This window comes from Triticum aestivum, chromosome 4B (genome assembly GCF_018294505.1).
Source record: "Triticum aestivum cultivar Chinese Spring chromosome 4B, IWGSC CS RefSeq v2.1, whole genome shotgun sequence".
Classification (NCBI taxonomy): domain Eukaryota; kingdom Viridiplantae; phylum Streptophyta; class Magnoliopsida; order Poales; family Poaceae; genus Triticum; species Triticum aestivum.
In genome coordinates this window covers 671151618-671223706 of record NC_057804.1, presented here as the reverse complement: position 1 = coordinate 671223706, position 72089 = coordinate 671151618, and positions in this window count along the sequence as shown.

Sequence of the window (72089 nt, the reverse complement as noted above, 5' to 3'; positions counted from 1 at the left end):
CTTTGTTTTCCAATTTGTCTTGCAGGTCGTGCGCGTAGCCCCGGGCCTTCGTGTTTTTGCTTGTTTGGCGACGGGGTGCGGGCTGGACTTTCGGCTGCTACGCCGATTTGTCTCGGCCACGAGGTGGCCGGTAAGCCGCATCATGCGCTGGTAGTGTAGGCTTTAATGCCTCCTCCTCGAGTTGAGGTAGGAACCTGCGCTTTGGGTAACTTTTGGTTGGGCGCTCGTGTCCGTATTCCTCGACTGCCAGGACCTCAGTCCATCTATCAGTTAGCAGATCTTGATCAGCTTGAAGCTGCTGCTGCTTTTTCTTCGGGCTATTTGCAATGGCTATAAGCCGGCGCTTGAAGCGCTCCTGCTCGACGGGATCCTTAGGCACGATGAAATTCGTCGCCGAGGCTCACCTCGTCTTCGGAGAGGGGCATGTAATTGTCATCCTCTGATTCTTCATCCATTGCCTGTTCCTTGGGGCTAGCTTGCCCATCCTCTCGTTCGGCCTGCTCGAAGCCTGGCTGGGCGTGTTGGGGAACGTTGCACAAAATAACTTTTTTCCTACGTTCACCAAGATCAATCTATGAGTTCATCTAGCAACGAGAGAGGGGAGTGCATCTACATACCCTTGTAGATCGCGAGCGGAAGCGTTCAAGAGAACGAGGTTGAGGGAGTCGTACTCGTCGTGATCCAAATCACCAGAGATCCTAGCACCGAACGGACGGCACCTCCGCGTTGAACACACGTACGGTCAGCGTGACGTATCCTCCTTCTTGATCCAGCAAGGGGGAAGGAGAGGTTGATGAAGATCCAGCAGCATGACGGCGTGGTGGTGGATGCAGCAGGGATCCCGGCAGTGCTTCGCCGAGCTTCTGCGAGAGGGAGAGGTGTAGCAGGAGAGAGGGAGGCGCCAAGACATGGGGTGCGGCTGCCCTCCCTCCCCCCCTTTATATAGGCCCCCTGGGGGGCGCCGGCCCCAGGAGATGGCATCTCCAAGGGGGGGCGGTGGCCAAGGGGGAGGCTTGCCCCCCAAGGCAAGTGGAGGTGCCCCCTACCCTAGGGTTTCCAACCCTAGGCGCAGGGGGGCCCAAGGGGGGCGCACCAGCCCACCAGGGGCTGGTCCCCTCCCCACTTCAGCCCACGGGGCCCTCCGGGATAGGTGGCCCCACCCGGTGGACCCCCGGGACCCTTCCGGTGGTCCTGGTACAATACCGGTGACCCCCAAAACTCTCCCAATGGCCGAAACTGCACTTCCTATATATAATTCTTCACCTCCGGACCATTCCGGAACTCGTCGTGATGTCCGGGATCTTATCCAGGACTCCGAACAACTTTTGGTTTGCTGCATACTAATATCTTCTACAACCCTAGCGTCACTGAACCTTAAGTGTGTAGACCCTACGGGTTCAGGAGACACGTAGACATGACCGAGACGGCTCTCCGGTCAATAACCAACAGCGGGATCTGGATACCCATGTTGGCTCCCACATGCTCCTCGATGATCTCATTGGATGAACCACGATGTCGAGGATTCAAGCAACCCCGTATACAATTCCCTTTGTCAATCAGTATGTTACTTGCCCTAGATTCGATCGTCGGTATCCCAATACTTTGTTCAATCTCGTTACCGGCAAGTCACTTTACTCGTACCACAATGCATGATCCCGTGACCAGACACTTGGTCATGAGCTCATTATGATGATGCATTATCGAGTGGGCCCAGAGATACCTCTCCGTCATACGGAGTGACAAATCCCAGTCTCGATCCGTGTCAACCCAACAGACACTTTCGGAGATACCCGCAGTATACCTTTATAGTCACCCAGTTACGTTGTGACGTTTGGTACACCCAAAGCACTCCTACGGTATCCGGGAGTTACACGATCTCATGGTCTAAGGAAAAGATACTTGACATTGAAAAAGCTCTAGCAAACGAACTACATGATCTTGTGCTATGCTTAGGATTGGGTCTTGTCCATCACATCATTCCCCTAATGATGTGATCTCGTTACTAATGACATCCAATATCCATAGTCAGGAAACCATGACTATCTGTTGATTAACGAGCTAGTCAACTAGAGGCTTACTAGGGACATGTTGTGGTCTATGTATTCACACGTGTATTATGATTTCCGGATAATACAATTATAGCATGAATAAAAGACAATTATCATGAACAAGGAAATATAATAATAATCCTTTTATTATTGCCTCTAGGGCATATTTCCAACAGTCTCCCACTTGCACTAGAGTCAATAATCTAGTTACATTGTGATGATCGAACACCCATAGAGTTCTGGTGTTGATCATGTTTTGCTCGCAGAAGAGGTTTAGTCAACGGATCTGCGACATTCAGATCCGTATGTACTTTGCAAATATCTATGTCTCCATCTTGAACATTTTCACGGATGGAGTTGAAATGACGCTTGATGTGCCTGGTCTTCTTATGAAACCTGGGCTCCTTGGCAAGGGCAATAGCTCCAGTGTTGTCACAGAAGAGAGTGATCGGCCCCGACACATTGGGTATGACTCCTAGGTCGGTGATGAACTCCTTCATCCATATTGCTTCATGCGCTGCCTCCGAGGCTGCCATGTACTCCACTTCACATGTAGATCCCGCCACGACACTCTGCTTGCAACTGCACCAGCTTACTCCTCCACGATTCAACATATACACGTATCCGGTTTGTGACTTAGAGTCATTCAGATCTGTGTCGAAGCTAGCATCGACGTAACCCTTTACGATGAGCTCTTCGTCACCTCCATAAATGAGAAACATGTCCTTTGTCCTTTTCAGGTACTTCAGGATATTCTTGACCGTTGTCCAGTGTTCCTTGCCGGGATTACTTTGGTACCTTCCTACAAAACTTACGGCAAGGTTTACATCAGGTCTGGTACACAGCATGGCATACATAATAGATCCTATGGCTGAGGCATAGGGGATGACACTCATCTCTTCTTTATCTTCTGTCGTGGTCGGGCATTGAGCCGACCTCAATCTCACACCTTGCAATACAGGCAAGAACCCTTTCTTGGACTGATCCATATTGAACTTCTTCAATATCTTATCAAGGTATGTGCTTTGTGAAAGACCTATGAGGCATCTCGATCTATCCCTATAGATCTTGATGCCTAATATGTAAGCAGCTTCTCCAAGGTCCTTCATTGAAAAACACTTATTCAAGTAGGCCTTAATGCTTTCCAATAGTTCTATATCATTTCCCATCAAAAGTATGTCATCTACATATAATATGAGAAATGCTACAGAGCTCCCACTCACTTTCTTGTAAACGCAGGCTTCTCCATAAGTCTGCATAAACCCAAACGCTTTGATCATCTCATCAAAGCGAATGTTCCAACTCCGAGATGCTTGCACCAGCCCATAAATGGATCGCTGGAGTTGCACACCTTGTTCGCATTCTTAGGGTCGACAAAACCTTCTGGCTGCATCATATACAGTTCTTCCTTAAGATGTCCGTGCCGTTTTGACGTCCATCTGCCATATGTCATAATCATAGTATGCGGCAATTGCTAACATGATTCAGACGGACTTTAGCTTCGCTACGGGAGTGAATGCCTCATCGTAGTCAACCCCTTGAACTTGTAGATAACCCTTAGCGACAAGTCAAGCTTTATAGATGGTAACATTACCATCCGCGTTCATCTTCTTCTTAAAGATCCATTTGTTTTCTATCGCTCGCCGATCATCGGGCAAGTCTGTCAAAGTCCATACTTCGTTTTCATACATGGATCCTATCTCGGATTGCATGGATTCAAGCCATTTGTTGGAATCTGGGCCCGCCATTGCTTCTTCATAGTTCGAAGGTTCACTATTGTCTAACAACATGATTTCCAGGACAGGGTTGCCATACCACTCTGGTGTGGAACGTGTCCTTGTTGACCTACGAAGTTCAGTAGCAACTTGATCCGAAGTACCTTGATCATCATCATTAATTTCCTCTCCAGTCGGTGTAGGCACCACAGGAACATTTTCCTGAGCTGCACTACTTTCCGGTTCAAGAGGTAGTACTTCATCGAGTTCTACTTTCCTCCCACTCACTCCTTTCGAGAGAAACTCTTTTTCCAGAAAGGATCCGTTCTTGGCAACAAAGATCTTGCCTTCGGATCTAAGTTAGAAGGTATACCCATGGTCTCCTTAGGGTATCCTATGAAGACGCATTTTTCCGACTTGGGTTCGAGCTTTTCAGGCTGAAGTTTCTTGACATAAGCATCTCATCCCCAAACTTTTAGAAACGACAGCTTAGGTTTCTTCCCAAACCATAATTCATACGGTGTCGTCTCAACGGATTTAGATGGAGCCCTATTTAAAGTGAATGTAGCTGTCACGAGAGCGTATCCCAAAAATGATAGCGGTAAATTGGTAAGAGACATCATAGATCGTACCATATCCAATAGAGTGCGTTACGACATTCGGACACACCATTACGCTAAGGTGTTCCAGGCGGCGTGAGTTGTGAAACGATTCCACATTTACTTAAGTGCGTACCAAATTCGTGACTTAAATATTGTCCTCCACGATTGATCGTAAGAACTTTATCTTTCGGTCACGTTGATTCTCTACCTCATTCTGAAATTCCTTGAACTTTTCAAAGGTCTCAGACTTGTGTTTCATCAAGTAGACATACCCATATCTACTCAAGTCATCAGTGAGAGTGAGAACATAACAATATCCTCTGCGATCCTCAACGCTCATTGGACCGCACACATCGGTATGTATGATTTCCAATAAGTTGGTTGCTCGCTCCATTGTTCCGGAGAACAGAGTCTTGGTCATTTTGCCCATGAGGCATGGTTCGCATGTGTCAAATGATTCATAATCGAGAGAATCTAAAAGTCCATCAGCATGGAGCTTCTTCATGCGCTTGACACCAATGTGACCAAGGCGGCAGTGCCACAAGTATGTGGGACTATTGTTATCAACTTTACATCTTTTGGTATTGACACTATGAATATGTGTAACATTATGTTCGAGATTCATTAAGAATAAACCATTGACCATGGGGGCATGACCATAAAACATATCTCTCATATAAATAGAGCAACCATTATTCTCGGATTTAAATGAGTAGCCATCTTGTATTAAACGAGATCCAAATACAATGTTCATGCTTAAAATTGGCACTAAATAACAATTATTGAGGTTTAAAACTAATCACGTAGGTAAATGCAGAGGTAGCGTGCCGATGGCGATCACATCGACCTTGGAACCATTCCCAACGCGCATCGTCACCTCATCCTTCGCCAATCTCCGCTTATTCCGCAGCTCCTGCTTTGAGTTACAAATATGAGCAACGGCACTGGTATCAAATACCCAGGAGCTACTACAAGCACTGGTAAGGTACACACCAGTTACATGTATATCACATATACCTTCAGTGTTGCCGGCCTTCTTGTCTGCTAAGTATTTGGGGCAGTTCCGCTTCCAGTGACCCTTCCCTTTGCAATAAAAGCACCCAGTTTCAGGCTTGGGTCCACTCTTTGACTTCTTCCCGGCAACTGGCTTACCGGGTGCAGCAACATCCTTGCCGTCCTTCTTGAAGTTCTTCTTACCCTTGCCTTTCTTGAACTTGGTGGTTTTATTGACCATCAACACTTGATGTTCCTTTCTGATTTCTACCTCTGCTGACTTCAGCATTGAAAATATTTTAGGAATAGTTTTCACCATCCCCTGCATATTGTAGTTCATCACAAAGCTCTTGTAGCTCGGTGGGAGCGACTGAAGGATTCTGTCAATGACCGCCTCGTCCGGGAGGTTAATGTCCAGCTGGGACAGGCGGTTGTGCAACCCAGACATTTTGAGTATGTGCTCACTGACAGAACTATTTTCCTCCATCTTACAATTATAGAACTTGCCGGAGACTTCATATCTCTCGACCCGGGCGTGAGCTTGGAAAACCATTTTCAGCTCCTCGAACATCTCATATGCTCCGTGTTGCTCAAAACACTTTTGGAGCCCCGGCTCTAAGCTGTAAAGCATGCTGCACTGAACGAGGGAGTAATCATCAGCACGTGTCTGCCAAACGTTCAAATCGTCTTGCAGTGCTGGGAGAGTAGGTGGGTCACCTAGCGGTGCTTCTAGGACATATGCTTTCTTGGCAGCTATGAGGATGATCCTCAGGTTCCGGACCCAGTCCATATAGTTGCTGCCATCATGTTTCAGCTTGGTTTTCTCTAGGAACGCGTTGAAGTTCATGTTGATATGAGCGTTGGCCATTTGATCTACAAGCCATTTTTGCAAAGATTTTAGACTAAGTTCATGATAATTAAGTTCATCTAATCAAATTATTTAATGAACTCCCACTCAGATTAGACATCCCTCTAGTCATCTAAGTGTTACATAATCCGAGTCGACTAAGCCGTGTCCGATCATCACGTGAGACGGACTAGTCATCATCGGTGAACATCTCCATGTTGATCGTATCTTTCATACGACTCATGTTCGACCTTTCGGTCTCTTGTGTTCCGAGGCCATGTCTGTACATGCTAGGCTCGTCAAGTTAACCTAAGTGTTTTGCAAGTGTAAATCTGTCTTACACCCGTTGTATGTGAACATTAGAATCTATCAACCCGATCATCACGTGGTGCTTCGAAACAACAAACTGTCGCAACGGCGCACAGTTAGGGGGAACACTTTCTTGAAATTATTATGAGGGATCATCTTATTTACTACCGTCGTTCTAAGTAAACAAGATGCAAAAACATGATAAACATCACATGCAATCAAATAGTAGTGACATGATATGGCCAATATCATATAGCTCCTTTGATCTCCATCTTCGGGGCTCCATGATCATCTTCGTCACCGGCATGACACTGATCTCCATCATCATGATCTCCATCATCGTGTCTCCATGAAGTTGCTCGCCAACTATTACTTCTACTACTATAGCTAACGGTTTAGCAATAAAGTAAAGTAATTACATGGTGTTAAATCATTGACACGCAGGTCATACAATAATTAAGACAACTCCTATGGCTCCTACCGGTTGTCATACTCATCGACATGCAAGTCGTGATTCCTATTACAAGAACATGATCTCATACATCATAATATATCATTCATCATTCATCACAACTTTTGGCCATATCACATCACAAAGCAATTGCTACAAAAACAAGTTAGACGTCCTCTAATTGTTGTTGCATCTTTTACGTGGCTGCAATAGGGTTCTTGCAAGAACGTTTTCTTACCTACGAAAAAGCCACAACGTGATTTGTCAACTTCTATTTACCCTTCATAAGGACCCTTTTCATCGAATCCGCTCCAACTAAAGTTGGAGAGACAGACACCCGCTAGCCACCTTATGCAACTAGTGCATGTCAGTCGGTGGAACCTGTGTCACGTAAGCGTACGTGTAAGGTCGGTCCGGGCTGCTTCATCCCACAATACCGCTGAAGCAAAATAAGACTAGTAGTGGCAAGAAAGTTGACAACATCTACGCCCACAACAGATTTGTGTTCTACTCATGCAAAGAGAACTACGCATAGACCTAGCTCATGACGCCATTGTTGGGGAACGTTGCACAAAATAAAAAATTTCCTAAATTCACCAAGATCAATCTATGAGTTCATCTAGAAACGAGAGAGGGGAATGCATCTACATAACCTTGTAGATCGCGAGCGGAAGCGTTCAAGAGAACGAGGTTGAGGGAGTCGTACTCGTCGTGATCCAAATCACCGGAGATCCTAGCGCCGAACGGACCGCACCTCCGCGTTGAACACACGTACGGTCAACGTGACGTCTCCTCCTTCTTGATCCAGCAAGGGGGAAGGAGAGGTTGATGAAGATCCAGCAGCACGACGGCGTGGTGGTGGATGCAGCAGGGATCCCGGCAAGGCTTCGCCGAGCTTCTGCGAGAGGGAGAGGTGTAGCAGGGAGAGGGAGGCACCAAGACTTGGGGTGCGGCTGCCCTCCCTCCCCCCTTTATATAGGCCCCCTGGGGGGGCGCCGGCCCTAGGAGATGGCATCTCCAAGGGGGGGCGGCGGCCAAGGGGGAGGCTTGCCTCCCAAGGAGAGTGGAGGCGCCCCCACCCTAGGGTTTCCAACCCTAGGCGTAGGGGGGGCCCAAGGGGGGGGGGGTGCACCAGCCCACCAGGGGCTGGTCCCCTCCCCACTTTAGCCCACTGGGCCCTCCGGGATAGGTGGCCCCACCCGGTGGACCCCCGGGACCCTTCCGATGGTCCCGGTACAATACCAGTGACCCTCGAAACTCTCCCAATGGCCGAAACTGCACTTCCTATATATAATTCTTCACCTCCGGACCATTCCGAAACTCTTCGTGACGTCCGGGATCTTATTCGGGAATCCGAACAACTTTCAGTTTGCTGCATACTAATATCTTCTACAACCCTAGCGTCACCGAACCTTAAGTGTGTAGACCCTACGGGTTCGGGAGACACGTAGACATGACCGAGACGGCTCTCCGGTCAATAACCAACAGCGGGATCTGGATACCCATGTTGGCTCCCACATGCTCCTTGATGATCTCATCGGATGAACCACGATGTCGAGGATTCAAGCAACCCCGTATACAATTCCCTTTGTCAATCGGTATGTTACTTGCCCGAGATTCGATCGTCGGTATCCTAATACCTCGTTCAATCTCGTTACCGGCAAGTCACTTTACTCGTACCGCAAGGCTTGATCCCATGACTAGACACTTGGTCACTTTGAGCTCATTATGATGATGCATTACCGAGTGGGCCCAGAGATACCTCTCCGTCATACGGAGTAACAAATCCTAGTCTCGATCCGTGTCAACCCAACAGACACTTTTTTTTGACCTGACCCAACAGACACTTTCGGAGATACCCACAGTATACCTTTATAGTCACCCAGTTACGTTGTGACATTTGGTACACCCAAAGCACTCCTACGGTATCCGGGAGTTACACGATCTCATGGTCTAAGGAAAAGATACTTGACATTTAAAAAGCTCTAGCAAATGAACTACACGATCTTGTGCTATGCTTAGGATTGGGTCTTGTCCATCACATCATTCCCCTAATGATGTGATCTCGTTATCAATGACATCCAATGTCCATAGTCAGGAAACCATGACTATCTGTTGATTAACGAGCTAGTCAACTAGAGGCTTACTAGCGACATGTTGTGGTCTATGTATTCACACGTGTATTACGATTTCCGGATAATACAATTATAGCATGAATAAAAGACAATTATCATGAACAAGGAAATATAATAATAATCCTTTTATTATTGCCTCTAGGGCATATTTCCAACAGGGCGGGATTGTTTTTGTCCTCGGCATTATCCGGAGCGTTATTGTCTCTTGTGCCGGTATCGCTATTTTTCCTATGGCAAGGCTTAGAGCGGCGATGACGTCGGTGCTTAGATTGCTTCTCAAGGGGATTATCCTCCGTTGCCTTATCGCCACTGCTTTCTTTGGGGGTGTCCACCATATATATATATATATATATATATATCATATGATGAGGTGGCTGTCCAGCACCCTATGGGCGGTGGTTCCTGTTCTTCTCCTGCATCGTCGTCCATACCGTCGATGACTTCAGAGTCGAAATCAAGCATGTCGGTTAAGTCGTCGACAATGGCTATTAAGTGGGTGGTGGGCGGGGAACGAATTTCTTCACCGCTTCCCACTCAAGCCGGACATAGTTCGGCCAGGTGTCTCCTGACAGGGAGAGAGACTTTATTGAATTTAGCACGTTGCCCAAGGGAGAGTGCTGAAAGATATCCGTGGAGGTAAACTCCATGATCGGTGACCAGTCAGATTTGATAGGCAGGGATGCATGTGATTCAGGAGCCTATGGCCGGAGACGAGTCCGAGGATCCGATGACACATGCCTCATCGGAGGCGAAGTCTGTGTTTGGCTCTATCGGCGATGAGTGTGCGGCCTCCATGGAGGGGTCCATCCACCTATCCTTGGATGGCACGACCTGCTCCGGATTAAGGGTCGGGGCAGTCGCAGGTGTGATCTCCCGAACACCGTCCGATGGCAGATCTATGTCATGCTCGTCGTGATTGTTTGGCGCACCTGACATGGGCTCGAATCCGTCAAAGATCAAGTCTTCACAGATGTCGGCAGTGTAGTTCAAGCTTCCAAACCTGACCTGATTGCCAGGGCGTAGCTATCAATCTACTCCAGATGGCCAAGCGAGTTGGCCCGCGGTACGAAGCCGCCGAATACGAAGATCTGTCCCGGGAGGAAAACCTCACCCTGGACCGCGTCGTTGTTGATGATTGAAGGAACCATCAAGCCTTATTGTGACGACATAGTGGAACTCTCAATGAAAGCACCAATGTCGATGTCAAAACCGGTGGATCTCGGGTAGGGGGTCCCGAACTATGCATCTAAGGCTAATGGTAACAGGAGGCGGGGGACACAATGTTTACCAAGGTTCGGGCCCTCTCGATGGAGGTAATACCCTACTTCCTGCTTGATTGATCTTGATGATATGAGTATTACAAGAGTTGATCTACCACGAGATCGTAGAGGCTAAACCCTAGAAGCTAGCCTATGATTATGACTGTTGTTGTCCTATGGACTAAACCCTCCGGTTTATATAGGCACCAGAGGGGGCTAGGGTTACACAGAGTCGGTTACAGAGAAGGAGATCTACATATCCAAATTTCCAAGCTTGCCTTCCATGAAAAGGAGAGTCCCACCCGGACATGGGACGAAGTCTTCAATCTTGTACCTTCATAGTCCATCAGTCCGGCATAAGTACATAGTCCGGTTGTCCGAGGACCCCCTAATCCGGGACTCCCTCAACTGGGTTGGCTTTGCAAATACTGTTATAATCTACAGTCGGAGGGTGTCGGTGTCAAAACCGGCGGATCTCGGGTATGGGGTCCCGAACTGTGCGTCTAGGCGGATGGTAACAGGGGACAAGGGACACGATGTTTTTACCCAGGTTCGGGCCCTCTCGATGCAGGTAAAACCCTACTCCTGCTTGATTAATATTGATGATATGGGTAGTACAAGAGTAGATCTACCATGAGATCAAAGAGGCTAAACCCTAGAAGCTAGCCTATGGTATGATTGTTGTTCGTCCTACGGACTAAATCTCTCCGGTTTATATAGACACCGGAGAGGGCTAGGGTTACATAGAGTCGGTTACAATAGGAGGAGATCTTCATATCGTATCGCCAAGCTTGCCTTCCACGCCAAGGAAAGTCCTATCCGCACAAGGGACGAAGTCTTCAATCTTGTATCTTCATAGTCCGGGAGTCCGGCCAAAGGTCATAGTTCGGCTATCCAGACACCCCCTAATCCAGGACTCCCTCAGTAGCCCCCGAACTAGGCTTCAATGACGACGAGTCCGACGCGTAGATTGTCTTCGGCATTGCGAGGCGGGTTCTTCTCCAAATTCTATATACTTGTCGAATAGTGTCCGGCTTCTGATAAACGTTGCACTCCTTGGCTTCCACGCCCAATAAAGGACATCTTCCACGTGTCGAACGAATGTGAAAAGCCTGGGTATTTTTACACTTTCGCCCCTAGCTGCGCAAATGAGCTGCCTATAAAAAGATACAAGGATCTAGATCCGAATCACACCATCTCCCCTTCGCAAGCTTTCACCAGAGCGCCTCTGACAAAAAATCCATTCTATCATCGACAGTCGACGCGGCTCCTCCTCTCGCGCTCCCAGCCCCAAGCCTGGGGATTGGGAGAGATGCTCAGTCCCGCATAGCAAGCTAGTGACGCTCCAAACCAAGGGATTTCTTCCCCCAGCCTTCATGGTTCCGGTTCGAGCCGGACTCGCCACCTATAAGGGCGGAAAGCAAGCGGAGAGCATCCCCGATCCATCCAAAGGAGAGAGGGTATGCTTTTTCTCTTATCTGATAAGAGGACTCGGATTTCCAATACATCCGTTTCTCCGGGGGCTCCTGGAGTTCTATGGCCTCCAGCTGCATCACCTTACGCCTGCCTCCATTCTGCACATCGCGGGCTTCGTAGCCCTTTGCGAACTGTTTTTGGGCGCCGAGGCTCATTTTGCGCCGTGGAAGAGATTATTCTGCCTCGTACCCCGTTCTCATGAGGGGTCAATATATCAAGTGGGCGGAGCCAAGCTATGGTGCATCGCCGGGACCGGGTATCTATCCGGAACCCCGAAGAAGGTGTCCAAAGACTGGCCTTCGGAATGGTTTTATATAGAAGACACCCCGCTACCGGATCCTGTTCGGACCTGCCTCCCGGAGTTCAGTAATGCTCCCTTGAAGAAACGCCTAAGTTGGCGTCCACGGATCACCCAGAGGAACAGTGACAGGGACGTCCTTTACCTGATGAGCCGAATAAGGTTGCTAGCTCATTCCGGACTGACCATGATCAGTGTCATGGCCACATGCATTATGCGGGGGGTGCAGCCACTTCAATATAGGGGCCACCCCATGTGGGATTTCAATGGGAGGACGATGCTACCCGTCACGGCCATCAGGGGCTGGGATCGATCACCAAACTGGTGAAGATCTTGTCCGCGTTGTACAAGGGGGAAGAGGAGGATTTTCTCCACGTCAGTCCATTGAACGGATTTTCTATGAACAATCCTCGAAGCTGGGTAAGCGAACATCTCCTTTCCCGCACATCCTATCCGTACTCCCCTGGTCATATATCTCATTTTGTGAGTTCGACACAGGAACTGCGTCAGGCCGTAAAAGATATAAACAGCCCGCCTCCGCAACCTAAGGATCCGGAATGGTTCCTCGATCCGGCCTCCCAAGAGGATCCGGACATATTGGTGGAGCTGATTGAAGGGGTATTTCACCAACTGAGCATCGATAATGCCTTGGTTGCCATTATGGTCGATTACCCCGGAATACTTCCAGCCTCACAGGTAACTGAGGCCGAAGCCCCGGTACTTTGATAATGACTCATCCGTGCTTATTTTTGATCACTGTATATCAATGGTGTTTCGCAGGGGGAGCCTGCGAGGCGGGAAGCCGAGCCCGCAGCGGCTAGCCAACAAGGGGCAGCGCGGCCACGCAGGCTAAAAAGTAGTGCGGTCCGGGTTGAAACGCAGCCGCAGCAGTAAGGCGTGTCACCATATTCCCGGGATTGATTTCAGGAAGGTATATTAACGCTGGTGCTCCTTTCAGAAAGAGCGCTCACCGGACTGTGTCCGGAGAGATGGCCAATCGAGCCTCCGCCAGCCAAGCTCCAATGCCGGGTCCGGAAGCGGAGGTGAACACGAGGCATGCGTCGGATGCTCCTCCGATAGAGGATGCCGACAGATTGTCCACCACCAACTCCGAGGTGGAGAGTGCCATGAATCTCAGGCGCCGCCGAACAGTTCTTCGTGACGCATGTTTCTCCCAAGAGGCATTGAACGCCTTCAATTTGGTAGACGTGCACCTCCGTGCCGCTCAATATGGTCTAGCCAGAGCCACGGATCAGTATGTAAAGGACATACGAGTGAGGAAATTTGACAGTTATATATGCCAGTAGCCCCTCAGACTTAAAATAGTTAGGAGAACTGGTTTAAGGATCATTTGTTATGCTGGATCTTACGGAAAAGAATACCCGACTGTCTCAGGAGCTTGAAGAGTGCAAGGCCCAGCTTAAGGCCGCACTAGCCGCCCCAGGGGGAGCCACAGAGACCCCCTCCGGTAATATATACTTCGAAAGATAAGTAGTTTGTGAAGTGCGGCGTGTGTATGAGTCGGACAATAATATTGCAGGTGGCGCCGGACTAGATCCGGACAAGCAACATCTCCTACGCCAGTTAAAGGCCGGCGAGAATGTGCTTACAAGGGTGAGGCAAGAGAAAAATAATCTCCAAGATGCCAACACCCAGCTAGGTGAGGAACTAAAGGATGTTCGAGCCCAGCTGTCTGACTCCGTTAAGGAGAATCGGCGGCTTCGTCGCGGCATTTATAGTAAGTGCTTGAGCGAGCTTTTTTGAAAAGAAGAGTTTGGCGAGGAAGTCGACTAACAGACATATGTCTGTAGGTATGCTCACAGGTCGTCCTGTAGAGGAAATGCCCGGTTCAACGGGTGACCTACTTCCCGAGCTGCTGCAACTGCACGAACGAGTTCGGTAGGCGATGAGAGACGTCGCCCAGGCCTTGTGGCCATCCATCTCCCTACCTGAAGGCCTTGGAGAGATTGCAGAGAGGCTTCAGGGAGCACGGCGGCGCTTCCGACTATGGAAGATATCGGCCTGCCGTCAAGGCGCCAGGGAGGCCTGGGCCATGGTGAAGACGCGGTACACGAAGGCTGACCCAAACCACATGGCCGAGGTCAGACCTGTGAGGCCCGATGGGAAGGAGATCCCTGTGAGCTTAGTGTACGACCAAGTAGAGTTGGCCGCAAAATATTCCCAGCGGGACTGTAAACTAGACAGCCTATTAGATGGTATTGAAGAGGAATAGAATCAGTCAATTTGACTATGTAATTAAAAATGACATGTAAAATGCCTTCTAGACGGATTGTAGATCATTTGTCGTAGCGGACCCTTTCGCTTCAACCTCGGGACCCTATAGTCTGGAATGTGTCCGAATACCCTCGCGGTTATGTAAGAATCGGGGCATGCGTGGAGACCAGGCGTAGGGGTCATTAGTGCTCTATCAGACAAGTGCCCAACTAGTTATGTTATATTACATGGTTAGTAAGAAACATCTTCCAGGGAGAATAGTTCCGTTAGGGGTTCCTTTCCCTGGGAGGCATATGCCCTAAAGTGCATGTCCGGACTGCGAAAAAAGCAGAAAAAACATCTGGGGGCAAATAAATGAATAAATAAGAAATCGTCTTTTAGTTCACCGACCGAATATTCCCTTAAGAACGCTAGCTTTCGGCTTCATCCAGTCTGAGGTACACGTCCGGCTGACCCGACGGTAACAATCGCAGAGGTGCTCCCTTTACCACCTAGCCGAACAATCGGGAACGTAGGGGTAAGCACAGGAGCCAGGCAACCCAGCTTGGCCAAAACTTAAGTCATATCGATGCATATAATGGTGAATAAAAGGTACATATGGAAGTGTGACACATGTGTTGGGCATAAAGCCCGTAGAAATAAGCTTTTGTTAAAGAAGCCCCCAGGTATACTGAGCGCGACAACGCGTCAAGTGCGTGCGAACAATGCGCAAACGAGCCTTCAACAGCTTCAGGAAAAGGAGGGAGAAGGAGAGAAATAAAAGACAGTTAAAGTATAAAATATAGACGGAGGAAGGAGACGAACCCCGAGTCCGGCGCTAGGCGTAAAATCTTCGGAGATGGGCTGCATTCCATGGGTTCGGCTCCAGTCGGTTATCCGATGCGTTCCGGAGACGGTATGCGCCGCCGGCCAGGACTTGGTCGATGATGAAGGGACCCTCCCATTTGGGCTTGAGTTTGTCCTTTTTCTTGTCCGGCAGGCGTAGAACTAATTCGCCGACATTGTAAGCTTTGGCCCGTACTTATCTACTTTGGTATCTTCGAGCCTGCTGTTGATAGAATGCGGAACGGGCTTTTGCCACGTCACATTCCTCCTCCAAGGCGTCCAAACTGTCCTTCCAATCGAGCTCGGCTTCTCTTTCTTCGTACATGCGCACGCGAGGTGAGTCATGAATTATGTCACAGGGCAAAACTGCCTCTGCGCCGTACACCATAAAAAATGGTGTGAATCCGGTAGTGCGATTCGGCGTGGTCCGCAGCCCCATAGTACGGAGTTGAGCTCCTCTACCTAGTGAGTATTAGATTTCTTGAGGGACCGCACTAGTCTGGGTTTAATGCCGCTCATGATTATACCATTTGCTCGCTCGACTTGACCGTTAGTTTGGGGGTGATAGACTGAAGCATAGTCGAGCTTGATGCCCATGTTTTTGCACCAGAGTTTGACCTCATCGGCCGTAAAGTTCGTGCCATTATCAGTGATGATGCTGTGGGGGATGCCGTAACGGTGTACTACCCCTTATATGAAGTCTATCACCAGTCCGGATTCGGCCGTCTTAACATGCTTTGCCTCTATCCATTTGGTGAATTTATCCACCATGACCAGTAGGTATTTTTGCTTGTGGGTTCCTCCTTTAAGGGGTCTGACCATATCAAGCCCCCAGACCGCGAACGGCCAGGTGATGGGTATAGTTTTGAGGGCGGTGGGTGGCATGTGGCTTTGATTAGCAAAGAGCTAGCATCCTACGCATCGTTCAACCAAGTCCCGAGCATCTGCCCGGGCTGTCGGCCAATAAAATCATGTACGGAAGGCCTTGCCTGCAAGGGCCCGGGCTGCAGCGTGGTGCCCGCCGAGTCCAGCATGAATTTCAGCCAGAAGATTTCGCCCTTCCTCTTCGGAGATACACCTTTGAAGGACTCCGGTTGTGCTTTTCTTATAAAGCTCTCCCTCGTGGACTTTATAGGCTTTAGATCGCCGCACTATGCAGCGGGCCTCGTTTTGGTCCTCAAGTTCCTGCCTAGTTAGGTAGGCTAGGAATGGTTCTGTCCACGGGGCAATGACTGCCATTATTGTGTGGGCTGATGGTGTTATTTCGTTGGCGGAGCCACCAACTGTGTCAGAATGTTCGGTGAGGGGTAGTGTGGTTGGGTCCGGGCTGTTATTTCCGAACTCTCCCTCCCATGATACGGATGGCTTGAAAAGCCTCTCTAGGAAGATGTTGGGAGGGACGGCATTGCGCTTTGCGCCAATGCGTGCCAGCACGTCTGCTGCCTGGTTGTTCTCCCGGGCTATATGGTGAAATTCGAGCCCCACAAACCGCGCTGACATCTTTAAGACGGTGTTGCGATAAGGTGCCATTTTCAGATCCTTGGCATCAAAGTCTCCATTTATTTGGGATATCGCAAGGTTTGAATCCCCGCGGACCTCTAGGCGCTGACTGCCCATGGAGACTGCCATCCGGAGACCATGTAGAAGGGCCTCATATTCGGCTGCGTTGTTGGAGTCCGTGTACATTATCTGAAGTACGTATTGGACTGTATCTCCGGTTGGGGACGTCAGAACGACGCCAGCCCCCAGGCCAGCCAACATTTTTGTCACGACCGGTTTTTCAATAAAAATATTTATTGAGAAAACCAATCTTTAAATCCCAGTATAGGAAAAGTTATCCTTTCTGGTAGACAAAAGCTTGATAAAAGGAGAACCAGTAGCATCAAATATATTACAAGGTTGGGCTGAGGTTGCTCAACAATTTATTACAGACTCGCCAATATTTTACATATGGGCGGTTATGACACAGGGGTGGGGTGGCATGCTACTAGCTCGAGGGAAAAGTGTTGGTGGATAACTTGACTTCTACTGGCAGTACATCGAGCGTCGAGGTGAGGCTCGATGAATTTATTAGGGGTTGCGGAAGCGGATAATACAATGACCAAGACAGGATCGCACGGGACTGACTGGGACTCCTCTAGGCATCGGACTCGCTATCAAACTCTTCATCCATGAGATCGCCTTCATCAACATCTGGCCAAATCAACAAGCTAGGTGAGTACTTGAAAGTACTCGCAAGACAGTTCGGGCAAAAGATATAATCAATGAATGCATGAATGCGTCATGAATAAAGGATGATGCTCATATAACAATGGTAAGATTTGCAGGACTTGATAAATAAAATAAATAGCTGAAAAACCGATCGGGTGTCTGGAGCGACGCCTCGAAAGGTAAATAAATAAAAGGCATACCGCAGTCGGGCGTCTAAGCGACACCATATAAAGGGTTTAAAAAGAAATAACACAGTCGGACGTCTGGGCGACATCAAAGATAGGGCTTTAAAAGAAATACCGCAGTCGGACGTCTGGGCGACATCACAGACAGGGCTCTAAAAGAAATACCGCAGTCGGACGTCTGGGCGACATCACAAACAGGGCTTTAAAAGAAATACCGCAGTCGGACGTTTGGGCGACATCACAGACAGGGCTTTAAAAGAAATACCGCAGTCGGACGTCTGGGCGAGATCACAGACAGGGCTTTAAAAGAAATACCGTAGTCGGACGTCTGGGCGACATCACAGACAGGGCTTTAAAAGAAATACCGCTGTCGGACGTCTGGGCGACTTCACAGACAGGGCTTTAAAAGAAATACTGCTGTCGGACGTCTGGGCAACATCACAGACAGGGCCTATAACAAAAGTAAATAACAGGTTTGCCACCGTCGGACGCCTGAGAGACATTGCAGACATGGCTTGTAATAAATGTAAACAACAAATTTAGTCCATCCGTAAGAATAATCTTTTAATCGGATTTATCACACATAAATCCCACCGGAGTTTTGTCACTGAGGCTGATACCTGACAAGATAAGATAATTATAGTACTTGAACAAAGTACAAGATAATTGAAAGATTGAGGCTCTGCAGAGTTTGGAAGAACTGAACACAGCCAACGGATTTCCGTAGTCACGAAGGACTAGTTTCGTTTACGGTATTTCAGTAGAAACACATTTAACTAGTACACACCCATTTCACCTCACGTTGCCAGGAATCACCCAGGCCAACGTCCAAGAAAAACTTTGAGACGGGGAGGCCACAACCTCGAATAGCATGGGATCAAATTTCTATACGCGCGCTCTAAGGGGTGCCCCCCTCTCGGTCCCAACCGGAAACACCCATGCCCCCTGACCGGATGACGGGCTTTAATCCAGGGCCATGGAACCCTCATCCCGGCCTCTCCACTTGGTGTGTACCAGGAAAATGATTTGTAACTTACTATGGCATATTCCTTTCGGAAAACATGTGACAGTATAGGATGGAATGAATGGGAATGTGAGTTGTGTCATGACGACACGGAAGTCAAATAATCTGGCATAAGACTGGCAGGTCACAACACTGCCATCTTACCCATCCTCATACCAACACATGGCTTTGCAAATATGTATCCAACAACATAATGCTTTCCGAAACTTACTTTCCGATTATGTGCATGAGATATATCATGCAAAGTGATGTTCATAAACATGCCATGACTATACTAAAATGCAAACATGCAACAACACTCATCATATCAAGAGTTCAAACATGCTTGCCTGGTTCGGAGTAGTCGGAGTCTAACTAGGCGAAGTTTGCAGCTCCGTCACCTCCTCCGGTATCTACGGTATAAGAAAAATACGTACGCAATGTAAATACCGTGAGTGTACAGAAAAGTGTTCCAATATTTTTCAAATAAAAATGATAAAAAACTAGACAAAAATCTAAAGAGAACAGAAAAAGAATTAATCAAAAATACTTTTCTGATCAAAAGTTATAAGGGTTTTGGTCCAAGGACCCATCTGTAATGAAACAGAAAACTTCCAGGGGGCTTTGCAGAAGAAACCAGAAAAACGGTTCAGAGAGGAAATGTATTTGCCAGAGTACGCCTTCTGCAAACGATTTAAAAAAAACACAAGAGAGGCTGACGGGCGGGTCCCACCTGTCAGGTTTGAAAGTTCAAACAGGGGAGTCGGGGCTCGTCGGCGCCCGAGAGCCGCGGTGGTCGCCGGTGGCGATCCACGGCAAGGCAGGGAGATCGGACTGTACCTCCGTGATCAGGGCGCCATTCCGCGTCTGCGGGAGGTGGTGGTGGTCACCGGCGAGTACCACGTCGGCGGCGATGCTTGCTCCGGCGGACGGTGATTCGGGTGGTCGTGGATCTCGCCGGAGAGAGCTGCGGAGGTGGAATTGGTGAGGGGGTTAGACTTGCGATAGCATGAGGAGGTATCTGACGAGGATAGGGCGCCGGAGATGGCCTTACCGGAGTGAATCACGGTGGGGGCCGAGGCGGAACGGAGTGGCCGGAGTCGGGGAAGGAGAGCTCCTCGTGGCTCGTTCAGTGGCTGTGCGGGGTCTTATGAGGTAGAGGAGGTGTGCCGGGGGCGAGAGCAGGCTCGGGGTGCTGTATATAGCCGCCCCGAGGCGGTTGCCGAGAACGGGGTTCTCCGGCGAGTTGATTACGGCGGCGCTGCGGTTGCACGGGAGGTTTCAGAGGCTGAACGTCGTCGTGGGTGTTCCATGGTTCCGTTTTGGTGCTAACCGCGTCGGGATTTGGGGGTTTAGGGGGGAGCTCGACGGAACGGGGCGGCGCGGGCCCGTCGGCGGCAAGGAGCGCGCTCTGCGCGTGCCGCGCCACGGCGACGGAGCTACATGCGCGCGCTGGCAAGGAGGTGGCCACGCGGAGCCACCAGGACGCTTGGGCGGCACCGAACGACGTTGTGCCGCCGTTCTGCTTCCTGTTGGCCGCTACGGTGCTGCGGCCGCTGCAAGACACGCCGGCGCAGGCGGGCCAGGGCGCCACCGATGCCAGGAAGGCACCAAGCGCGCGTGTGAGGCTCCGGACAAGCAAGCCTGGCCGTGAGCTACGTGCCAAGCGCACTGTGAGCTCGTGACTGAAGTTACTGACGAAGATAGACACTGAACTTCTGAATTTAACTGAATATGACTAGAACAGTGCATGCAAGGTGTTCGACAGAATGATCCAGGAATGTAGGGATTTTTCCTTGAGCTGGTTTTTGGTGGAGGGGCCTCTCATTGCATCTAGAGGCTTCCTGAATATTTATGGAATTTTTGGAGAGGTATAGATATGAATTTCACCAAATTTGGCAAATCTGGTCCAAACTTGCAGTGAGTGCAATTTGAAATATTTGAACAGGAGAAGAGTGGATCAAGTTGGTTCTGGGTTGTGGGTTCAAAGGACTATCCAGGGGTGTTGAGTTGAGGTCAAAAATCAAAAGCATTAGGGCACTTGCTTTGCAATTCACCTAGGCTCAAAAGGATAGACAGATTTATTTTGGGAGGAGAAACAGTTGGAATAAAATCCAAAAATGGATTTTATTTGTTTGGACAGAATGTTAGGGTTGAACTATAGTGGGAGGAAAGGTTTTGGGAAAATTTCACCATAGGAAGCATGGTGATATTTTGAAGGGATCAAAACCAAATAAAAGCCCAAAACTAGAAGGGTTTTTCATTTTAAATGAAACCAAATCCAAGAAAAGGATTTTTGAGAGGGCAAACTTAGAAGATGGTTTTTAGGAAGGGTTTAAATGACCTCCTTTCAAACCAAGCAAGGCTCTTTTGAAAAAAACAAACCACCAAAAATTTTGGAGTGTCACAGCACCTACCCCCTTAGGAAAAATCTCGTCCCCGAAATTTCAGCTGATCCTTAAACAGGTGTGGGTGCTCTGTCCGAAGAAAATCCTCGCACTCCCAAGTTGCTTCATTTTCGGTGTGATTGCTCCATTGAACTCTGAAAAACTTAATGGCTTTCTGTCGGGTCCTCCTCTCATATTCTTCCAATATTTTTATCGGGTGCTCCCGGTAAGTGAGGTCTGGTTGCACGTCAATATACTCATGTGAAACTTGCTTCTCTGGGTTGCTTATGTATTTTCTCAACTGCGAGATGTGAAACACGTTGTGGATACCGGATAAGTCTCCGGGCAGGTCCAGCTGGTAGGCTACCTTGCCTTGTCGGGCCACTATATGAAATGGTCCGATGAATCTTGGTGCTAGTTTCCCCTTAATCTTGAATCGTTGCAGACCCTTCATAGGAGAAACTCTCAGGTATACCAATTCTCCGGGTTCAAAACTGATTTCCCGATGCTTTCGGTCGTAATAACTCTTTTGCCGACTTTGAGCTGTTTTGAGTCGTTCTCTAATTGTCTTAACTTTCTCCTCGTCCTCCTTGAGCATATCTGGGCCAAAGATATGGCTATCTCCGGTCTCTAACCAATTTAGCGGGGTATGGCATCTTCTCCCATATAGAGCTTCAAATGGTGCCATTTGCAAGCTGGCTTGATAGCTGTTGTTGTATGCGAACTCTGCATATGGCAAACTTTCTTCTCAACTGTTCCCGTAGGTGAGGACACAGGCTCTTAGCATGTCTTCTAAGATTTGGTTTACGCGTTCCGTTTGTCCATCAGTCTGGGGATGGTATGCGGTACTGAAGGCTAGTTGGGTTCCCAGTGCCTGTTGTAGGTGATCCCAGAATGCAGAGACAAACTGTGTGCCTCTATCGGAGATAATAGTCTTAGGGACTCCATGTAGGCAGACGATACGGGCAAGATAAAGTCTGGCTAGTCTCTGAGTGGTGTAAGTTGTCTTTACCGGAATAAAATGTGCCACCTTGGTTAATCTGTCGGTTATGACCCATATGGCATTGTTTCCGTGTTGTGACCGAGGCAGTCCAACGATAAAGTCCATTCCAATCTCGTCCCATTTCCACTCGGGTATCTTATTTGGCTGTAACAGTCCGGCTGGTTTCTGGTGCTCGGCCTTGATACGTTGACAAGAGTCACAGCATGCAATGAACGTGGCTATATCTCGCTTCATACCGTGCCACCAAAAATTTTCCTGAAGGTCTTTGTACATTTTTGTCCCTCCAGGATGGATTGAATACGGAGCTGTGTGACTTTCAGTTAATATCTGCTGTTTGAGGTCCTTGACATTTGGTACGCATAGCCTTTCTCCGTACCACAATATTCCTTGCTCATCTATGTTGAATTCTGAGGCTCTTCCCAAACTCACTTTTCTTTTTATGCCCACAATGTTGGGGTGTCCGTGCTGGGCTTCCTTGATACTTTCCATTAGGGTAGGCTGTAGTTCTATATTCGACACACTGCCTTCGGTAACCATTATTAGATTGAGTCGGGCAAATTCTTGTTGAAATTCTGGCCTGAACTTTGGGATATTGTCATTGTCCGTGCTGGGATTTCGACTAAGTGCATCTGCCACAACATTTGCTTTTCCGGGATGATAGTGGATTCCAACATCATAATCCTTCACCAACTCTAACCAGCGTCGTTGCCGTAAATTTAACTCTGGCTGTGTGAAAATATACTTAAGACTCTTATGGTCTGTGTATATCTCGCAACGATTCCCAAGTAGGAAGTGTCTCCATTCCTTGAGTGCATGGATGACTGCTGCCAATTTCAAGTCATGAGTGGGATAATTTTCCTCATGCTTGCGTAGTTGTCTGGAGACATACGCAACTACCTTGCCTTCTTGCATCAATACGCATCCGAGACCTTTCCGGGATGCGTCACAATATACCTCAAAGTTCTTGTGTATATCTGGCACAATTAGTACTGGTGCCGTTGTTAATTTTCTTTTTAGCTCTTGGAAGCTTTTCTCACATGCTTCTATCCATTCAAATTTCTTGCCTTTCTTGAGCAATTGTGTCATGGGCTTTGCTATAGTGGAGAATCCTTCAATAAATCTCCGATAATAGCCTGCCATTCCCAAGAAACTCCGTATGTCCGTTACGTTTGCTGGCGGTTTCCAGCCAAGTATGGCCTTGACTTTTTCCGGATCTACTGCAATACCTTCTTGGGTTAGCACGTGGCCCAGAAAACCCACCTGCCTTAGCCAAAATTCACATTTGCTGAACTTGGTGTACAGTTGATGTTTCCTGAGTTCTCCGAGTATAATCCTGAGATGTTCGGCGTGCTCTTCTGGTGTTTTGGAATATATCAGAATATCATCGATGAACACCACAACAAACTTGTCCATATACTTCATAAACACTTTGTTCATGAGGTGAACAAAATATGCGGGGGCCTTGGTTAGCCCAAATGGCATTACGGTGAACTCATACAGCCCATATCTGGAGGTAAATGCGGTCTTGGGAATATGTTCTGTTTGTACTTTTAACTGGTGGTATCCTGATCTCAAATCAATTTTTGAGAAGACTTTGGCCTGTGCGAGCTGATCGAATAAATCATTTATTCGGGGCATTGGGTATTTGTTCTTGATCGTGACCATGTTGAGAGCTCGATAATCAATACACAACCTCATTGTTCCATCCTTCTTCTTGGCAAATAAAATTGGAGAACCCCAAGGTGAGGAGCTGGCTCGTATGTATCCTTTCTCCAATAATTCTTTTATTTGCTTCTTCAACTCTACCAATTCGGATGGTGCCATTCTGTAAGGTTTCTTGTAAATAGGAGTGGTCCCGGGTGCTAGCTCAATGCTGAATTCTATCTCTCGGTCTGGTGGCATGCCTGGTAGTTCTTCTGGAAATACATCTAGAAATTCACATACCACTGGAACCTTGTTCAGCTCAGAAATATCCACCTTGTTTAATCTAGGTTGCCGAGGTATTTGTCTCTCTTTGGCTGAAACTTTTATTTTCTTCCCTTGATGGTGGGTGAGAATCACGGTACGGTTGAAGCAGTCAATAAAACCTTTGTTGGTGGTCAACCAATCCATTCCTAGGATGACATCCAGTCCTTTGCTTTCTAGTACAATAAGGTTGGCATAAAATTTCAATCCTTCAAATTCAATAACCACACCTTGACAGTAACTCTGGGTCACCCGCTTAATCCCAGGGGACTTGACGATCATCGATTTTTCCAAGGGAAGCATCGAAAAATTATTTTGCAAAGCAAAACTTTTCGAAACGAATGAGTGAGAAGCTCCAGAATCAAACAAAACCATGGAAGGTATTGTGTTGATGGGGTATGAACCGAGTACGATATCTGGGGCGTTCTGTGCTTCCTCTCGGGTCACGTGGTTCAAGTGACCTTTCCGATGGTTGTTGTTGGGGTTGAAATTGCTTCGCTTTGGTGCTGAATTATTTCCACCATTATTGAGCTTCGGGTTTGAGTTCCTTGGCTTGGGACACTGCTTGGCATAGTGCCCTTCTTTCTCCACAAGCATAACAGGTAACGCCTGGGCGATAGGTGAACTCTTTGTCTCTTGCATGGAAATCTTGGTTGGACGTGAATTATTCACCGGGGTTTTGTGTGAATCCCCCTTCTAAAATTCCTTCTTACTTCTGTGATTGCGAGAAAAATTAGTCTGGTCCCTTTTCCGTTTGCGGATATCTTCCAAGCTACGTCGTTCATTTTCCAGGGTAATGGCCTTATCCACCAGTGTTTTAAAATCTAGAAAGGTGTGCACAACTAGCTGGCACTTAAGGGCGGGTGCCAGGCCTTCCAAGAATTTTTCCATCTTCTTGCTCTCGGTCATGCGTTCTTCATTGGCGTAGCGAGACAGCAGTGTGAATTGGCTGTTGTATTCTGACACTGTCATGGCTCTTTGCTTGAGTTCATCAAATTCCTTCTTCTTGATTTTCATGACGCTTTTAGGAATATGTGCCCCACGAAAACCTTCTTTAAAATTTTCCCAGGTGATCTCATTTTCGTTGGGGTGCATGTGCAGGAAGTTTTCCCACCACGATGCAGCTGCACCTGTGAGATAATGTGGTGCATACAGTACTTTTTCACGGTCTGAACACTGTGCGATAATTAATTTTCTCTCCATGTCTCGAAGCCAATCCTTGGCCTCAAGAGGCTTGTCAGTATGAGAAAATGTTGGAGGACGCGTCTTTTGTAACTCAGATAATTTGGATTGCGGTTGATACTGACCACGGTTACTTCCCATATTGATGAATTGGTTCATCATTTCCTAGTGTTGCTGCTGACTCTGTTCATACAAACGACAAATTTGTGTAAAAGCTGTTTCACTGTCCTGTTGACTTGTCTGACCCTGAGTGAAATTCTGGTTCTGCGGTGTGCCATAATTTTCTTCTGGCTGAGTTGGCATGGAGCGCGTCCAAGGACGAGACATCTTTCACTCTGGGGATATATTTTTGTGAACTCGTAAGACAAGAAAGAGAGTCACAAAAGTCAATAAAATCACACCCAAAGGACATTTTTAAACTCCATGGTATTTTTTTTTGGAAACACACGATTGCGCGCGGAGAAGGACTAGTGCATATCTTACACGCGGGCATAATTATACGTTACATCACTCAGGATATGCGTACATAATCCTGACATGTTATTTAAACTAGTGCACTCCTCCAGATCCTACATGGTGCGCAAACAGGCTACTTCTCACAACCTATGTACATAGAAACATATTACACAAGTTGATACATCGCATGGCGTCTATGCGTACTTAGTCGGAGATGGCGAGGATCTCCCTTGGCCTGCCGAGGGTGAGACGCAGAGACGCTGAGGAATCAACCTCCTCCTCGCTAATAGGTTCCAGACGAGAAATGTTGTGCTGAGCTGATGGAGCAGGTGCCTTAGGTGGAATAACACGAATACGAGTGGGTGGAATAGGTGGGGTAGCACGTATGGGAGTGGGTGCAACAAGTGGTGCAGAGCGGACGGGAGTGGGTGCAATAGCCTGGTTAAATTCCTTTGTGGTAGGCAGACGACGAACAGAGGCGAGTATGGTAGGTGAGTGAGAGGCTGTGGATGACACAAAAGTCAGTGGTGGAGCGGTGTGCAGGAGTTCCCTCCTGTTAGCAGCACAACCATGAACTGAGTCCATGCGTGCAGCTACGAGGTCATCCACCATGCAGTCGAATGCTGCCTCCAGGGCTCGGAGGTACTCGACAAGCATCTCAAAGGCTTCGTCTTGCTCTCCTCTGGGGCAAGAGAAAGAGTAGTGACAGGTGTAAGGCACATGGCATGGAAGGTAGCGGTAGCGACGGGTCTTCATTGCCGGAAGAACATCCCGAAGATGGGCTATCGTCTCGCGGGCAACCATCTGCATAGCATGCCTTTCTGTAGGCATGGCTCTCCCCACGAATCGGAGGCGGCGTACCTCAGCATGGCCTCCCCTGAATAGCACCGCGGCCTGGTGCATAGTCAGACTGTCGTTGATCTTCCGTGGATAAAGTGTGAAGACTGGGTGCACGGATGGCCCCATCGCGACTTGAACGATGAAGGAGAGGAGTTTGACGAACCCCTCAGGCACGTTGGCGAACATCTGAGACTCGCAGTCGTTGTCGGCCATCTACAAAAGTAGGAAAAAATTTTGAGTGGTCAGATCATAAATTTTATGCTGACTGTCAGAAAATGACTACATTTGTAAAAACATGAATAACTCTATCATGCTAATAACCAATTAGTGATCGCACCTAGTGGCTTCCTACAGTCAGCCTGGCTCTGGTTACCAAGTCCGTCACGACCGGTTTTTCAATAAAAATATTTATTGAGAAAACCAATCTTTAAATCCAGTATAGGAAAAGTTATCCTTTCTGGTAGACAAAAGCTTGATAAACAGAGAACCAGTACCATCAAATATATTACAGGGTTGAGCTAAGGTTGCTCAACAATTTATTACAGACTCGCCAATATTTTACATATGGGCAGTTATGACACAGGGGTGGGGTGGCATGCTACTAGCTCGAGGGAAAAGTATTGGTGGATAACTTGACTTCTACTGGCAGTACATCGAGCGTCGAGGTGAGGCTCGATGAATTTATTCGTTGTTGCGGAAGCGGATAATACAATGACCAAGACAGGATCGCACGGGACTGACTGGGACTTCTCTAGGCGTCGGACTCGCTATCAAACTCTTCATCCATGAGATCGCCTTCATCAGCATCTGGCCAAATCAACAAGCCAGGTGAGTACTTGAAAGTACTCGCAAGACAGTTCGGGCAAAAGATATAATCAATGAATGCATGAATGCGTCATGAATAAAGGATGATGCTCATATAACAATGGTAAGATTTGCAGGACTTGATAAATAAAATAAATAGCTAAAAAACCGATCAGGTGTCTGGAGCAACGCCTCAAAAGGTAAATAAATAAAAGGCATACCTCAGTCGGGCGTCTAAGCGACACCACATAAAGGGCTTAAAAAGAAATACCACAGTCGGACGTCTGGGCGACATCACAGATAGGGCTTTAAAAGAAATACCGCAGTCGGACGTCTGGGCGACATCACAGACAGGGCTTTAAAAGAAATACCGCAGTCGGACGTTTGGGCGACATCACAGACAGGGCTTTAAAAGAAATACCGCAGTCGGACGTCTGGGCGACATCACAGACAGGGCTTTAAAAGAAATACCGCAGTCGGACGTCTGGGCGACATCACAGACATGGCTTTAAAAGAAATACCGCAGTCGGACGTCTGGGCGACATCACAGACAGGGCTTTAAAAGAAATACCGTTGTCGGACGTCTGGGCGACATCACAGACAGGGCCTATAACAAAAGTGAATAACAGGTTTGCCACCGTCGGATGCCTGAGCGACATCGCAGACAGGGCTCGTAATAAATGTAAACAACAAATTTAGTCCATCCACAAGAATAATCTTTTAACCGGATTTATCACACATAAATCCCACCGGAGTTTAACAAATTTCTCGGTCCCAACCGGAAACACCCATGCCCCCTGACCGGATGACGGGCTTTAATCCAGGGACATGGAACCCTCATCCCGGCCTCTCCACTTGGTGTGTACCAGGAAAATGATTTGTAACTTACTATGGCATATTCCTTTCGGAAAACATGTGACAGTATAGGATGGAATGAATGGGAATGTGAGTTGTGTCATGACGACACGGAAGTCAAATAATCTGGCATAAGACTGGCATGTCACAACACTGCCATCTTACCCATCCTCATACCAACACATGGCTTTGCAAATATGTATCCAACAACATAATGCTTTCCGAAACTTACTTTCCGATTATGTGCATGAGATATATCATGCAAAGTGATGTTCATAAACATGCCATGACTATACTAAAATGCAAACATGCAACAACACTCATCATATCAAGAGTTCAAACATGCTTGCCTGGTTCGGAGTAGTCGGAGTCTAACTGTGCGAAGTTTGCAGCTCCGTCACCTCCTCCGGTATCTACGGTATAAGAAAAATACGTACGCAATGTAAATACCGTGAGTGTACAGAAAAGTGTTCCAATATTTTTGAAATAAATATGATAAAAAACTAGACAAAAATCTAAAGAGAACAGACAAAGAATTAATCAAAAATACTTTTCTGATCAAAAGTTATAAGGGTTTTGGTCCAAGGTCCCATCTGTAATGAAACAGAAAACTTCCAGGGGGCTTTGCAGAAGAAACCAGAAAAACGGTTCAGAGAGGAAACGTATTTGCCAGAGTACGCCTTCTGCAAACGATTTAAAAAAAACACAAGAGAGGCTGACGGGCGGGTCCCACCCGTCAGGTCTGAAAGTTCAAACAGGGGAGTCGGGGCTCGTCGGCGCCCGAGAGCCGCGGTGGTCGCCGGCGGCGATCCACGGCAAGGCAGGGAGATCGGAGTGTACCTCCGTGATCAGGGCGCCATTCCTGGTCTGCGGGAGGTGGTGGTGGTCGCCGGCGAATACCACGTCGGCGGCGATGCTTGCTCCGGCGAACGGTGATTCGGGTGGTCGTGGATCTCGCCGGAGAGAGCTGCGGAGGTGGAATTGGTGAGGGGGTTAGACTTGCGATAGCATGAGGAGGTATCTGACGAGGATAGGGCGCCGGAGATGGCCTTACCGGAGTGAATCACGATGGGGGCCGAGGCGGAACGGAGTGGCCGGAGTCGGGGAAGGAGAGCTCCTCGTGGCTCGTTCAGTGGCTGTGCGGGGTCTTATGAGGTAGAGGAGGTGTGCCGGGGGCGAGAGCAGGCTCGGGGTGCTATATATAGCCGCCCCGAGGCGGTTGCCGAGAACGGGGTTCTCCGGCGAGTTGATTACGGCGGCCCTGCGGTTGCACGGGAGGTTTCAGAGGCTGAACATTGTCGTGGGTGTTCCATGGTTCCGTTTTGGTGCTAACCGCGTCGGGATTTGGGGGTTTAGGGGGGAGCTCGACGGAACGGGGCTGCGCGGGCCCGTCGGCGGCAGGGAGCGTGCTCTGTGCGTGCCGCGCCACGGCGACGGAGCTGCATGCGCGCGCTGGCAAGGAGGTGGCAACGCGGAGCCACCAGGACGCTTGGGCGGCGCCGAACGGTGTTGTGCCGCCGTTCTGCTTCCTGTTGGCCGCTACGGCGCTGCGGCCGCCGCCAAGACACGCCGGCGCAGGCGGGCCAGGGCACCACTGACGCTAGGAAGGTGCCAAGCGCGCGTGTGAGGCTCCGGACAAGCAAGCCTGGCCGTGAGCTACGTGCCAAGCGCACTGTGAGCTCATGACTAAAGTTACTGACGAAGATAGACACTGAACTTCTGAATTTAACTGAATATGACTAGAACAGTGCATGCAAGGTGTTCGACAGAATGATCCAGGCATGTAGGGATTTTTCCTTGAGCTGGTTTTTGGTGGAGGGGCCTCTCATTGCATCTAGAGGCTGCCTGAATATTTGTGGAATTTTTGGAGAGGTATAGATATGAATTTCACCAAATTTGGCAAATCTGGTCCAAACTTGCAGTGAGTGCAATTTGAAATATTTGAATAGGAGAAGAGTGGATCAAGATGGTTCTGGGTTGTGGGTTCAAAGGACTATCCAGGGGTGTTGAGTTGAGGTCAAAAATCAAAAGCATTAGGGCACTTGCTTTGCAATTCACCTAGGCTCAAAAGGATAGACAGATTTATTTTGGGAGGAGAAACCGTTGGAATAAAATCCAAAAATGGATTTATTTGTTTGGACAGAATGTTAGGGTTGAACTATAGTGGGAGGAAAGGTTTTGGGAAAATTTCACAATAGGAAGCATGGTGAAATTTTTGAAGGGATCAAAACCAAATAAAAGCCCAAAACTAGAAGGGTTTTTCATTTTAAATGAAACCAAATCCAAGAAAAGGATTTTTGAGAGGGTAAACTTAGAAGATGGTTTTTAGGAAGGGTTTAAATGACCTCCTTTCAAATCAAGCAAGGCTCTTTTGAAAAAAACAAACCACCAAAAATTTTGGAGTGTCACAATTTTGGAGCCGTCGAAGTGCATGATCCAGTTGGAATATGCGCCGTACTCTTTAGGGAGCTCAGGTTCAGTCCATTCGGCGATGAAGTCGGCCAAAACCTATGACTTAATAGCTCGCCATGGCTTGTAAGTTATGTCGAACAGGAGGAGCTCGATGGCCCATTTTGCAATCCGGCCCGTTGCGTCGCGGTTGTTTATAATGTCATTAAGAGATACTTCGGAGGCTAGTGTTATCAAACACTCTTGGAAATAGTGTCGCAGCTTCCGGGATGCCATGAATACCGCGTATGCTATCTTTTGATAATGCAGGTACCATGACTTGCATGGAGTTAGTACAGTGGACACGTAGTAAACTGGTTTTTGGAGAGGGAACTTGTGTCCGTCCGTTTCTCGTTCGACAACGAGCACCGCTCTTACAACTTGATGGGTTGCCGCGATGTATAATAGCATTGGTTCACCCGTGTTGGGCGCGGCCAGGACCGGATTTTTTGCCAATATGGCTTTGATTTCTTCGAGTCCGGCCGTGGCAGCATCCGTCCACTCGAAGTGTTCGGTGCGCTGCAGGAGGCGATAAAGGGGTAATGCCTTTTCTCCTAAGCGGGAGATAAAGCGGCTTAGAGCCGCCACGCATCCAGTCAATTTTTGTATTTTCTTGAGGTCTTTTGGGATATCCAATTGTGACAGAGCTAGGATCTTGGCTGGGTTTGCTTCAATTCCTCTACCGGATACGATGAAGCCCAAGAGCTTTCCGGCTGGTACGCCGAAAACGCATTTTTCCGGGTTGAGCTTAATGTCATATGCTCGGAGATTGTCGAATGTGAGCCTCAAGTCGTCTACTAGAGTTTCGACATGCTTGGATTTGACGACCACATCATCTACGTATGCCTCCACTGTTTTGCCGATCTGGTTTGCTAGACATGTCTGAATCATGCGCTGATATGTTGCGCCGGCGTTTTTGAGCCCGAAGGGCATTGTGTTGAAGCAGAATGGGCCGTATGGAGTAATGAATGATGTTGCGGCTTGGTATGGCTCTGCCATCTTAATTTGGTGGTAGCCGGAGTATGCATCGAGGAAGCACAATGAATCGTGTCCTGCGGTAGCGTCGATAATTTGATCGATAAGGGGGAGGGGGAAGGGATCCTTTGGGCAAGCCTTGTTAAGGTCCTTGAAATCGACACATAGGTGCCACGATTTGTCCTTCTTTGGTACCATTACCAGGTTTGCTAGCCAGTCCGGATGTTTTATATCTCTAATGAATCCGCCTCCAATAGTTTGGCTAGTTCCTCTCCCATGGCCTGTCTCTTGGGTTCGGAGAAGCGCCGAAGAGTTTGTTTGACTGGCTTGAATCCTTTTAGGATATTTAGGCTGTGCTCGGCCAGCCGGCGTGGGATTCCTGGCATGTCTGAAGGGTGCTAGGCAAAGATGTCCCAATTTTCCCGTAGGAATTCTCGTAGTGCGGCGTCTACATCGGGGTTTAATTGTGCCCCGATGGAGGCCATTTTTGTAGGGTCCATTGGATGGACTTGGAATTTGACTATTTCATGTGTCGGTTTAAAAGAGGTTGACTTGGATCTCTCATCGAGTATCACATCGTCCCTGTCCACCGTGGAGCGCAACACAGTTAGTTCCTCGGCCGCTAGGGCTTCGAATAATGCCTCGAGGGCCAATGCAGCTGTCTTGTTTTCGGCGCGGAGCGCTGTGTCCGGATCACTAGCAAGAGTGATGATTCCGTTGGGTCCGGGCATTTTGAGCTTCATGTACCCGTAATGGGGTATAGCTTGAAAAATTGTGAATGCTTCTCGCCCTAACAGAGCGTGGTATCCGCTGCTGAACGGGGCCACTTGAAATGTGACCTCCTCGGATCTGTAATTATCCGGCGTGCCGAACACCACGTCCAGTGTGATTTTCCCTGAACAGCACGCTTCCCGGCTAGGGATTATTCCTCTAAAGGTTGTGTTGCTTCGCTCAATGCGGCTCCAGTCTATTTCCATTTTTCATAGGGTTTCCTCATAGATGAGGTTCAATCCGCTGCCACCGTCCATGAGTACCTTTGTAAGCCGGAAGCCGTCCACTATCGGACTGAGGACCAGTGCAACTGGTGCTTGGGCTGTCCGGAATTTAGGTTTGTCAGTGGCATTAAAGGTAATAGCCGTGTCACTCCATGGGTTTATTGTCGCTACTTGGTAGACTTCGGTAAGGCTGGGGAGCATTCGTTTCCTCGCATTGTTTGATGCGAAAGTCTCGAAGACTATTGACACCGTACTGGCGTTTCCGGGGTGGTGCTCTGCGGATTCTGGAGTTAGAAGCTCCTCCCCACTTCTGGCCACCTGCCGGAGTATCCAACATGCTCTAAGGCTATGAGTTGGTGTGACTTCCTCTGTACTATGAGTTTTACAGGGTCCATTGAGCCATCCCTCCAGTACGGTTCCATACCCTATAGAGGTTTTTTGTTTTTTGCTGTTTGGCCCAGGTGCCTGGCGATAATGCGCCCTTTTGTTTCGGACCGGGATTGTATTCAGGGTCGGATTGTCCCAGAATTTTGTTTCGGTTTTTTGAACGCTTTCTGTCGCACAGTACTTTCGTACTATGGATGTCAAGTCGACGAAGCGTGTAATTTCACGGCGACTTATGGCGTTGAGGATTCCGATGTCCGTGCAGTTCTTACAGAAGAATGAAATTGCATCCCTCTCGCGGCAGTCCTTTATCATGTTCCTAACCAGGAGGAATATGGCCCAGTAATGGTGTACTGTTTCCCCGGGCTCTTGCCGAATTTGGGATAGATCCCTTATATTTAGGTGGGCGGGTGGATTTAAATCCGGAACCTCGCCCGATCTAAGACTCAAGGGCCAAGAAATTTCCGAACTCGGAAGCTTGTTTTCTTGGATGTTATTCAATGAATCAGGCCTGCTGCCTGACTTTAGGTTCAAGGCTTGGGCGACGTCCTCCCCTCCGCGGATGTCCGGCTTGGAAGGATCAGGAATTCGGACACATCTGGTCCTTAGGATGGGCGAAGATTCGCCGCGTTGTTCCTCCACCACTTCAACGTGGTGGGTGACCTGGGGAGAGTCAATCTCTCTCTGATCGGGTTTAAGCCCAAGCTGGCCGTAATCTGTAGCGACTCCCAAGGCGGCGATGCGATCCAAGGGCTCGTTTAGGGAAGAGAGCTCCATCGGATCTAACTGCTCGGCAAGTTCCGAGCTGATGTGGATATTGCTTTCGATGACCCGAGAGGTCATCGTAGGCGTGGCGGCCGAACAGGCGGTCATCAAAAAACTGCCTAGCCGGAGAGTTTGGCCGACAGCCAAAGCTCCTTTAGCGACAGCGCCGTCTTTAAATACGGGGTGCGGCATCCTTCCTGACGGTGACGACACAGAGGAACTCTCAATGAAAGCACCAATGTCGGTGTCAAAACCGGTGGATCTTGGGTAGGGGGTCCCGAACTGTGCGTCTAGGCGGATGGTAACAAGAGACAAGGGACACGATGTTTTTACCCAGGTTCGGGCCCTCTCGATGGAGGTAAAACCCTACTCCTGCTTGATTAATATTGATGATATGGGTAGTACAAGAGTAGATCTACCACGAGATCAGAGAGGCTAAACCCTAGAAGCTAGCCTATGGTATGATTGTTGTTCGTCCTACGGACTAAAGCTCTCCGGTTTATATAGACACCGGAGAGAGCTAGGGTTACATAGAGTCGGTTACAATGGGAGGAGATCTTCATATCGTATCGCCAAGCTTGCCTTCCACGCCAAGGAAAGTCCTATCCGGACATGGGACGAAGTCTTCAATCTTGTATCTTCATAGTCCGGGAGTCCGGCCAAAGGTCATAGTTCGGCTATCCGGACACCCCCTAATCCAGGACTCCCTCAGAGGGCTTGCCCTGTTTTGTAGATGCTTGTTTGGTGGCAGGTCCGGTCTACTAGTACAAGTGAGCCTAGCTTCACTGCTCCGCAGAACGTGATGATGGCACGAGATACGGCAGTACTACTATGTCTGCCACTCTGAAATGATATGATCCCTTGCGTGTCCATATAATCGTTGCAGCTCATGACCGGACAGGCATGTGTGCTAGGAATAGAGACCAACGGGCGGGCAGCACCCATCTAAACCTCCAAATTTTGTCACATCATTCAACATGATCAAAACAATACGCAGATATATTAAATAGAGCATAGCAAGCTTAGTTACAACCGGGCATACCATAGCGAGTTCACAAAAGATTGCACATAGCAAGTCCATCAAACGATTACTGGCATAAATTAAATGGGGCGCCGAACTTCACTACTTCCTCGTCGTTCCCTTCCCCTTGGGGTCTCCGGAGCGGCGGAAGTACTACTCGGCGTAGGCATCGGTGATCGGATGGGCATCGTTGCCGTGGGTGTAGGAGAAGAGACCGGTGAGGCTCGTGTTGGGGAACGCGGTAATTTCAAAAAAATCCCTACGCACACAAAAGATCATGGTGATGCATAGCAACGAGAGGGGAGAGTGTGCCCATGTACCCTCGTAGACCGAAAGCGGAAGCGTTATGACAACACGGTTGATGTAGTCGTACGTCTTCACGATCCGACCGATCTTAGCACCGAACGTACGACACCTCCGCGATCAACACACATTCAGCTCGGGGACGTCCCTCGTACTCTTGATCCAATTGAGGCTGAGGGAGAGTTTCGTCAGCACGACGGCGTGGAGATGGTGATGATGAAGTTACCAGTGCAGGGCTTTGCCGAAGCACTACCACGATATGACCGAGGTGTGTAACTGTGGATGGGGGCACCGCACACGGCTAAACAATGTGAACTTGTGTGTTCTAGGGTGCCCCCTGCCCCCGTATATAAAGGAGCAAGGGGGAGGCCGACCGGCCCTTGGGGCACGCCAAGGAGGGGAGGAGTCCTCCTCCTAGTAGGAGTATGACTCCTCCTTTCCTAGTCCAACTAGGAGGGGGAAGGGGGGAGGAAGGAGAGGGAGAGGGAAAGAGGGGCCGCACCCCCCTACCCTAGTCCAATTTGGACTCCCCTTGGGGGGGGGGGGCAGACCACCTCCTGGGCTGCTGCCCTCTCTCTCCCCCTAAGGCCCACTAAGGCCCCATACTTCCCCTTGGGGTTCCGGTAACCCCTCCGGCACTCCCGTTTTCTCTGAAATCACCCGGAACACTTACGGTGTCTGAATATAGCCGTCCAATATATCAATCTTTATGTCTCGACAATTTCGAGACTCCTCGTCATGCCCGTGATCACATCCGGAACTCTAAACTACCTTCAGTACATCAAAACACATAAACTCATAATACCGATCGTCACCGAACTTTAAGCGTGCGGACCCTACAGGTTCGAGAACTATGTAGACATGACCGAGACACGTCTCCAGTCAATAACCAATAGCAGAACCTGAATGCTCATATTGGTTCCTACATATTCTACGAAGGTCTTTATCGGTCAAACCGCATAACAACATACGTTGTTTCCTTTGTCATCAGTATGTTACTTGCCCGAGATTCAACCGTTGGTATCTCAATACCTAGTTCAATCTCATTACTGGAAATTCTCTTTACTCGTTCTGTAATACTTTATCCCGCAACTAACTCATTAGTCACAATGCTTGCAAGACTTATAGTGATGAGTATTACCGAGAGGGCCCAGAGATACCTCTCCGAAACATGGAGTGACAAATCCTAATCTCGATCTATGCCAACCCAACAAACACCTTCGGAGACACCTATAGAGCACCTTTATAATCACCCTTTTACGTTGTGACATTTGCTACCACACAAGGTGTTCCTCTGGTATTCGGGAGTTGCATAATCTCGTAGTCTGAGGAACTTGTATAAGTCATGAAGAAAGAAGTAGCAATGAAACTAACACGATCATAATGCTAAGCTAAAGGATGGGTCATGTCCATCACATCATTCTCCTAATGATGTGATCCCGTTCATCAAATAAAAACACATGTCTATGGTTAGGAAACTTAACCATCTTTGATTAACGAGCTAGTCTAGTAGAGGCATACTAGGGACTATAGGTTTTCTCTATGTATTCACACATGTACTAAGTTTCCGGTTAATACAATTCTAGCATGAATAATAAACATTTATCATGAATTAAGGAAATAAATAATAACTTTATTATTGCTTCTAGGGCATATTTCCTTCAGCTTGGGGCGGCGTGTGTGCTCCTTTGCGAGGTGATGCGCTTTTGCCGTGCTGGACGCCCTGTACCGCGTGAGTTGCTAGGGCTCCTAGACGTCGAGCCACAATTCCTTGTCATAATTGCTGCAGTAACAACGGGCATTCACCTCCGCTGAAGTCAAGGAATGATGGATGACGTAGCGGAGGAGGCTGTTGTCAGAGTCTGCGGGCTGCAGTGGCTCTGACACGGATTTGCATGACATACAGCCAGACTGGATAGATCCGGCATGCACCGCCGTCTGCCTTGCGAAGAGAGCGGCATACGCCTCCAACTCGAGGATCCATGACTACGGTCTCGTGGGAGCGGGCACGAGCACCAACGCCTCCTGGGAGAAGTAGAAGTTGGAGGCGACACACTGCTGGATACATACCCTGTGGATGACATCATAGAGAACACTAACTGTGAGCTACACTCCAAAATGAAGAACATATCCATGAAGGTGGCGAACGGTGTTGCTTTTCCAATTACCCCGAAGCAACCTACCATTGCATCCCGATTCCAGAGGGCTATGCTCGTGTCATGGTTGATAAAGTGGTGGACCCATATTAGGGGCTAACGCTTGACATTCCTGGAGGTGAAGACGAGCGCACACTGGGACAGGCCATACATCGTATCATCCTATGGAGAAAGGATTGCATCATCTTTCGAAGTCCACCGACACCGCGTCGTCTGCCGAGTCCTTGAAGTCCGCCACTGAGTCAGTAGACTCCCGCTCCTCCAAGTCCACGAACACGTGAGACGACTCCTCCTCGAAGTCCGCCACCACCTCCAAGTCCCCGAACGTGTGAGCTGACTCCTCCGGTTTCAAGTCCGGCACAGCGTCATGCCACTTCTCTGGTTTCAAGTCCGGCATCGTGTCAGGCCACACCTCCTGCTTCAAGTCCGGCACATCGTCAGCCCACTTCTCCTGGTCCAACTCCACGTCAGCCGTCTCCGCTGTCTCAGCAATCGCAGAAGAGACATGCCGCAACTTTGGTGCGTAGCGGTCCGAGTCGAGGTAGTTCAGGAAGTACAGGCGGAGACAAGCGATATAAATATGGTCCAAGCCTCGCTCCTCTTCCTCAGAGGCCTTACGACATGACCGAGGAGCAAAACACAACCATAGTGCAGGCCCAAGTGGACGCCCATTTTGGACCGAAACCGGCACCGCCGCCAAAGGAGAAAGTGCCTGAGAAAACGATTGACCACTTCATTCATATGGCTAGAGCACCAGCTCCCAAGCCTATTGACTCAGACTATGAGCGTCAAATCAGAAAGCTACATCGAGCATGGCTACGGAAGGAAGCGAGCTCGAGCTCGAGCCAACAAGCAGCTAGCAAAAAATGCGGGAAAACCATTCCCCGGCTGGGAGAACAGGCGGCGCAAGAGATCCCCCCGCTTGTTGTGCCAACAACACATGAGAGGAGTACGCGCGTCAAATATGATTGTGGGCAAACCGTTAGCGTTCCCCAGCAGGGCGATGTGGTAATAATGGGGGAGCATATAATGCAGGCTGAAATGCTCAAGATCTCTGTTGGACAACTCCTCGAAATCGAGCCCATGTCTCCGCTTAAAGAAACGGAAATAAAATGGAAATATGACTAGGGCCAACCTTTGGTCCATCCAGACAAGGTCAAGGACCTCCCAAACGAGAATGTATGAATTGCATCAATGGTACATGAACATGACCAAGATTTCAAATCGAGTGTCCCTCATGGTGAATGTCAAGAAGGAGCATTATTACCATGAGAAAGCTCTGCCCATTGAGTATTCAGAACTATATCAGTTATTCAATCAAGACGCACTCGATAAGTCTATCGTCAGTTGCTATTGTCTGTAAGTGATTTCTTTTTGTAATTTAAGTCTCAAGCTAATTATGTAGTGATAATTTTGATCAATCATTACATGTAATTATCCTCACTATATTCTTTTCTGTTGTATTATATGCAGGATGAAGATGTATGAAATGAAAAAATCTGGACGCTATTGCATTGGGTTCATTGACCCAAATACCATTAATGAGGACATATGGAAGTTTCCATTTTATCAAGCAGGTGTAGAGACCAGCATGGTAGAGTTCTTGAAGCGCCTCAATAGCAATGAAGATATACTACTTCCTTACAACTTCCCGTGAGTCACACTGTCTTGTACTACAAATTCTGTTTTTGCTTACTAGCTAGCTAGATGTTAATAATTAAGTGTATACGGTTTATGGTAGTTGATTAATTTTATGCACATGCCCGCTTATTTAAGACATGCCAACGTGTGCGCATGCAGTTGGCACTGGGTCTTGATAGACATTAAAGTTGAGGAAGGAAAAGTTGAATTACTGGACTCGCTAACTAAAGAAGAAAGTGACTTCACCATCGTGAAGGGGATAGTCAACAGGTAATTTCAATCATTATTAACTATATATATATCGGCCTATTATTAGTTCGTCATTTTCTGATATGAACTATTTAATAACCCCTTTATTAATTTTCTTTGCTGGCGGGCAGGGCATGGGCAAAGTTCATCGCGGTGACTCCAGGCGAATGGAAACAAAAGTTGTTTTGGCATCAACCAAAGGTAAGTAATTAAGTAGTACTAGCTAGCTACCATCTCTTTAATTCTTGTTTCAATATCATTAATTAATTATCATGCTTGATTAATCATTATCTGATTCAATTCCATTCTCGTAAAGGCCCTGAAGCAGGCGCCGGGGAATAATCTGTGTGCATTCTACGTTTGCGAGAACATTCGCATGATGACGTTCAAAAAGAGCAGATCCGATAAACAGGACTGGGTACGTTTGTCAGAACACTATTCACACCATTATCGATATCTAATCACACAACTAACACACATGCATATTATTGATCTCCTTCTTAACAGTTCAGAGAGGTGCAGGATAAGCTCCTACCCGAGGAGCGCATACAAGCACTTCAAGAGGAAATAGCCGGATTTTTGCTCGACCAGGTCATAAATCCCAAAGGAGAATACTATTACCCGCTACCGCCCCCATGAACCACTTGTCATCGTGCTCCGGAGGCACCAAGGCAACATATGTAGGAGAAAATGTATATGTATATACATGTGTATGTGTGAATAATGGTGTTGGTTGTGAGACATTCGATGATATATATATATATATATATATATATATATATATATATATATATATATATATATATATATATATATATATATATATGCAATTCTATACGTACGAGAAAATCTATTTATATATATGCATAACGTGTACAATTTGTAGTATCGTGAAATACCAGCAAACAAAAAAAATGTAATGGAAAATAAAAAAACACCCAAACATTTAGTACCGGTTGGTGTTACCAACCGGTACTAAAGCCCTACGGGCACCCGGCCCTGGCTCGTGCCACGTGTTCACACTTTAGCGCCGGTTCGTGACGAACAGGTACTAAGGGGGGGGGGGCTTTAGTCCCCACTCTTTAGTGCCGGTTGTATAGAACCGACACTAAAGGCCAGTTCTGCACTAGTGATTACTCGCCCCGCCGCCTCACCAGGGAGGGCGCAGACAGCGACAGGAAGGCGCGGAGCCTAAATTCCCCCTACTGGCCACCGATCTCCTGTACCTGTCCATCGTCAACCGACCGAGGGCGATGCGTAGTGTGGAAGGGGAGCAAAGTGGCTGAGAGCTTAGGCTAGCGTTTGGTCCAGATGATGATGAGTGGGGTCTGCGTGGGGTTGCAAAAGGCCAGGATGGGCCAATTCGACACAGTGACCACATCCAAGCGTGTGCGGACCTCCTCGTATCCGCTTCCTATTTAGGATGAGTTTTTTGGTCCGGACAGTAACCGAGTTGCCCGCGGCAACAAATAGGGAAGTAGGGATCCAGTTGTAGATGGTGTCAATATATATTGTAGTATACACTTAGGGAATTTCATTGGCATATAAGACGTTGATATATTGTAGAATGGAGATAAAAAAAGGTAACTTAAACGAGAGAGGCGATATATATAATGGGAGAAGCTGTTCGTAAAAAAAAGAAGAGAGAATCATGTCGTGAGCGAGCTTTGCAATGTTTGCATGCATCAACACGCAAGTCGGAGAGCAAGCACGTGATGTTGACATTTTTAACTAGGACTAGGACTTTATCCAGGAAGATTCTAGGTGGACAAAGGTTCTAGGTGCACAAAAACTTTGAAAATTTTCCGAGGAAGATTTACTAGGCAAATAGAGCTGAACTTTGTCATGAGGCAATGATTTGGATAGGAAAGAGTGCCCAAAACTTTTGAGGGCAACCAAGAATATATAAATAACACTTCCTGCACAATGCTCTTCTCTGGATAGAACCTTCAGAAAATTAATGAGAGAAATTGGCTACATGAGCTGAGCTCAAACTTGGTGTAGGTAAGTTACATAGGCATATAGAATATGTGGCAAAAATTCAACTCATTATGATATACATAGCTAGTTCTTGTTTCACAAAGGTTCTAGGTGGACAAAAACTTTGGAAATTTGCCGAGGAAGATTTACTGGGAAAGTGGAGCTGAATTTTGTCACGAGGCGATGATTTGGATAGGAAAGAGTGCTCAAAATTTTTAAGGGCAATCAAGAATATATAAATAGCACTTTCTTCACAAAGTGTTATTCTGAACATAATAGGAAAATGAATATTGTTGAATTATTTTTAAACTAGGCAAAGAATGTTTTTTACATCTTTGACGAAGATATAACCCAAAGAATTTATGAGATTTTTGGGGAAATTTTGGGAATGACGGAAATATAGGTTGCTTCACAACCTAGGGCAAAAATTGACACATGGACATGACAAGTAGGCAAAACTGATGAGGTGACGCTTAGTCATAGCAACACACCACAATTTACAAGGTTATGACCATCTATATTGGTCGTGGTCAGCTAGAAACACTACAGGAAACAGGTAATTTGCCGTATGTGGATTACAGATGGCAAAGACCTAAATCCAGACGGCAAAGAGTTTGCCGTCAGGAAGCAGACGGCAAAGTCAGACAGCAAAGATTAGTTGGCAAAAAAAACTTTGCCGTCAGCTTTTTGTCGGACAGACGGCAAAGATTTTGCCGTCAGCCAAACTCTGAATTTGCTGTCTACCACAAGAATAGCAGACGGCAAAGAAACCGATTTGCCGTTAGCTAAATGTGATCTTTGCTATTAGCCAAACCTTTTTTACAGACGGCAAATAATTTTTTTATTTACAAAAAATAAAATGGACAGAGTCAACATCAAAACAAGACATGAAGGCCCGGCTGACAAAAAAAAGGGAAAGGCCCGGCCATGCCGCCTTTCATTCATCGTTGGTTTAGTTACAGAGTTGTTACACAGCGGTCCTGAAAGTTTTACACAAAGGACCCTAAAAACTAAATCTAAAAAAGCAATCAGATCCTTGTCACAGAGACTTCATCGCCTGCCGTACTTCTCGCCGGGGACAAAAAAGCAGGGACTCCACTGCTGCCCCCCGGCCGTGCTCGCCGCGCCGCCCGGCCCTGCTCGCAGAGGCGCCGCCCGGCCCTGCTTACCGCACCGCCCCGCCGTGGTCGCTGCGCCGCCCGGCCCTGCTTGCCGCGCCGCCCGCCCTGGTCGCCGACACGCCGCCCAACCCTGCTTGCCGGCCTGGCTCGCCGAAGCGCCGCCCAGCCGTGCTCGCTGCACCGCCCTCCCTGGTCGCCGAGCCGCTCCTCGCCCGTCCCTGTCACCGGCTCGCCGCGCCTAGACGAGGTGCTGCAAGGCGTTGCTCGCCGAGCCGATTCTCGCCCTGCTCTTCGCAAGGCCTCGCTCTCCACGAACAGAGGAGAGCGTGGGGTCGATGGCGCTCGCCGAGGGGCCGAAAGCCTGCTCGCTGCGTGACCGCCCGCTGCGCCACCGCCCGCCCTGCTCAGCCGAGTCGGCCGCGAGTAGAGAGGAGTGCGAGGTGGGTGGGGACTGGCGGAAGCGGCTGAAGGGAGCACGGAGTTGCGGCGCATGGAGTTGCACAGGCAGCTGCTGGTGAGGCGAGCGATGGCGACGGTGCAACGAGAGAGAGAAAGGTGCGGGGGCAGAGGGGAGGAGAAAGACGAACAAGAGGGAGGGGATAAGGTGCGGGCAGAGGAGAGGAGAGAGACGAACGAGAGGGAGAGGATAAGGCAGGGGCTGCGGGTGGTGGTGGTCCAGCGGGTGGGGGGGCGCGTGGTGGTTGGCCAGCGGGTGGGGGGCGCGTGGTGAGAGATGAGGCGGGTGCGGGCGGCCCAGATCTTGCCATGTTATCAATCCGCGAGATGAATCCGCGTGCTGTGTTTCTTCTTTGCCGTCTGTAAAAAAAACATAGACGGCGAAGAAATATTTTGCCGTCTGCAATTCTTTTATAGACACCAAAGACATAATTTGCCGTCTTCAAATTTATTCTAGACGGCAAAGTACGTCTTTGCCGTCTGTAATAAAAAAACAGACGGCAAAGTACGTCTTTGCCGTCTGTAATAAAAAAACAGACGGCAAAGTATGTCTTTGCCGTAAGTTATTCTTTGTCGTCAGTAGTTGACGGCTAAAGTGGTCTTTGCCGTCTGGCCCGACGAAAAGCTGGCGGCAAAGAACAGTACTGACGGCAAATCTCCAGTTTCCCGTAGTGAAATAAGGCAGCGGACCAGTGCTATCTGCTTTATGACCATTTCGTGTAAGGAAATTACGACCTTTCTGACCAAAATGGTCGTTATAGTTCAGGGTTTGGAGCCCCCGAACAGCTTTTGATCAATTGGTCTCAAATGGTCGTAGATTTATGACCAATTCTTTCAGGGTCACTGACAGAAGGTCACAAGTTGACATATTTCTTGTAGTGGGTTATCTTAGCTAGGACTTTGCCATTTTAGTACTCTATTCATAGCAAACACACGCCATCAACAAATTACTGAATCCACCATAATATGCAAGACACATTTGAAACAAAAACAACAAAGTAATATACTAATTAGTAGGTACCAAGGTCCACGTAAACATCTTATCTACGATAGATTTTTTTCATTTGATTATATCTAGTCATAAAGACCGCTATCAAGATATTGCTATACCATACACTTTATAGGTACCAGTAAAAATATTTAAGAATACACACACGCACACACATATGCATTGTAAGACATGTAAGATATTTTTATACCATGCACTTTATTGATATCAGTAAATATATTTAAGAACACACACACTATAAGACATGTGATATTGTCCTTTTTATTTATCACATTTAATTGGATTTAATTTATATGTCCTGTAAGATGCAATGTAAAAATATATAACATATTATATAATATAATTTGAATTTATGATAATTGATTATATATGATCGGGAATTGATAAAAAATAACTTATATACAAGTATTGGAGTTTAGTACAAATTATTACATTTATTTTGACTCATAGCAAGAATGGTCATATATGCAAGGCCAACACCGTTAACTGCAGCAAGAATAGCCAACCCTGGTACGTGGTCGACGTTGCCGTCGCCTCAACTAACGGGTGGACAGAAGAAGATGAACATTTGCATCTACGACACAACAGAACTCAGTTTACACGGTTGGCTAACTTGTTGATGCGTGCGCCTGCACTTGTCGATGCTGCCCCTGCCCCGGCCCATGCCACCGACCGGCGAACAGTGTCGCCCTTGCACCAGCGAGGAAGACGAACAGAGTAGAGCTTGGAAGGGACTGGGTTGGCTTTGCAAATACTGTTGTAATCTACAGTCGGAGGGCTTGCCTTGTTTCATAGAAGCTTGTTTGGTGGGCAGGTCCGGTCTACTAGTACAAGTGAGCCTAGCTTCACTGCTCCGCAGAAGGTGATGATGAAACGAGATATGACAGTACTACTCTGCCTGCCACTCTGAAATGATATGATCCCTTGCGTGTCCATATAATAGTTGCAGCTCATGACCGGCCGGGCATGTGTGCTACGAATAGAGACCAACGGGCGAGCAGCACCCATCTAAACCACCAAATTTTGCCACATCATTCAACATGATCAAAACAGTACGCAGATATATTAAACAGAGCATATCAAGCTTAGTTACAACCGGGCATACCATAGCGAGTTCACAAAAGATTGCACATAGCAAGTCCATCGAACGATTGCTGGCATAAATTAAATGGGGCGCCGAACTTCACTACTTCCTCGTCGGTCTCTTCCCCTTGGGGTCTCCGGAGCGGCGAAAGTACTACTCAGCGTAGGCGCTGGTGACCGGATGGGCATCATTGCCATGGGTGTAGGAGAAGAGGTCGGTGAGGCTCGGGGCGGTGTGTGTGCTCCTTCGCGAGGTGATGCGCTTTCGCTGTGTTGGACGCCATGTACCGTGTGAGTCGCTAGGGCTCCTAGACATCGAGCCACAATTCCTTGTCATAATTGTTGCAGCAACGACGGGTATCCACCGCCGCTGAAGTCAAGGAATGATGGATGACGTAGCGGAGGAGGCTGTTGTCAGAGTCCGCGGGCTGCAGTGGCTCTGACACGGATTTGCATGACACGCAGCCGGACCGGATAGATCCGGCATGCACCGCCGTCTGCCTTGCGAAGAGAGCGGCATACGCCTCCAACTCGAGGAGCCGTGACTGCGGTCTCGAGGGAGCGGGCACGAGGAGCAACGCCTCCTGGGAGAAGTAGAAGTTGGAGGAGCCAGGCGCTACTGCTCTCCCCGCCGCCTCACTAAGGAGGGCGCAGACAGCGACAGGAAGGCGCGGAGTTTAAGTCCCCCCTACTAGCCACCGATCTCCTTTACCTATCCATCATCAACCGACCGAGGGCGATGCGTAGTGTGGAATGGGAGCAAAATGGTTGAGAGCTTAGGCTAGGGTTTGGTCCAGATGATGATGGGTGGGGTCTGCATGGGGTTGCGATAGGCCAGGATGGGCCAATCCAACGCAGTGATCACGTCCAAGCGTGTGCGGACCTCGTATCCGCTTCCTATTTAGGATGAGTTTTTCGGTCCGGACAGTAACCGAGTTGCCCGCGGCAACAAATAGGGAAGTAGGGATCCAGTTATAGATGGTGTAAATATATATAGTAGTATACACTTAGGGAATTTCATTGGCATATAGGAAGTTGATATATTCGTAGAATGGAGATAAAAGAAAAGGTAACTTAAACGAGAGAGGCGATATATATAATGGGAGAAGTTATTCGTAAATAAAGAAGAAGAGAGAATCATGTCGTGAGCGAGCTTTGCAATGTTTGCATGCATCAACACGCAAGTCGGAGAGCAAGCGCGTGATGTTGACATTTTTAACTAGGACTAGGACTACTCCGGTAGCTGGATAGCAGAACGTGATGATGCCAAGAGATATGAGCCTTCACTGCTCTGCAGAACGTGTTGATGCCAAGAGATATGATCCTTCTGATCGAAATTGCTCTACACACGGCAAATTGTGAGCGATGTGTGAACGACCAACAATCCAGTGGAATTCCCCTAAAAAAACAATCCAGTGGAATTGCATGGACGAAATATTTGCTGTCGTTCATGAATCGTGCGCACAATATTGTGTGCGTAGCACTGCTCGTACTACACTATGGTATTCAAAACTGCTTCGTGCACGATCCTGCTGCCCGACGTAGGCACGACATCCAAATCCAGCGGCTTTTACCCCATGCGTGCGCGCATGTTCGGCCGGATTTTAAGCATCGTCCATGAGCCGTCCGATTTTTGTCGTGTGTATAGCACTGCTGATGGTATTTGTGTCATTTGGCATATTCTAGAATAAATGCATCATCATAATTTTGCCACCTCATATCCGAACCCCATATCCGAACCTCCAAATTTTGCCACCTCATGCAGTATGATCAAAACAGTACGCAGATAAATTAAACAGAGGTCAGATGATAGATCACACATATGAAGTTTAGTTACAACCGGGCATGCCATAGCCAGTCCACAAAAGATAGACCCCAAACTTCACCACTTCATCACCGGTCCCTTCCCCTTGGGGTCTTGGGAGCGATGGCGGTACTACTCGGCGTAGGCGTGGGTGACGGGATGGGCGTCATCACCGTGGGTGTAGGAGAAGAGGTCAGCAAGACGCGAGGCGGCGAGTGCATGCTCCTTCGCAAGGTGTTGCGCATTCGCCATACTGGACGCCCTCTACCGCACAAACTTCTAGGGCTCCTAGATAGACGCCGAGATGCAATTCCTTGGCATGATTGCTGCAGCGACGACGGGCATCCACCTCCACTGAAGTCAAGGACCGATGTACTCCCTCCATTCTAAAATATAGTGCGCCCGGGCTTTCTAGGGTCCAACTTTGACAATAAATTTAATCAATGAGACCAACTGCGATGGGAGAAAAAAATATATAATTGAAAACTTCTTTTGAATACGAGTTCACTGGTATAACTTTAGCTCCCGCCGCAGTCGGTCTCGTTGGTTAAATTTATGGTCAAAGTTGAAGTACGGAAATAGAGGAAGCACTATATTTTGGAACGGAGGGAGTATGACGCAGCGGAGGAGGTCCTTGTTCAAGTCGGTGGGTTGTAGTGGCTCTGACACGGATTTGCATGACACGAAACCGGATCGGATAGATCCGTCCCGCTGTCTACCTCACGAAGAGAGCGGCCCGAGCCTCCAACTCGATGAGCCGCAGCCGCAGTCTCGATGGAGCGGGCGCGAGCACCCGCCGTCTGGGAGGAGCAAAGGCTGGAGGTGCCAGGCGCTACTGCTTGCCCGCCGCCTCACTGCGGAGGACGCAGGCTACGACGGGCTGTCGCGGAGCTTGAGTTGCCCCTGCAGGCCAACGGAGAGGGCCGAAGCTCAATCTCCTGTACATATCCATCTGCAACCGGCCGAGGGCGATGCGTAGGACAAGTTACTCGTCATCCAAGGTGGAGCTTGAACCTGGCTTGGTGTTTGTGTCCCAGTCAATGGGGCTGGCCTCGTAGCCAACGAAAGCCATGGTGGCGCGGGGGTGGCGGCAAATAGGAGGGGAGCGGAGCGGAGCGGTCTAGAGCTTAGGATAGGGTTTGGTCCAGATGAGGATGTGTGGGGTTACGTCGGGTTGGCATAGGCCAACATGGGCAAAGTCGACGCAGAGGCCGTGTCCAAGCGTGTGTGGACCTTATCATATCCGCTTCACATTTAGATCTTTTTTTTGTCCGGACAGTATCCAAGTTGTCCGTCCGAACAAATGGGGAAGTAGGGGTCCGGTTTTAGATTGTGTAAATATATATTGTAGTATACACTTAGAAATTTTCATTAAAATAAACGAGGAATGTTTTTGAAATATCGGAACATTTCATAGGATACATGCCGACATTTTCAAAATACATGGTGAAAATGTTTGATCGCACTTTTTTTCCCAAAAATATAGCAAACATACTCTAAATGCGAGTGAACATTTTGTAAGACATACATTGATTTTTTTATACACCAAGATCATTTTTTAAAACACGTGATGAACATTTTTCATTTTTGACTTTTCTGTTTCTTTCTTGGCAAAATACAAATATTTTATGATACATGGACGAAGACATTATAATACACGACAAACATTTTTTTTTAATGCATGATGATTCTTTTTAAATGCACAATGAATAATTTTTAGTACATGATGTTCTTAAAGAGATAAATCATGCACATTTTCAAATATATGGTGAATCTTTTTAAAATACATGTTTTAATACACAATGAATGCTTTTCAATATATGGTAAAAGGTTTAGAATTACACTACAAATAATTTTGAAAAACACAATGAATTTATAGAATATACGAGGTTAAGTTTTAAATTTTCCGATGAACATTTTTAATACATGATGAAAACTTTTTAAAAAGTATCACACATTTAGATAATGTTCATGTAACCATAAAAAGTTGTAACGCATGATGAACATTTTCATATTACACGATGAAATGATTGGATTACACTAGGGATATTTCCCATATTTGTTTAGTGTGCGCAAACAAGTTTTAAAATACTTACATATTGTTTGAAAAACATGTAATATTTTTGTACACGATGAACTTTTTTTAACGCACATAGAAAAATATTTTTTTCACATACAAATGAACTTTCTTATATACATTTTTTGGTGTGCGTGAAAATTTTATATTTTTTTAGCGCGCGTATTTTACCCAAAGAATAGAAAAGTCAACAATAAAATGTAAACCAACAGACAAGAAAAATAATGTTCGCTGTACTAGCCTCTTTTACTTTCGTTTTAGAAAACTAGCCCTTTTACTATGTGCGTTGCTAACTTTGTCTTTTGTGGACGAATTGTGTTTCTAGCTCTTTTTGTACTCACGAAATAGTAGTGCCCACCGCACTCTATCATGTACCTATATGCTCAGTGATGTACCAACCGAACATTTCTTCAGCTCTCTGTTAGGCTGCGGGAGTATCATACATTGCCAACTAAGCAATTTTAACAAGGTGACATAAAATTAAATAAAGAAAGAGAGGTTTGAGTATTATATCATGATACCGTATCATATTAAATGATGTCCTACTTTGTGTCATGCATGACAATAAATGTAGTGTTATATGATACCAACATATGATACTATGTCCACCCGGCACCGTACAAACGTCCGCTCTCTCCGTGCGCATGTCACATTAATTAACACATCCTCTACGCCCTGAAATACTTCATGCGTTTCATTATCCCGACGCAATTGAACGCCTACAGATACCGTAAGCAGGCGAGCCCGGGCACGCCAAGGAATTTTCGCATATATCGCCTCTGCCGTTTAAGTTACCTTTTTATCTCCATTCTACTAATATACGTACGTCCTATATGTTAATGAAAATTTTTAAGTGTATACTATAATATATATTTACATAATCTACAACCGGACCCCTACTTTCCCATTTGTTCGGATGGACAACTTAGATACTGTCCGGACAAAAAAACACTAAATGTGAAGCGGACATGGTAAGGTCCACACACGCTTGGACACGGCCTCTGTGGCGGCTTTGCCCATGTTGGCCTATGCCAACCCCACGTAACCCCACTCAGCCTCATCTGGACCAAACCCTAGCCTATGCTCTAGAACGCTCCGCTCCCCTCCCATTTGCCGCCACCCCCGCGCCATCATGGCTTTCTTTGGCTACGAGGCTAGCTGTCGGTGTCAAAATCGGCGGATCTCGGGCAGGGGGTCTCGAACTGTGCGTCTAAGGTCGATGGTAACAGGAGACGGGGGACACGATGTTTCCCCAGGTTCGTGCCCTCTCTATGGAGGTAATACCCTACTTCCTGCTTGATTGATCTTGATGAATATGAGTATTACAAGAGTTGATCTACCATGAGATCGTAAGGACTAAACCCTAGAAGTATAGCCTATGAGATTATGATTGTGTATATGCCTCTATGGACTAAGCCCTCCGGTTTATGTAGACACCGAAGGAGACTAGGGTTGTACAAAGTCGGTTACAGAGAAAGGAATCTTCATATCCGGTCACCAAGCTTGCCTTCCACGCCAAGGAGAGTCCCATTCGGACACGAGAAATAGTCTTCGGTCTTGTATCTTGACAGCCCAACAGTCCAGCCCATGTTATATAGTCCGGCTGTCCAAGGACCCCTTAATCCAGGGCTCCCTCAGTAGCCCCCGAACTAGGCTTCAATGACGAGGTGTCCGGAGCACAGATTGTCTTCGGCATTGCAAGGCGGCTTCCTCCTCCGATTTCTTCAAAGTACATGATTAAAAGAGAAGTATTCGGCTTCCCATTTAATGTCGCGCTCATCGGCTTCCACGCCTTCGTGTCTTCAGCTTCCACGTGTCGAACGAATATGAGAGGTCGGGACACTTTTGCACATACCACCCTGTTCATGCAAGAAAGGCGTCTATAAAAGAGATTGGGATTTTCAAATCCATTCCACACTAAGCGAGGGATCTTCAAAGCTTGCTAAGAGAAACCGTTCCAACATGGCCAACGCTCCCAGCTCTTCCTCCCCGTCCCCAGGGCCCCGAGAAAGGCAGTTGGGAGAGATGCTCTATATCCCACAGTCAGCTAATAAAGCTGCAGACACAAGGATCCCCCCCCCCCCCGCCAGATCTAGCCCCCGTTCGAACAGGATTGATTCCTTTCAACGACGGGGCTCAGGCGGAGAAATTCCCCAATCCATCCAGGGGGGAACGAGTGTGCTTTGTTCCATACTTGTTGAGAGGTGTGGGATTTACAATCCATCCATTCCTCTAAGGCCTTTTGGAGTACTACGGCCTCCAGCTGCACAGTTTTACTCCTGCCTCCATCCTGCATATTGTGGGTTATGTCGCCCTCTGCGAGCTATTCCTGGGTTGTGAGGCCCACTTTGAATTATGGAGGAAACTATTCTGCCTCGTCCCTCATAACTAAGAGGGATCAATATTTGAAGTAGGCGAGCCGAAGTGTGGCGTGTTATCGGGACCGGATACCTGTCCGGCACGCCGAAGAAGGCATCCAAAGAGTGGCTTCCGAATGGTTTTATATCGAGGACATCGCCCTTCCCGACCCAATCTGAATGGGTCTTCGCAAATTTTCAAGAGCTCCATTGAAGAAGTGCCACAGCTGGCGCCCTTGGAGCCTCAAGGAGGAAGATAGTGCGGAAGTCCATCAATTGACGAGCAAGATAAAGACGCTCGCTCAGTCTGGATTATCCATAGTCGAGGTGATGGCGACTTCCATAGCGCGAGGGGTTCAACCACCTCAATACAGAAGGTTTCCCATGTGGCACTATAACAGGGAAGATGACGCCTCCCACTGTGGTTGGAAGGGTCCGGACACCCTCGCCGCTTTGACCAAAATACTGGCCGAACTATACAAAGGGGAGAAAGAGGAATTCGCTTGTATTAAGCGTCGGGATGGATTTTTCATGTACAATCCTCCTAGCTGGGTAAGTTCTTATCCCACTACTCTTCTCATTTTGTTCCCAGAGTTGCTTTTCATGGACATCAATCCATCCACTTGTAACAGGAATGGCGAAGAATCTCCAGGGAGCTCAAAAGCCCTGCACCTCAGCCAGAGGACCACAACCGGGACCTCGACTCCGGATTCAAAGAGGATCCGTATATATTTATGGAGCTCGAGGACGGGCTGTTTTACCAAACGAGCCATGACGGCACGGAAGTGGCCATTATCGCCGACTATCCCGCTCTTCTTCCCGCCTCACATGTAAGTAACCAGGAGACATCTCTTCAAGAAGAGCTTCCTCGTTATGCCTCACCCACTGCACTGTCTCATGCTTTAAAGGGGAGGAGCTCGGCGTGCCATGCTGCACCTGAGGCGGCTCACAAGAGAGCGACATCTACGCCGTGCAAGCCTTCGAAGAGGACGACAAATAAAAATATGGCCGAGCCTTCCCCCAAAGAGGTACGATTTTAAAACATGCTCCTTGACTGTCATATTGAAGTGTGACATTATCCGTTGTGTCTCATTAGAAAAAGAATTCGCCGGACTATGTTCGGGGCTCCTGCCAGTCATGCCTCCACCAGCAGGATTCCAGATCCTGCTTTTAGGACAGAGGATGACGCGGGAGTGACGCCGGATTGTCCTTCTACAGAGGATTCAGATGATGTATCCGTTACAAACTCTGAAGTGGAAAGCGCCATGAATCATCGGCGCCGGCGGGCCACTCTTCGAGACCATGACTTTTCAAATGAGGCATTCAATGCCTTCAGCTCTGTTGATGCATACATCCGAGCTGCTCGAGATGGAATTACCAGAGCCACCAACCAATATTTGAAAGATGTGAAGGTAAGTACACATTTGTATAAATCTGATAATTATATATACCAGTAGCCCCCGAGACTTGAAGCAGTTGATACAACTGATTTAAGGATCATTGTATAACCAGGTGCTTATAGAGAAAAACAACCTGTTGTCTCAAGAGCTAGAAAAGTGCCAGACCCAGCTAGCTGATGCAACTGCCGAACTGGAAGAATCGAAGAAGGCCTCAACTGGTAATGTATCCCTCCATCGAGAAAAAATAGAAATATGTATATACCAGTAATGCGAACACAGTTGCATATCTAATGAAAGTATCGTCAGATAATCCGGGTAAGGTACCGAAAGTCACACAAGCGGGCGCACAACACACTGAAAGGCAACTCGCTACTGGCGTGCGTATACTTACATGGGTCAAGGAGGATAAAAATAAACTCTAGGATTCCAATACCCAACTGGGCGAAGAGCTAAAAGATGTGCGGGCTTAGTTGGCTGACTCTGTGAAGGAAAATAAAAGGCTGCGAGGCGGCATATTTAGTATGTGTTCAAACTTACCTCTGCGTAATTTGGCAAGGAAAGGAACTGACAGAGTTATGTCTGTAGGTATGCTGACTGGCCGTCCCGAAGAGGAGATGTCCGGATCCTGAGGCGATCTGCTACAAGAGCTATCACAGCTGCACAAGCGAGCTCGGCAGGCAATGTGGAGTGTTGCCAAGGCCTTATGGCCATCCGCCTCCCCTCCAGGAAGTATGGAGGAGCTTGTACAGCTATTTAAGGGAGCGCGGTGGTGTTTTTAATTATGGAAGATATCGTCGTCCTACCCGGAAGGTGCACGAGAAGCCTGGGCCCTGGTGAAAACACGGTATACCAAGCTTGATCCGAATCATATGGCCCGGGTCGGACCTTTAGGGTCAGATGGGAAGGAAATTCCCATTAGTCTGGTATATGACCAGGTAAAATTAGCCGCGGAATATTCTCAGCAGGATTGTAATAAGCTAGACAACCTGTTGGATGGCGTAGAAAAGGAAGTTTTTGAGTCCAAGTGACTATATACTCCAATGGACAGATTTGTCCATAGCCGGATTGTAAAACGTTTGTCATGGCGGACATTTTTGCTTCGACCTCTGGACCCGAAGGTCCGGAGTGTTTCCGAATACCCGCTCGGTAATATAAACTGGGGTATGCGTGGAAACCAGGCATAGGGGTCATAGTTGCTTGATAAGACAAGTATCCGGCTAGCTATGTTATATTACATTGTGATAGTAAGAAATATCTTCTAGAGAGAATAGTTCCGTTAAGGGTTCCTTTTCCTGGGTGAGCATGCATTTATTTGTGCATATCCGAACCGTGATTAAAAAAACCGAGTATACTTAACATCTGGGGGTTCATAATGTAATCGGTAAAAAAATCTTTTGTCCGCCGACCGAATATTCCCTTAAGAACGCTAGCTTTCAGCTTCACCCAGTCTGAGGTACACATCCGGATGACTCATCAGTAACAACCGCAGAGGTGCTCCCTTTATGCCCTAGCCAAACTAACGGGAACGTAGGGCATAAGCACAGGAGCCAGGCAACCCAGCTTGGCCAAAACTTAAGTCATATCGATGCATACAATGGCGACGAAAAGGTACAAACGAGGAAAAGGTACGCATGTTGTGAGCTTTAATGCTCAAATAATAATAATAATAATAATAATAATAATAATAATAATAATAATAATAATAATAATAATAATAATAATAATAATAAGCTTCTGTACAAGAAGCCCCCAGGTGTAATGAACGTACATATTTTAAGATGTGTATGTCACAGGTGTATGGTCTAGCCACACGAAAGCTTTAAGGTAAAAAAGGAAAAAACCGAAAAGAGAGAAGAAATAACGGAAACAAAAAAGGGAGAAGGAGACAAACAAAGAGTTCAGCGCTAGGCATAGAATCTTTGGAGTCTGGCCACATTCCATGGGTTTGGCTCTAGGCGATTGTCAAATACATCACACAAGAGGTACGCTCCTCCAGTGAGAACTTCGTCAATGATGAAGGGACCCTCCCACTTGGGCTTGAGTTTGTCCTTTTTCTTCTCTAGTAAGCGTAGAACGATTTCGCTAACATTATAAGTGTTGGCCCATACTTCTCTGCTTTGGTACCTCTGTGACTGTTGTTGATATAATGCGGAACGGGCTTTTGCAACGTCACACTCCTCCTCCAAGGTATCTAAGCTGTCCTGCCGATCGAGCTCGGCCTCTCTCTCTCTCTCTCTTCATACATGCGCACTCGAGGTGAGTCATGAATAATGTCACAGGATAACACAGCCTCTGCGTCATACACCATGAAAAAGGGTGTATATCTGGTAGTACGATTGGGCGTGGTCCGCAGCCCCAGAGTACGGAGTCAAGCTCATCGACCCAGTGATTGTCTGATTCTTTCAAAGACCGCACTATTCTGGGCTTAATGCCGCTCATAATAAGACCATTGGCTCATTTGACTTGACCGTTTGTTTGTGGATGATAGACGGAGGCGTAATCGAGCTTGATGCCCAGATTGGCACACCAGGTTTTCGCCTCATCGACTGTGAAGTTAGAGCCGTTATCGATGATGATGATGTGCGGGACACCATAACAGTGCACAACACTGGATATGAAGTCTATCACTGGTCCGGCTTCAGCCGTTTTAACTGGTTTGGCCTCTATCCACTTAGTGAATTTATCCACCATGATCAACAAATATTTTTTTCTTATGGCTTCCTCCTTTAAGAGGTCCGACCATATCAAGCCCCCAGACAGCAAAAGGCCAAGTGATGGGGATTGTTTGTAAAGTGGTGGGTGGCATATGGCTTTGGTTGGCGAAAAGCTGGCATCCGACGCAATGTTGGATAAGGTCCTGTGCATCTGCTTGGGCCATCGGTCAATAGAATCCTGTACGGAAGGCCTTGCTTACAAGGGCTTGAGCCGCAGCGTGGTGACCACCGAGACTGGCATGAATTTTAGCCAAGAGCTACCGTCCCTCTTCCTCGGAGATACATCTTTGAAGTACTCTGGTAGCGCTTTTCGTGTAGAGTTCTCCTTCGTGGACCTTATAGGCTTTCGAGCGTCGGACAATGCAGCGCGCCTCATTCTGATCCTTTGGGAGTTCTCTAATATTAAGGTAGGCCAAGAAGGGTTCGGTCCATGGGGCAATGACTTCCATGATAAGATGGGCCGATGGTGTTATTTCGATGGCCGAGCCCCCGATGAAATCAGTGTGTTCGGTATCTGGGGTTATAGTTGGATCCGGACTTGTACTGTCGCTCTCCCCTTGCCACACCACGGATGGCTTGAAGAGCCTTTCCAGAAATATGTTGGGTGGGACGGGGTCGTGTTTAGCGCCAATGCGGGCAAGCACATCTGCCGCTGGATTACTTTCTCGAGCCACATGATGGAACTCGAGCCTCTCGAACCGAGCCGATATTTTGAGAACGGCGTTATGGTAAGCCGCCATTTTCGGATCTTTGGCGTCGAAGTCTCCATTTATCTGAGATATTGTGAGGTTTGAGTCCCCGCGCACTTCCAGGCATTGAATGCCCATGGAGACGGCCATCCAAAGACCATGCAATAAAGCCTCGTATTCGGCTGCATTGTTGGAGTCTGTGTATAGTATTTGGAGTACATATTGAACTGTATCTCCAGTGGGGGATGTTAGGACAACACCCGCTCCTAATCCTACCAGCATTTTGGAGCCGTCGAAGTGCATGATCCAGTTGCAATATGTGTCGTACTCTTTACGGAGTTTGGCCTCTGTCCATTCGGTGACGAAGTCGGCCCGCACTTGAGATTTAATGGCCCGGCGCGGTTTTGTATGTTATGTCGAATGGGAGGAGCTCAATGGCCCACTTAGCAATCCGGCATGTGGCATCGCAGTTTTTTATTATATCATTGAGTGGTACTTCAGAGGCCACCGTAATCGAGCACTCTTGAAAGTAGTGTCGTAACTTCCGGGATGCCATGAAGACCGCGTATGCTATTTTTTTGGTAATGAGGGTACCTGGATGTGCATGGTGTGAGGATAGTAGATACGTAGTATACCGGCTTCTGAAGCGGGAATTTGTGTCCGTCCTCCTTTCATTCGACAACGAGCACCGCACTCACGACCTGGTGTGTTGCTGATATGTATAATAACATGGGTTCACCGACGTTTGGAGCGGCTAGGATTGGGTTTCTCGCTAAGAGAGCTTTTATTTCTTCCAGTCCGCCCGTTGCTGCGTCTGTCCACTCAAAGTGATCGGTGCGTCGGAGAATGCGATATAGTGGCAATGCCTTTTCTCCTAGTCTGGAGATAAAGCGGCTTAAAGCTGCCACACATCCGAATAGTTTTTGGACTTGTTTAAGGTCTGTTGGCGTAGCCAATTGTGACAAAGCTCGGATTTTAGCTGGGTTTGCCTCAATTCCTCTATTGGAAACGATAAAGCCCAACTGTTTTCCTGCGGGAACACCGAACACACATTTTTCTGGGTTGAGCTTGATGTCATATGTACGGAGGTTGTCAAATGTGAGACGCAGATCGTCTATTAATGACTCGACGTGCATAGTCTTGATGACTACATCATCCACATATGCTTCAACTGTCTTGCCAATTTGTTTCTCCAGGCATGTTTGAATCATGCGTTGATAGCTGGCACCGGCGTTTTTGAGCCCAAAGGGCATAGTGTTGAAGCAGAAAGGCCCACATGGGATAATGAAGGCCGTTGCGGCTTGATCGGACTCCTTCATCTTAATTTGATGGTATCCGGAGTATGCGTCGAGGAAACACAGTGAGTCGTGTCTTGCAGTGGCATCGATAATCTGATCAATGCGGGGAAGGGGGAAGGGATTCTTAGGGCAGGCCTTGTTGAGGTCTTTGAAATCGACGCACAAGCGCCAGAATTTGTCCTTCTTTGGTACCATCACCAGGTTTGCTAGCCAGTCCGGATGCTTTATTTCTCTGATGAATCCGGCCTCGAGTAACTTGGCTAGCTCCTCCCCCATGGCTTGTCGTTTGGGTTCTCAAAAGCGCCATAGTGTTTGTTTGACCGGCTTATATCCCTTTGATATACTGAGGTTGTGTTCGGCCAGTCTGCGTGGGATTCCTGGCATATTAGAAGGGTGCCAGATGAATATGTCCCAGTTTTCGCGTAGAAATGCTCGTAATGTGGCGTCAAATGTTGGGTCCAGCTATGCTCCGATGGATGCCGTCTTCTTGGGATCCGTCGGGTGGACATGAAATTTGACTATCTCGTCTGCTGGTTTAAAGGATGTGGATTTGGGTCGCTTGTCCGAGATCACGTCATGCCTATCCACTATGGAGCGCGATGTAGTTAACTCTTCGGTCGCGAGGGTTTCAGACAATGCCTCGAGGGCCAGGGCTGCGGTTTTTTTTCCGGCACGGAGTGCTATGTCCGGATCACTGGCGAGAGTGATAATACCATTGAGCCCGGGCATCTTGAGCTTCATGTACCCGTAATGGGGTATAGCTTGGAAGCGTGCAAATGCATCTCGCCCTAATAAGGCGTGATATCTACTGTTGAAAGGGGCCACTTGGAAGGTTATCTCTTCGGACCTATAATTCTCCGGCGTGCCGAATACCACATCGAGTGTGATTTTTCCCGTGCATCGCGCCTCCTGACTAGGAATTATTCCTTGGAAGGTCGTGCTACTTTGCTCAATGCGGCTCCTATCTATTTCCATTTTGTTGATAGTTTCCTCGTAAATGAGGTTTAGTCCGCTGCCGCCGTCCATGAGCACTTTAGTAAGCAGAAAGTCGTCCACAATTGGATTGAGGACTAAGACGGATGGTGCCCAGACTGTCCTGGATTTTGGTTCATCATCGACATTGAAAGTAATGGCCATGTCGTTCCAGGGGTTTATTGCTGCTACTTGGCAGACTTCAGCAAGGCTGCGGAGTGCCCTTTTGCCCCTGTTGTTTGAGGCGAAAGTCTCGAATATCGTCAATACTCGAGGGCTATCATCTTCTGTGGGGTGTTGCTCTGCGGCATTTTTGGTGAGGAGATCCTCGCCGCTCTTGGCCACTTGCCGGAGTATCCAACATGCCCTAAGGCTGTGGGTTTGTATGGTGTCCGGTGTTGCATGTATTTTGCATGGCCTATAGAGCCATCTCTCCGGAACGGTGCCGCGCCCTATAATGGGCTTTGGTTTCTTTATTACTAGAGCGGGTGACACACGAGGGAGTATCCTTTTAGTCAGGACGAGGAGTTGAGTGGGAGCTGTTGGATCCCAGGGAGCTACCTGAGTCTTCCAGACGCTCTCCATTGTGCAGTACTTCTGTACTATGGTTGCCAAGTCAGCAAAGTGTAATACGCGGTGGCGGTTAATGGCATTGAGGATTCCTTCGTCCGTGCAATTTTTTCCGAATAGTGAGATTGCGTCTTCGTCGCTGCAACCTTCGATCTTGTCTTTAACGAGGAGGAATCTGGCCCAAAAGTGATGGACCGTTTCCTGAGGCTGCTGCCGTATGTGCGTAAGATCACATATATCTGGGTGGGTGGGTGGATTTAAATCCTGACCCTGACCCAATTTGGGATCCGGAGTTTGAGAAACTTCCAAACTTAGTAGTTTGGGGTCCAGGATATCAACTGATTTTTCTGGCCCGTTATCCGATTCTAGGTTCGGAGGGCAGGGAGTATTGTTCCGCAGATGGGTATCAGGCTCTTCAAGCCCGGAAATCCGAACATAGTTCGTCCTCAATGTAAAGGGGGAGTTGTTGTTGCGTTCCTCGATTACCGCTACATGATGGGTGACCGGTGGAGATTTGATTTCTCTCTAATCGGGTTTAAGCCCGATCCGATCGTAGTTTGTAGCGACTCCCAGGGCGGCGATGCGATCCAGGAGTTTGTTCAAAGACGAGAACTCCGTCGGATCCATTTGTTTGGAGTGTTCGGAGTCAACACGGAGGCGATTTTTGATGACCGAAGAAGTCATCGTCGGTTCGATGGCCGAGCGGGTGATCATGGTGAAGCCTCCCAGCCGGAGGGTTTGGCCTGGGGCTAGGGCTCCTCCGGAGGTGATGTTGTCCTTGACAACAAGGCGAGCCATCAATCCTGTCTTCGTCGTTACAGCGGAACTCTTAATAAAAGCACCAATGTCGGTGTCAAACCCGGCGGATCTCGGGCAGGGGGTCTCGAACTGTGCGTCCAAAGTCGATGGTAACATGAGACTGGGGACACGATGTTACCCAGGTTTGGGCCCTCTCTATGGAGGTAATACCCTACTTTCTGCTTGATTGATCTTGATGAATATGAGTATTACAAGAGTTGATCTACCACGAGATCGTAAGGACTAAACCCTAGAAGTCTAGCCTATGAGATTATGATTGTGTATATGCCTCTACGGACTAAGCCCTCCAGTTTATGTAGACACTAGAGGAAACTAGAGTTGTACAAAGTCGGTTATAGAGAAAGGAATCTTCATATCCAGCCATCAAGATTGCCTTCCACGCCAAGGAGAGTCCCATCCGGACACGAGAGAGAGTCTTCAGTCTTGTATCTTAATTGCCCAACAGTTCGGCCCATGTTACATAGTCCGGTTGTCCAAGGACCACTTAATCCAGGACTCCCTCACCAACCCCATTGACTGGGACACAAACGCCAAGTCAGATTGAAGCTCCACCTTGGATGACGAGTAACTTGTCCTACGCATCGCCCTCGGCCGGTTGCGGATAGATATGTACAGGAGATCGAGCTCCGACCCTCTCTGTTGGCCTGCATGGGCAACTCAAGCTCCGCGGCAGCCCGTCGTAGTCTGCATCCTCCCCAGTGAGGCGGCGGGGCAAGCAGTAGCGCCTGGCACCTCCATCCTTTGCTCCTCCCAGACGGCGGGTGCTCACTCCCGCTCCGTCGAGATAGCAGCTGCGGCTCATCGAGTTGGAGGCTCAGGCCCACTAGTGGAAAACGACCCGTTAATCCCGGTTTCAGAGGGCCTTTAGTCCCGGTTCTGGAACCGAGACTAAAGGGTTGGGACTAAAGCCCAAAACCTTTAGTCCCGGTTCGCTTACGAATCGGGACAGAAGGGGCTCCACGTGGCCGCAGCGGGGCGCCCGGGCAGGAGGTCCTTTAGTCCCGGTTGGTTTAGGGTTTTTTTAGAGTGGGGGTTTAGGTGTTTTGGAGGGTTAATATAGGGGTTTGATCATATTGTGTTAGCTAGCTAATAGAGAGAAGTGACCTCTCTTTCTCCGTGCTTGGTTGACGCTAGCTACTATACGTATAGAGAGAACTCGACACGCTAGCCAGTAAGCAAATGAAGGAACCATTAATTACACAAGATCGTCATGAACATATACAGAGAGAAGTGACCTCTCTTTCCCCGAGAGATTGGTTGAACAAAAAGTTTTCGTATATCAACGCTACTACATATATACAATATAACATCCCCTAACATCATCAAGCGCCAATATTCCATTGAATTTCCTTATGCTATTCTCCCTTTTCATTTATGACGTGGTCAAGGAAGAATCCCGCCAATTCCTCTCGAATTGCTCTTATGCGATCATGTGGTAGGAGTTCATCCCGCATCTGCCACATCTAATTTAAAGAAGGAGGTCAATACATATATATGAATGAAACTCAACACAAATGATGGTAATAAATTAAAATTGTGAATATTATTGTGTATGTACTTCATATTGTTTTTTCAGAGTTGCCCCGCTTAGATGTCGCGTTGTAGATGAACTTCAGGCGTCAGGTGCTCCCTAGTGACCGATTCCAACTCCCTTTGTGCCTTTTCTCAACTCATTCTTTGTTCGCTTGAACGTGCTGCAATCCCACTTGTGAAGATGAACATGGACCAGTGCAAGGCGCGCAGCTAGATTCAAATTCTGGGCCTGTGGCCTGGACGCATCCCAAGCCTCTCTTCCACAACTGCACCGAAACCCGATTCTCTGCGCCAGCGAGCCTCAAATCTGAGTACAGAAGGCCCGGTAAACTTTTGCGCCGGTTCTTCAGCAAAGCTTAGAAGCAGCGGTCGATGATCAGACCTGTAGTGTTGGGGCGTCTCTAACTTTGCATCAACAAACATATTACCGGAGTTTTCAAAACTTAAGGCCCGTCTATGCGAGGTAAATATATCTCCTTCATACGGCCCAGGTCAGTTATCCTTAATCCATCTTGTTAGATGGAAGATTTGAAAACAAAGAAACACGCGTGTCTTTAGAAATAGAACGGTACTTGCCTCCACCTAAGAAACGAATAAAACCAGCACCGTGCGCTGAGACAAATGCACTAACTCAAGCAACGAAATCATCCCCAAAGAGAAAAGCCTAAGTAAAGACAAATCAAATCGATCCCCACTGCAAATAATTGCAGCATCCGAAAGTGGGATACACACATACATTTATGCATGCACAGAGACAAATTAAGTACCGTGCTCCTGACCATTACGATCGCTCGCTGTTGATTATTCCTTTCATCAGAGACGAACAGAGATAAGCCGGTTTTTATTGGATCGTCTCCTTCCTCCGATCCCCACAGTCACAGCTAGGGCGGTGGTTGAGGCACCGCCGAGCTTTCTTTCCTTCCTTCTGTCTTTCTAGTCGCCGCGACTAATAATGTGGTCCCCGCGCACGGCACCCACACCTTCTGCTGATCAGATGAAACGAACGAACGAACGAACGTACATGCAGGATGCACCACCGGCAACCGGGATACACGTAGGTAGGTAGCTGGGATGCATCATCGACGCACGGCCCACGCGGACAAACCAATGGATGGATAGCGAGCCCGTGCAATGCAACCCTACCCCCGTACCGCGCCGATATATAGTACTCCCTCCGTTCCAAATTACTTGTCGTGGTTTTAGTTCAAATTTGAAATAAAACCACAACGAGTAATTTGGACCGGAGGGAGTAGCTACGTATGGGTGAACCACCACAGCCAGTAGCACACATATGTATGCACGTATTGTGCTAGTATGTACGTACTACATGTGGACGTAGGGACATGGTAGCTAGCCATGTGCAAGATGGAGTTTTCCTTTTGCTTGTGTGCGTGTCTGCCCACAAGTGGCGAGATCACGGCATATTCGCCCCAACAAATTAGGCTTCGTGCCGTTGGTTTTCGTCATTTTTCATCATACGTACAACCATTTTCGGTTAGGTGTCGTGATATACTATAGGAGGTGTATATGTCTATGTGTATTTTACTTTCGGAATTACTAAGTCTCCTGAGACTGAACCAAGTCTCGGTCAGACAGTCAATGTCATATTCATGACATCTTACATGGAGATCTGTGTATAATTTTTTTCTCTCTTCTTTTTTATATGTTGTGTCACTTGACCAAGACTTAGTTAAATCCCAGTCAACTGAGATGTAGCCACACCCTTTTTACGTTTCAGGGAACGAATGTTTTATTATGTAAAAAGATCCCACTACGCTCTTGCTACATTAAGTACACGATCTCATATCCCAATGCTTGGCTCTTTTGGATATGTCACTATAAAATATTTAGTTTGTGAAGTTGCTCTGCTAACATTTAGTTTAGCGTGTGTCCAAATTTACCACAAGAAACTAGAGGCATTTATGTTTGCTGTCTTTTCTTATTGTAGATTGTTTGCCTCATACGTAGGGTTTGTCGGTTCTTTCTCCTTTTACCTTGGTGCATAACCTCCGTGAGAGGTTAGAGAAGTTCCTTTCCTGGTTACTTCTGTGTGAATCTCTGCATTCTTTCTTCACAATTCTGACGATTACTAATTTCATCATATCCCTTCTGCCTCTTGTCCTCTTGGTGTGCTGTCTTTTCTCACTATAGATTGTTTGTATGAATAGTGGGCTCGTCAGTTGTGATGCGCACGGGCTTTTGTAGCTGGTTGGTGCGCATGTACTAGTGTCCTAAGTTTGCTTACACACGAACGTAGTTCTTCGAAGTTCTTGGCTTTGGAAGAGCGCCGGAGGACTTTGCCTCTTAGGCCTTGTTTGGTTGTAAGGGATCCCGTGTTTTCCCCGGGTGGGTAAACCACAGGATGAGTTTGCTTTGGGGAAGTAGGCGGCCCCATTTCGTAGCACATGAGGCGGGGAGATCCCTGGCCTTTCCACGGACCATCCCTGGGATCGATCTCCCGATGTTGATAGGTCAGGGAGTAAACCCTCGACTCGCTCGCTCGCTCTCCTTGTGACCGGTGGCAACGGCCTCCGCCTCCAGCCTCCACCTCCGTTCCGTGCATCTCCGCCCGTCGACCGGACAGCCCCCCCCCCCCCCCCCCCCCGCCCTCCTTCAAGAGAACCGCCTCCACAGTCTGTCCCTCGATAGCAGCGATGGCGCCGGATCGAGCGTCATCCAAATCCCCTCCACCTCAAAGCTTCTATCACCTCGGGCGACGACGATGGCCAGGAGGTCACGCTCCTTTCACCAAGGTTATTACCTCCTCCTCCGGCTCTATCCAGTGTTTTTCTTCTCCAAGGTGATGCCTTCCCTGTACACGCACTGACGAACACCTATACAGAGCGCCTGAGATTTGTATCACAAGTGTACACCTTACATCCAGCGTTTGCTGTACCTCTAACCAGCCAGATCTCACAACTGAGCACAATTCCCTTTTTCTCCTTGTGATGTTGTATACACGATGCTAATCTATGCACAATGTTCTTTGTGATTGATTAGCTCTTGTAATGCTATTTTTTGAACCAGGCATAGCTAACAAGTTGTTTGCTTGAACAATGCCTTTATGGAGATGTAGTAGTAGCTTTCCTTTATAAATGGTTAGCACAACATTTATTTTCACCTGAAATCAGCATTATGACAAGCCGAATATAACCGAACAAGAACTACTTTTATTACGCAGCTCAACTTCTGAGGGTTGAGAATTACTCTCTCCGTCCGAAAAAGCTTGTCTCAAGCTTGTCTCTCAAATGGATGTATCTAGCACTAATGGGACAAGTTATTTTCGGACGGAGGGAGTATGTCATAGGATCTGCCCCATGTGCTACATTTACTTATTTTATCCTTGCTACTTTTCCTAGATGCTTCCTATGATCTTACTTGTTGTCAATTATCTTGCAATACCATTTTATTTTCCTCACCATGCCAAGAGGACATGCTCTGTTTTACAATCGCTAGTTGGTCCATGTTTTGCTTGGTTTTCTGAAAACATATGTGGCATGAATCTGAACTTTATTAATTCTTGATGTGATGTATAACTCCAAAGATGGTTATTCAGTGCACAGCGAGCTGATGCATCACACGACATCCCTTGAAATTCTATTACTGCTCCCTTCAGACTTAGCACTGTTCTTGATTACTGTCTTGTTCCCACCAGATGCACGAACATGGGCACAATACTTAATACTATAGGTGTATCCGTGTATGACATGAATAGGCCTTGCACGATCAAGAAAACCGATGATAAATTGCATCCGTCGGTAAACTTAGCCTAGAAAATCACACATGGAAGGGACTACTCAGCCTTTACTAGCTTTGTCCTAATTTTAACTTAGAATCTTTTGGATAATTAACCAGAAGTATGCTTTTCTTGCTTTTAATAATGGTGTATCATAAATGTATTAGTCATTGATATTAATTCATTGATCAAAGTAGCATTAGTATCAAGCTCGTTTAACTCTGGCCATCAATAAAGTAAAAAAATTACTCTCATTCAAGTTCTTCCTTTTTTGTGGACGTCCCAGGTTGTCGGCAAAATAATTCTAAAGCCGAGGGCCCCTTCTCTAGGCCAGAGGGCAGCTTCCTCCATGATGCGTGCAACTGTGTTTGGGGCAGAGGGGAGGCTGTCATGGAAGAGACACACATTCCTCTCTTTCCAGATCATCCAGGGGATCAAGAGAGCGACAGAGGCAAGGCCCTTGCGAAGCAGCTTGGATGTGCCATCCATGCCGATTTCCACCCAGCTGTCGAAGGAACCATTAGGCTTGGGTGGGGGGGATTTCCTTTGCCAGTAGAAGGTTTTGTGCCAGACTTGCTAGGAAATAGGCACTCGACGAGGAGATGCAACATGGTTTCCATTGCCTGGTCACAGAGGAGACATCAGGGCTGGTGTTGTAGACCTCAACACTGCAGACGTTCTATTGTCCAGCGGTGATCTTTGTTACCCAATCAGGGGAAGACCATAACGCGTGGAGGCACCCAGCTCTTCCACAGATGAACTTCCAGGAACAGCGGGCTATGGTGCTGCGGAAGGTGCCGTTGTATCATGAGCTAGCAGAGTATGTGCCGTCCGCGCTCCACTTCCAGGTGATGGCGTCGGGTTAGTCGGAGAGGGTGAACTTCTCAAGATCCCGCCAAAGCATCAGGTACTCTTAAATCTCATCGAGGCGGTCATTAAAATTCTCGAAAATTTTAAGCTTGATTTCTAAAACAGATATTAGTGACGAATAAATTAAAAGATGAGTCCACGTACAATTAATATTTTGAATTTTCCTGCGGATTATTCAAAAGAGAGAATAACATTTTATAATGTGTGCATATGTTCATTTGTGAAACATGCATATAAATAAGTGTATGCTAGTTTAAAATCTCATATTTTGTAGTAACAACCATGTTCCTTTTTTGCTTTGCAGGTTTCCTAAAGATAGCAAACAAACTGTTCAAATAAGTTGATGGTGGAAGTTTCAGTAGAGTAACAATTTCAACATCAAAACATTTTGCTATGGATGTGTCATGTATGGGCATCTTACATTCTTGAGAAATTGATCCCAATTCTCTCAACATGCAACGTGTCCACCTCATTGTCCCACTAAGCAATGCATTAAGTCATGCACACATGCCAACTCAGCTATCATGACATATCAGCATCAATCCACGTCATCAATTATACACCAGTCAATCAACGTCACCTTTCTTCATCTTCTTTAGTTTTGCTTCTTTATGGCTTACATCGAGACAGGTGGGAAAGTCCATTCAGTTCCCCCTTTAGGAGTAGAGACAATCACATTCATATGGGCAGGTAAATCAAAAGATAATATACTAGAATATTTATATCACATTACAATGCAAGTGCATTAGTCGAGTCATCTAAAAAATAAGCAAGGTTTCGTTTCGTGCCAGCTGAACGCATCATGCCCTAACCTTGTATGCACGTCCTTCCACCGATTATTCGTACAACATCCCTTATGTGCTCCCCTCTCCCATTTTTTGTGTAACTGATTTTCTCAGTGCCAACACATAAAACCAGAAACGTGTTCTCCTCCCATCGAACCTTAGCACCGCTTCACCCTTCCTCACCAAGGCCGAGAAGGCCCAATTCAATGAACTTGTCCGCTTCAATCTTCACCAAGGCCTACAAGGCTCCAATTCGATGGCCAGTCTGTTGTGTATCTATGGACGTAGGGTCGACGGATTCAGAATATAGTGTAATGTTTAGTAATTTGCTACGTATTTGAGTCATCAACTCTATAGAACTACTCTATTGTTTCTCCTTTGGTGCCTTTTGTTAGTCTTATGCTTTTCGTATTACAACCTTGTGATCTGCGTACCATGCATGAAAGAGACTAGCAGAAAAAAAATATCTGTTTATGAGGTAGTGCATCTTGGATACTGCATAACGCCATGTTTTGCAGTAGATCCACAAGGATGATTCGATTTTATTGGATTGTTAGTATATATGACAACCAATGCACATGCAACATTGTGGATAAGAAGCACAATCAAGAAGTGAAACACTGCAGAAAAGAAGCTCAACCAATCTACTAACGGGAACATGCACCATTGCAAGATATGCTTTCTCTCTCCCCAAACTGGATGACTCGTGGATTCCAACTACAATTTATAAGGGGAGATAATCAAAATCATTGCGCGTGTAGAATTATAAGTAGTTACGTGTAGATTCAAATTACAAGGTTTGTGTAATAAAATTTTGAACTCGACGAGACGTGCATTGCACGTGCACGCTTACTAGTTCTAACAAAAGCAATTGCAATGAAGAATCAAATCTCTGGGCTATAAAGAAAATCAATCAGGATAATTATGATTCTTGATTGTTGTGCATGCATAAGACTAAAGGTCACCATTGTCTTCTCGACTTCTCCATTGATTTGATTCTGCACCGCGCTTATTTTCCCCGGAAGGTCTGAAATAAATTAAGCAAAATGCGAGCACCGGTGTCAAGTCTAAGATTTGAACCCTATTGGGCTGGTGATACCACTTTCCTCCTAACCATCCAACCATAGGTTGGTTCCCACAAATTAGAAATCTTGGATGATGTATGGTTTCATTCTATAAAGATGGAATCAAGTGGCTTTGCCTCCCCCCCCCCCACCCCACACACACACACCCAATATGATGTTTTTTGGAAGTCTTGTATGTGGAGCTCTCGTATGATCTTTTCTTGGGAAATTTTGGATGTGGACCTTAACAGTAGAAGCTGCCATCGCCGATGCCGATGCCCGAGAAGTTAAGTGACCAAGGCTCGCGGTGTGCTTTCCCTGAAGCAATAGGCAGTGGAGGCGCTGCGATAGCTATATCCCAGGGGAGTGCATTAGTAGAAAAACACATAGTAGTCCCGGTTCGTAAGGGCCTTTAGTCCCGGTTCATGAACCGGGACTAATGGGTCGTTACTAATACCTCCACCCATTAGTCCCGGTTCAAACACGAACCGGGACCAATGTTCCTCCACGTGGCCCTGTGCGCCGAGCCAAGTCAGCGGGCATTTGGTCGCGGTTGGTGGCTCCAACCGGGACCAAAAGGCATCCACACGTCAACATTCCAGTGGCTGGGGTTTTTGTTTTTTTTTGAAAGGAGGGGGGGTTGGGGGTTTTGGAGGGTTAATTTAGGTGTTTCATATATTGTGTTAGCTAGCTAATTAATAGAGAGAAGTGTCCTCCCTTATGTCCGTGCTTGGTCGACGCTACGTACTATATATACATAAGTGATCGAGAGAACCATTCAGTACAAAAGTTCGTCATGCATACCGAGAGAAGTGATCGATCGACCTCTCCTTCTCCGAGAGATTGGTCGAACAACAAGTTTTCGTATCATGTATCCGACGCTACTAGCTACATACATGTACAATATGTATAAGATCTCTTAATTACAAACCCCTAGCATTTGAAATCAATTTCCACATGGTATTCTCCGGCTTTACTGATGACGTGGTCAAGAAAGAATCCCTCCAATTCCTCTTGAATTGCTTTCATGCGATCTGGTTCTAGGAGTTCATTCCGCATCTGCCACGTCTAATTTGAAGAAGGGGGTTAATTAATACATATATATGAATGAAACTCAACAGAAATGATGGTGTAATAAAATGAAATTATGAATATTATTGCTTACGCACTTCATATTGTCTTCTAGAGTAGCCCAGCTTGTTTTTCAAAGTCGTGGTGTGGATGAACTCGCACACGTAGTATCCACAGAAATCATTCCATTCCTCCTGCCACAAGCACTTTACGAGAAATAGAGGTCAATCAAACTGATAAAGAAGCATTATAAATGGCATTGATGAAAGTATAGCTATAGAATCAACGGGAGATGCGTGCAACTAGCTAGCCAGTAGTACTTACTTTCGGGTATGTATATCGCAGCTCCTTCGGCAGTCCCGGAGCTTCTACGGTGAACTGTTTCCAAACACTACTGGAATCAGCTAGTTTGCCATCTGCTAGTTCTTTGCCGTCCGCTAGCGGACGGCAAAGAAGCTCTTTGCCATCAGCTTCCAAAAAGCGGACGGCAAAGAACTGGCTGATGGCAAAGACCAAGTTTGTCATCAGCCAGTTCTTTGCCGTCTGCTAGCGGACGGCAAAGATTCTTTGCCGTCGGCTAGCGGACGGCAAAGAGGGAGGGGCCCCATGACGAGCTGCAAAAAAAAAACCTAACGGGCCCCCTCTTTTATGTCCGCTAGCGGACGACAAAGAGCAAGAAGGCGGACGGCAAAGGGTGGCGGACGGCAAAGAGGGAGGCCCCACGTAACGTTAACGGGGTCGCGCCCCACACCCCCCCTCTCTCTCTTTCTCTCCCACCTCCACCGCCCTGTCGCACCACGCCCCGCCGCCGCCCCAGCGCCCCCCGCCGCCGCCCCAGCGCCCCCCGGCGCCGCCCCGGCGCCCCGCCGCCCCGTTGCCCCTGCCGCCCCCACCGCCCTGCTGTCTGGGCGCCGCCACGCCCCGGCGCCCCGGCACCTCCGCGCCCCGCCGCCCCGGCCGGGCCCGGCGCCGCCGGCCCAGGCCGCCCCGCCCCCCTCCTCCGCCGCCCCAGGCCGCCCCGCCCCGCTCCTCCGCCGCCCCAGGCCGCACCGCCCCCCTCCTCCACCCTGCAGGTGATCTTCTTCCTTTTTTTCCTTTTTTTCTGTTTTTTGAGTTTTAGGTTTATGTTTAGTTTAGATTTAGTTTTAGTTTTAGGATTAGTTTTAGGTTTATAGGTTTAGTTTTAGTTTTAGGTTTAGTTTAGTTTTAGGAAAGAAGAAAAAGAGAAAAAGAGGAGATCAGGAGAAGAAGAAGAAGAGGAGGAGGAGAAGAAAAAAGAAGAAGAGGAAGAAGAAGAAGAAGAAAAAAGAGGAGAGGAGGAGAAGAAGAAGAGGAAAAAGGAAAGGAGGAAGAAGAAGAAGAAAAAAGAGGAGAGGAGGAGAAGAAGAAGAGGAAAAAGGAAAGGAGGAAGAAGAAGAAGAAGAAGAAGAAGAAGAAGAAGAAGAAGAAGAAGGAAAAAAAGGAAGAAAAGGAAAAAGAGGAAGAAGAAGAAAAGGAAAAAAACCCGACCCGACACGGTACCCAGACCCCGACCCGGCACCCCGACACGACACCCCGACCCCGAGACCCCGACCCCGACCCCGAGACCCCGACCCCGACCCCGACCCCAACCCCGACACCCCGACCCCGACACCCCGACCCCGACCCCGACACCCCGACCCCCCAAGCCTGACCCAACACCCCGACCCCGAGACCCCGACCCCGAGACCCCGACCCCGACCCCGACACCCTGACCCCCCAAGCCTGACCGGACACCCCGACCCCGACCCCGACACCCCGACCCCCCGAGCCTGACCCGACACCCCGACCCCGAGCCTGACCCGACACCCTGACCCCGACACCACACCCCGACCCCGAGCCTGACCCGACACCCTGACCCCGATCACCGACACCTCCCGAAAAGGTGTTCTTTGGCCTTCTAGAGGCCGACGGGGTCATATATTTGTGAATTATTAGTTAGGTCATATATTTTTCGATTTTGTTATGAAAAACATCATATATAATTGTGTTGATCGTGTAGTTTTAAATGTGCAGTTGTTTCATCGCTGCGAGGTTTGGTGTTCGACGACCTCGCCGTGCGTTTGACGAGCTCTGCCCCTTCGTTCGTGGGTGAGCACAAATGACAAGTCCTCCTCCCCCATTAATTATTTGATCTATTCCGATGAAACTTGATAGCTAGCTATATATGTGTCTTGAATCATCAGTATGCGTAACCAATATGTGTCTCCCGTTCGAAAGCGTCATAGTTATAAATATGCATGCATTTGCATATTTATAACCTTGGTTCTTTCGAATTGTCCAACGCTATCCATGGACAGCCCGAGTATGTGTAGATTGGGTTCGTTTTCCCATATGCTTTGCTCCGGATCCGACGCATATATTTCGTCAGTGCCTCCCCTGTTGTTCTCCGGGTACACATCCTCTCTGCTTATTGCAGAGACATGTATCAGGAGAACAGCGGGGAGGTGCTGCCGAAATTTTGCGTCGGATCCGGAGCATAGCATGGGAAAATGAACCCAATCTACACATACACGGGTGAGATTAGGACCTATCATTACCTATTAGAGTGTAGGTTGCATGGACGTAATAAAATTGACAAAGTAGATCAATTGATGAATATATACATGGTGAATTACATATATAATTGCTGTGTGTCCAGTAGCTCTGAAAGTCAAGATGAGTGACCGTGCTTGGATGTATACCGGTCACACTGGTCAGAAAAAATGGAGCGCTGAATGGTTCACAAAAACTAAGGGGTTTGTGCAAGCCGCATTTGCAAATGGCCAAAAGAAAACCTGGTGCCCCTGTTTCCGGTGCGGCAATTGGGAAAAGAAGACAGAGGCTGAAATGGGCAAACACCTGCAGAAGAGTGGTTTTACGCCTGATTATACGGTGTGGACATTTCATGGTGAGTCTGCCCAACGTGACCGAGCTGAGGTGGATCGTCGTCGCACCGACGAGCGTGGTACCGGGATGGAAAACATGGTGCAAGGCTATGATGATGCTCGGGATTCGGACGAGGAGATGGAGGAATCTGCAAAGGCCTTCAATGAAATGTTGGAGTCTTCGAAACGTCCGCTCCACGAGCACACTGAGCTTTGTCAGTTGGATGCCATCTCACAAGTAATGGCTTTGAAGGCTCAGTTCAACTTGGGCAGAGAATGCTATGATGCAATTATGACAGTATTTGGACACTTTCTACCCAAAGGCCATGTAATGCCTGCAAACCTGTACCAGTCGGACAAAATCCTTCGTGCACTGAAGATGCCCTATGAGAAGATAGATGCCTGTGAGAAAGGATGTGCCTTATTTAGGCTTGACTATGCGGACTTGAACTATTGTCCCATTTGCAAGTCTTCCAGGTATATTGTGGTAGACAACGGTATGGGTGAGAAGACACAGACCAAAATCCCCGTTAGAGATCCAAAAGGATTCCGTTGAAGAGTATGAGCTTCTCGCAGAGCAAGGAGGTGGCTATCCCGGTTTCATCTCTTGGTTCAAACAAACGGTAATTTCTATTAGACAATTTCATTTCATTCGCTAATTTGTGCATAATGCAACAATCCTTTCATATTAAACTTGTAGGCTAATTCAGAGTCTATGGACGCCGAATTGAGACAAGTCGCTAATGGTTTTGACTATAGGGTCCGTTCATTTGAC